General features: G+C 46.2%; 4 protein-coding genes across 5 annotated transcripts in view; 2 read left to right on the top strand and 2 right to left on the bottom strand.

Annotated features, from left to right (window-relative positions):
- The window catches only part of CAD (carbamoyl-phosphate synthetase 2, aspartate transcarbamylase, and dihydroorotase), a 71,580-nt gene extending 69,163 nt beyond the window's left edge, over positions 1–2,417 (bottom strand). Inside the window, exon 1 of one of the 2 annotated variants that reach the window (XM_077489389.1) lies at positions 2,240–2,417. In XM_077489389.1, coding sequence (XP_077345515.1) covers positions 2,240–2,333 — 94 coding nt within the window. In that variant the 5' untranslated portion in view covers positions 2,334–2,417. The remainder of the gene's footprint in view (positions 1–2,239) is intronic. The other variant, XM_077489390.1, reaches the window with a different exon arrangement.
- Positions 2,418–11,525: 9,108 nt separating this feature from the next.
- On the top strand, positions 11,526–26,720 carry LOC143989304 (sterile alpha motif domain-containing protein 12-like). Its single transcript, XM_077489388.1, has 5 exons — positions 11,526–11,738; positions 21,922–22,050; positions 22,863–23,013; positions 23,818–23,958; positions 26,180–26,720. Exons 2-5 carry the CDS (start codon positions 22,033–22,035, stop codon positions 26,182–26,184), a joined length of 315 nt encoding a protein of 104 aa, XP_077345514.1. The 5' UTR covers positions 11,526–11,738; positions 21,922–22,032; the 3' UTR covers positions 26,185–26,720.
- Positions 26,721–37,108: 10,388 nt separating this feature from the next.
- Positions 37,109–56,330, top strand: ATRAID (all-trans retinoic acid induced differentiation factor). Its single transcript, XM_077489387.1, has 7 exons — positions 37,109–37,271; positions 47,028–47,152; positions 47,239–47,310; positions 47,561–47,632; positions 50,935–51,056; positions 51,254–51,354; positions 54,315–56,330. The coding sequence occupies exons 1-7, from the start codon at positions 37,197–37,199 to the stop codon at positions 54,417–54,419; spliced, it is 672 nt and encodes a 223-aa protein (XP_077345513.1). The 5' UTR covers positions 37,109–37,196; the 3' UTR covers positions 54,420–56,330.
- Positions 56,331–66,743: 10,413 nt separating this feature from the next.
- Positions 66,744–71,302, bottom strand: part of GPN1 (GPN-loop GTPase 1) — a 17,866-nt gene continuing 13,307 nt past the window's right edge. The window contains exons 13-14 of the mRNA XM_077489383.1: positions 68,760–68,858; positions 66,744–67,073 (exon numbers count right to left, since the gene is read on the bottom strand). Of these exons, the coding sequence (XP_077345509.1) occupies positions 66,988–67,073; positions 68,760–68,858 (185 nt within the window). The 3' untranslated portion in view covers positions 66,744–66,987. The remainder of the gene's footprint in view (positions 67,074–68,759; positions 68,859–71,302) is intronic.

Genomic DNA, 71,302 nt, shown 5'->3' with positions numbered 1-71,302 from the left:
CGTCATCTACCAAGGCAGGGCAACACAACACCCCCCTGGTGGGCTGTATATCTCTCCACTCCTCCACCGGAGTGAGAAGAATTTTTGGTATGATACAAATTTACAGTTTGCACAGGGCTGAGGACTTCTCCCGTGTGACACTGCTGAACCAAATCACTTTTCACCCAAAGAGAGTTCCCTTCACCTACAAACCTGGAAGTACTGGACATGTCACTTCACTAGGTTGTGCCATAGACACAACCTACTGAGGTAGGTCATCAACCCCATTCTCACTCTGCTGCCTCCAGTGCTCATCCCAACACTTCTGGTATGGGCAATCCCATAAATGGTTTTTTTTTTCTTCCAAATTCTCTATTGTTGGCCAATTCGGCATTGTTTTTTTGTTTTTTTTTGATTGAGCTGTATTAGGGGAAGCCCGCTGACAGCTGATGTCTCATCCGTTAAGGACATTGCGGCCGGCTTCCTGGCCCTGCTTCTTCACAACTCAAGGCTACTTTCACACTGTAGTGCAGTTGCGTTAGCGGTAAAGCTTTACTTGTTTTAGCTAGCTGTTCGGCCTCTAGTGGGGTGCTTTTAACCCTCACTAGTGGCCTGAAGAAAGGGTTAAAAATGCCTGGGTTTGCGGTGCTTCGGAAAGCGCTGCCCATGCATTCCAGTGGGCAGGGGCGGTTTAGGAACGATGTATACAGCGCCCCAAAGATGCTGCTTGCAGGACTTTTTATAACGCCCCACAAGAGTAGGGGAGACACGGGAGGCAGTTCTCAGGCACTTTACAGGCGCCATTTCTAGCGCTAAAACGCCTGAAACCTGCCCAGTGTAAAAGGGGACTAATGACTGTGCGCTCGGCGGGCGAACATCCCACCCGCCGCACAGAAAATCCAGGGGTTCGGCAAACACCCAATGGGCAATGTTCGGGCCGAATCGCTTACCCATCTCTACTCACCAACAGTCACCCCCATCCTCACCCAGAATTACCTTCATCCCTCCTGCTCTTTACACCCCCCCCCAGCATCAGCCTCACCTCTATCCTCATCTTCATCCCCTTACTTCATGCACACTATCCTTGCTGTTCCCTCCATCCTCACCTATCCCCACACAGTCATTCTCACCCATAGTCATCCCCATCTATCCCCACCCATAGCCATCCTCATCCTCTCCTATCCCCACCTTCTCCTATAGCTATCCTCACCTATCCCCACCCTCAGTTATGCTTATCCTAACCTATCCCCATCCTCTCCCATAGTCATCCTCACCTATCCCCACCCTCACTTTCACCCATAGCCATCCTCATCCTCTCCTATCCCCACCTTCTCCTATAACTATCCTCACCCTCAGTTATGCTTATCCTAACCTATCCCCATCCTCTCCCATAGTCATCCTCACCTATCCCCACCCTCATCCTAACCCATAGTCATCCTCATCCTAACCCATAGCCACCCTCATCCTCACCCCCACCCATAGCCACCCTTGCCCACAGCCACCCTCATCCATAAACACCCTTGCCCACAGCCACCCTCACCCATAGTCATCCCCATCCTGAGCCACAGTCATCCCCATCCTGACCCACAGCCACCCTCATCCACAGGTCATCCCCATCCTCACCCACAGCAACCGTCATCCCCATATTCATCCATAGCCACCCTTGCCCACAGCCACCCTCATCCTCACCCACACTCATCCCCATCCTCACCCATAGTCATCCTTATCCTCACCCACCGCCACCCTCATCCTCACCTATAGTCATCCTCACCCACAGCCACCCTCATCCTCACCCATAGTCATCCTTATTCTCACCCACCCTCATCCTCACCCAACCTCATCCTCACCCACAGCCACACTCACCCATAGTCATCCCCATCCTCACCCATAGCCACCCTTGCCCACAGCCACCCTCACCCATAGTCATCCCCATCCTCACCCATAGTCATCCTTATCCTCACCCACAGCCATCCTCACCCATAGTCATCCCCATCCTCACCCACCCTCAGTCATCCCCATCCTCACCCACAGCCACCCTCATCGTCAGTCATCCCCATCCTCAACCTTGCCCACAACCACCCTCATCCACACCCACAGTCATCCCCATCCTCACTCATAGTCATCCTTATCCACATCCACCCTCATCCTCCCCCATAATCATCCTTCACCCCCCATTGTCACCTCTCTATCCTGCCATCTCCTTCCTCCTCCTCCTTGCTGCAAACACCCCCCCAATGTCCATCATCATCTCCTCACTCACCCACTTCCCCGGACACGGGCTGGCTCCGCCCTATGAGGGTGCCGGTGAAGCGGCTCCCGTCCTCCAGGATGAGTTCCGCCATCTCCGCCGCCATGTGTGTCCCCGCCGGTCACAGCCGTCCACGTGCCCGCTGCTCCGAGGGGCGGGGGGAGAGAGAGAGAGGGGGGGAGAGAGTGTGAGAACGACGGCTGGGCGGGGACTCCGGGGGGGCGGGGATACGGGTGCGGAGGAAAGAGCGGGGTTGGGCGGGGACTCCTGGGGGGAGGGGCGGGGATACGGGTGCGAGTGAATGAGCGGGGTTGGGCGGGGACTCCGGGAGGCGGGGTTATCGGTGAAATGCAAGTGGGCGGGGACTCGGGTAGAGGAGACACTGGAGAGGCGGGGTCTCATACGCTGGCCACACCATGCGGAGGAGGAGACATTCCCTGCGGATCCGCCCACTTCAGTCTGTTTATGAAGCGAACCTGTCAGTGCTGCGGATACTCGGCAGCCACTTCCTGCCTAGTGATGGTTCTTTGTAACAAGAGATACAATGTATCAGTTCCAGAGGAAGTCAGGATACATTGGTTACATTTATTTCGCTCTTCCCTCTACATTTGTTACATTGTATCTCCTGTTACAAAGGCCTATGTATTTCCTATGCTCCTCAGCGCCATCTACAGGCAACAATTTATATATTTCCTATACTCCTCAGCGCCATCTACAGGCAACAATGTATATATTTCCTATACTCATCAGCGCCATCTACAGGCAACAATGTATATATTTCCTATACTCCTCAGCGCCATCTACAGGCAACAATGTATATATTTCCTATACTCCTCAGCTCCATCTACAGGCAACAATGTATATATTTCCTATGCTCCTCAGCGTCATCTAGTGGCCCGAGTTCAGTATTTCACTACTGAACCATTATTTAAAAAAAAAATAATAATAATTTAGAAGAGGAAAGAGCCTAAAGAACTTTTGTTTTGGCCCCATTGGCACAGATCGAATGTAGTCTCCCATTGGCAGAACAAATGAAGACGTCTTTTTTTTTTTTTTTTTTTTTTAATAAATGGACCTCTACGTTTTTATTGGTCAGCAAAAGGAAAAAGGTAGAAGACGCGTCTTCAGCTCTGGACTCTGCCGTAGAGAGCAGTGCCATGAATGTGTTGGATGAAGGTTAACTAGTAGACGGTACCTGGTGAGAGTCTAGCCATAGATAGACCATTCATCTTCATGGAGAGGTGGTTGCCACCAGGGACGGGACAAGGGGTGGGCAGTAGGGGCGGCTGCTCCTGCCCCTGGCACAATGGTCTATTGCAGGGGTAGGGGGCACCCTGACCCTAACCCTAAGGGAAAGGAGGGTGCAATTTGGCATCTTTGCCCTGGGCGCTGGATGACCTTGTCCCGGCACTGGTTGCCACCAAAAGATCTCTATAGGGTTGAGCCCTGTATGGGTGTCGTATAAATAAGGGTCTGTTTCAGCTCAGAACCTGGATTATTGTCATTCCTCGTGCAGAGTTGGTTGCCTCCAAAAGATCTCTATAGGTTTTAGTCTGGGCCCCGGTGAGACTCTAATGAGAGACTGCCCATGAGGAGGATATTTTGGACACTTCTTTGCCTTTTCTGCACAAACAAATCCCGAGGATATGCTTTCTGAGTTTTGGCGGAATTAAGCTCTCTGGCCAGGACCTGAAGGCAGACCTGAAGACCTTCAGGTGACCATGGACAGGTGCTCCTGGGTTAGTTGAATAACCACATCATCTAGGTAAAATGTTAAATATGGTTCTTTACAGCTCAGAACCTGGATTTTTGTCATCCTTTGTGCAGAGTTGGTTGCCTCCAGAAGATCTCTATAGGGTTTACTCTGGTCACCGGTGAGACTCTAATGAGAGACTGTCCACGAGGAGGATATTTTGGACACTTCTTTGCCTTTCCTAGACAAACAAAACCCGAGGATATACTTTCTGAGTTTTGGCAAGTGATGTTGGGTTGGTTGAATGACCACATTGTCTGGTTAGAGTTTTACACATGGTTCTCTACAGCCTAGAACTCACTCTCTAACATGCTTCAAGCAGAAGTGGTTGCCTCCAAAAGATCTCTAGAAGTGGTTGCCTCCAAAAGATCTCTATAGGGTTTAGCCTGGTCTCCCAGAACCCAATCTAGAACCCAATCTCTAACATTCTTCATGCAGTATCGGTTGCCTCCAAAAGATCTCTATAGGGTTTAGCCTGGTCTCCCAGAACCCAATCTAGAACCCAATCTCTAACATTCTTCATGCAGTATCGGTTGCCTCCAAAAGATCTCTATAGGGTTTAGTCTGGTCTCCGGTTAGACTCTAATGATAGACTGCCCATGAGGAGGATATTTTGGACACTTCTTTGCCTTTTCTGGACAAACAAAACCAGAGGATATGCTTTCTGAGTTTTGACAGGTGACGTTGGGTTGGTTGAATGACCACATTGTCTGGTTAGGTTTTTACACATGGTTCTCTACATCCCAGAACCCAATCTCTAACATTCTTCATGCAGAAGTGGTTGCCTCCAAAAGATCTCTATAGGGTTTAGTCTGGTCCCGGGTGAGACTCTAATGATGGACCTCCTACTCTCAAGCTCCCCTGTCTCCTCTTCCCATGTTTGTCTCCAGGATTTCTCCACAGCCTCTCCCATCCTCTGGAACTCGCTACCTCCACTGCTCCGGTGGCTATCCCCTACTCTTGCTACCTTCAGGCGATACCTGAAAACTCATCTCTTCAGGAAAGCCTATCACGTATCCAACTAATCTTCTACCACTTCCATCAGCTCATTCCCCACAGTTACAACCTTTTGTACCAAAATGTAAACAAGGATACTAGTGCGCACAACCCCAACTAATGTCCCTAATTAATCCCTAACACTCAAAGATACTAAGGGAAGCTGCCAACATATATAGTGATCTCTACACCATCAAAGAAATTGTGAAAAAAGTATGTGGCGCTACCTATACCAAAAATAGCATTTATAATCAAATATATAATAAATTCTAAATAAACTAAATAAATCAATACGTGCAAAATATGCAAATAGTACAATCAATGTGTAAAAACCTGATGTGCAAAAAAACGCATACAGTGCAATAATAAATATTTAATTGTGTAGATTATTGCACTGTATGCGTTTTTTTGCACATCGGTTGTACTATTTGCACATTGCATATTTTGCACGTATTGATTTATTTAGTTTATTTAGAATTTATTATATATTAGATTATAAATGCTATTTTTGGTATAGGTAGCGCCACATACTTTTTTCACAACCTTTTGTACCACCTGCTCCACCCTATTAGATTGTAAACTATTCTGAGCAGGGCCCTCATATTTCCTCTTGTATTTTATTGTATTATAACTGTATTGTCTCCTTTTTATATTGTAAAGCGCTATGTAAACTGTTGGCGCTATATAAATCTTGTATAATAATAACAGACTGTCCATGAGGAGGATATTTTGTACACTTATTTGCCTTTTCTGGAAAAACAAAACCAGAGGATATGCTTTCTGAGTTTGGTTGAAGACCTTAAGATGACCTAGGGCAGGTGATGTTGGGTTGGTTGAATGCCCACATTGCTTAGATTTTTACACATGGTTCTCTACAGCCCAGAACCCAATCTCTAATGCCTTGTACGCACAGTCGGACTTTCCGACGGAAAATGTACGATCGGACTGTGTTGCGGAAATTCTGATCGTGTGTCCACTCCATCAAACTTTTTCCGTCGGAATTTCCAACACACAAAGTTTAAGATCAGGATCTAAAATTTTCCGACAACAAAATCCAATTGTTTAAATTCCGATCATGTGTAGACAATTCCGACACACAAAGTGCCACGCATGCCCAGAATAAATTACGAGATGAAAGCTATTGGCTATTGGCCTCTTTATAGTCCCGTTGTACGTGATTCACGTCACCTCGTTCTGAACGATCGGATTTCCGCCAACTTTGTGCGACCGTGTGTATGCAAGACAAGTTTGGGCCAAAATCCGTAGGAGTGTCCGACCGTATGTACAGGGGCCAGGGCATAACATTCTTCATGCAGAAGTGGTTGCCTCCAAAAGATCTCTATAGTTTAGCCTGGTCTCCGGTGAGAATCTAGCCCTAGACCATCCATGAGGAGGATATTTTGGACACTTCTTTGCCTTTCCTGGACAAACAAGACCCAAGGATATGCTTTCTGAGTTTTGGCAGAATTAAGCTCTCTGGCCAAGACCCGAAGGCAGACCTGAAGACCTCAAGGTGGCCTTAGGCAGGTGATGCTGGGTTGGTTAATGATAGACTTCCTAAGAAGAGGATATTTTGAACATTTCTTTGCTTTTCTTGGCTCCATTTGGAAGGACAAACAAGATCTGGGGATATACTTTCAGAGTTCTACAGACTCTGATTCCTCCTACATTGAATTGAATTGAAAACCGCTGGCACTATATAAATCCTGTATCATATTAATAATCAAGCTCTCTGGCAAAGGCCTGAAGGCAGACATTGAGATGACCTTGGGTAGGAGCTGCTGGGTTTGCTCAATGACCCCATGTCTGGGTAGACTGTTTGACATTGTTCTCTACAGCCCAGAATCTCCATCTCTGATGCTCTTCATGAAGAAGTGCTTGCCACCAATATATCATTTTAGGGTTTAGTCTTTCAGGATTGATCCCACATGGAAAAGGATCCACCATAGTGAGCAGTTCTAGATCCATACTGTAATGTGTCATGAATGTGTCTTAGCTCTTGTACACACGGTCGGAGAATCTGTCGGAATGAGTCTTATCGGACCGTGTCGTCAGATAATCCGACTGTGTGTGGTATGCATCGGACTGAATCCGTCCGAATCTCCGTCCGACCCAATTTTCCAACATGTTGGAAATATTTCCCGACCAACTGGGCCGGACGGACCTAATCCGATCATGTGTAGAGCATTTTCATCGGACCAAGTGCCACGCATGCTCAGATCAAATTCCTACATCAAAGCTATTGGCTACTAGCCTGAATGTAGTCCCATCGTAACAAAATTACGTCATCACATTCTGAAAGATCGGATTTTTCGCCAACTTGGCCCGACCGTGTGTATGCAACAGTTTCGGACACAATCCGTCGGACTAAATCCAACGGGCAAAATCCAACGGATTTGGTTGGCAAAATCTCCAACCGTGTGTACGTGGGCTTATGAGGAACAGCTAGCAGATGGTCTCCAGTGAGACTCTAACCATGGACCACTCATAAAGAGGATATTTTGAACACTTCTTTGCCTTCCTGGCTCCATCTGAAAAGGACATACAAGACCTAGGAAAATGCTTTCGTAGTTCTGGACACATCAAATCTCTGACAAAGAGCTGAAGACTTTGAGGTGACCTTTAGGCGGGAACTGTTGGGTTGGTGGAATGACCACATAGTATGGGTAGAATGTAACAAATGGTTTTCTACAGGCCAGAACCCAATCCCTGACATTCTTCGTGCAGAGGTGCTTGCCACCAAAAAGATCTTTATAGGATTTGGTTTGATTACCCCAAGGTACAACCACAGTTCTCTGCAACGCACTTCAATGATATGCTCCATGTATTGGGTTGTGTTGCCCTTAAAAAAATAACTGACCTATTTTTTCATGTGTCACCATAAATTGACAGCCTTTCTCATATTGAACCAACTGCCTAACATTACACACCACAACACACAAAACGCATGGGTTACAGTGCTCTGTATTATGATTTGAATGGAACCTAAAGGTTCAACTTTCCAGTTGCATTTGGGGATCCATCTTACAGGGTTGGGTCAGGAATTAAAGGGCTGATCCACCCTAAAGCCATATTTTATTTATAAGCAGAGCCTGGTTCTCTCTGGGTGCAGAACATGTTCTGCAATAAAAAATAAATATAGCGCAATGATAGCTGAGCATGGATGCAGAACATGGCCAGGCCAGGCAAGGTTCACACCATGCACGTGGAATCATAAACCTTGCAGTTTGTGTTGTGTTTTCATCCGGTTGACTGAAGTGGCTAAGTTCAGATCAGGACAAGAAGGATGACAGTGTGGACAGAGTGCAATGACTTCTGGGAAAAAAAACTATTTGCCAATCACGTGAGCCTTTCTAAACAAAAAGAATGTCCAGAGTCCCCTCCTCCCCCACAAGGGGCCAGAAAACGACATTGGACCATTTTGTCAGAGATTACACCAGACAAAGACAAAAGAGAAGAAAAAGTCAAAAAAAAAAAAAAAAAAAAAGGAGTAAAGAGTATTAAGATTATAAAAAATTTAAAGAGTAAAGAGTAAACAAAAGTAAAAAGAGTATAAAATGTATAAAAAGTAAAGGGCATAAAGAGCATTAAAAGTAAGGACAGTATAGAATATGAAGGAAAAAAAAAAGAATAAAGAACATAAAAAGTAAAAAGAGTACAAAGAATAAAAGTAGAAATAATATAAAGAGAATATGGAGTAAAAGAGTATAAAAAGTAAAAAGAGTATAACGTTTATAAAAAAAAAAAGAGTAAAGAGCGTAAACATTAAAGAGAGTATAAAGAATAAAAATTATAAAGAATGTAAAGAGTATATAGAGTAAAGAGTATAAAGAGTATGAAAAGTAAATGATATAAAAAAAAGAGTACAGAGTATGAGGTGTAAAAATAGTATAAAATGTAAAAATAGCATAAAGAGTAAAAATCAGTGGCGGCTGGTGCTCAAAATTTATGGGGAGGCGCAAACAAACTGAAAAATTCTGAAAAAATCCCCATCAATCGCAGCCACTGTGCCATCAAACGCAGCAACCGTGCCCCTCAATTTCCGCCACTGTACAATCAAATGCAGCCACTGTGCCATCAAACACAGCCACTGTGCCCATCAAACGCAGCCACTGTGCCCATCAAATACTGCCACTGTGCCCATCAAATGCTGCCACTGTGCCATAAAACGCAGCCACTGTGCCATCAAACGCAGCCACTGTGCCCATCAAATGCTGCCACTGTGCCATCAAACGCAGCCACTGTGCCCCTCAATTTCTGCCACTGTACAATCAAACGCAGCCGCTGTGCCATCAAATGCAGCAACTGTGCCCCTCAATTTCCGCCACTGTACAATCAAACGCAGCCACTGTGCCATCAAACGCAGCAACTGTGCCCCTCGAATTCCGCCGATGTACAATCAAACGCAGCCACTGTGCCATCAAACACAGCCACTGTGCCCATCAAACGTAGCCACTGTGCCCATCAAATGCTGCCACTGTGCCATCAAACGCAGCAACTGTGCCCCTCAATTTCCGCCACTGTACAATCAAACGCAGCCACTGTGCCATCAAACACAGCCACTGTGCCCATCAAACGCAGCCACTGTGCTCATCAAATGCTGCCACTGTGCCATCAAACGCAGCCACTGTGCCATCAAACACAGCAACTGTGCCCCTCAATTTCCACCACTGTACAATCAAACGCAGCCACTGTGCCATCAAACACAGCCACTGTGCCCATCAAACGCAGCCACTGTGCCCATCAAATACTGCCACTGTGCCCATCAAATGCTGCCACTGTGCCATAAAATGCAGCCACTGTGCCCATCAAATGCAGCCACTGTGCCCATCAAACGTAGCCACTGTGCCCATCAAACGCAGCCACTGTGCCCCTCAATTTCCGCCACTGTACAATCAAACGCAGCCACTGTGCCATCAAACGCGGCCACTGTGCCATCAAACGCAGCAACTGTGCCCCTCAATTTCCGCCACTGTACAATCAAACGCAGCCACTGTGCCATCAAACACAGCCACTGTGCCCATCAAACGCAGCCACTGTGCCCATCAAACGCAGCAACTGTGCCCATCAATTTCTGTCACTGTACAATCAAACGCAAGCCACTGTGCCATCAAACGTAGCCACTATGCCCATCAAAACGTAGCCACTGTGCCCATCAAATGCTGCCACTGTGCCATCAAACGCAGCCACTGTGCCCATCAAAACATAGCCACTGTGCCCATCAAATGCTGCCACTGTGCCATCAAACACAGCCACTGTGCCCATCAAATGCAACCAATATCCCCATCAAATGCAGCCATAAAAAGTGTAAAAAATATAAAGAGTATAAAGTGCAAAGAGTATAAAAAATGTAAAGAATATAAAAAGTTTAAAGAATATAAAGAGTAGAATCGGATCAGAAATCATATAATGTATTGATTGTATTGGAAGAATCAGATCATAAATAGTACAATGTATTGATTCTATTGAAAGAATCGGATCATAAATTGTGCAATGTATTGATTGTATTGGAAGAATCAGATCAGAAATTTTACAATGTATTGACTGTATTGGAGGAATCATGTAATAAATCATAAAATGTATTGATCGTTTCAGAAGAATCAGATCAGAAATTGTACAATGTATTCATTGTATTGGAAGAATCAGATCATAAATCCTACAGTGTATTGATTGTATAAGAATAATCAGATCATAAATTGTACAATGTATTGATTGTATTGGAAGAATCCGATCAGAAATTGTACAATGTATTGACTGTATTGGAGGAATCATGTAATAAATCATAAAATGTATTGATCATTTCAGAGGAATCAGATCAGAAATTGTACAATGTATTGATTGTATCTAAAAAATAATATAATTAATTGTACATTGGAAGAATCAGATAATAAATTGTACAATATATTGACTGTATTGGAGGAATCATGTAATAAATCATAAATTGTATTGATCATTTCAAAAGAATCAGATCAGAAATTGTACAATGTATTTATTGTATCTGCAAAATAATATACTTAATTGAACAATGCATTGATTGTATCAGAAGAATCAGATCATAAATTGTACAAAGTATTGATTGTATTGGAAGAATCAGTTCATAAATTGTACAATGTATTGATTGTATCAGAAGAGTCAGATCAGAAGCTGATGGCACAAAATGGTCAGCTTGAATGTTTTCTGTAATTTGGACAATAGTGTCTTTGTTTTAACTTTGTAACTGATTGGTTGTTCCGTGTATGACCGATGTAATGTTTCTAACAATCCCCTTCAGAGAATTTTTTTTTTAATCTGACCAATATCTCTTATTTCTCTGGCCGTCTGTGCTCCCAGGGTGCTGCGATTGCTGCCAGGTGGAATCTTCTGGAAGTAGTACTGCCATGTGCACCCTGGGATTAGCCTGGAAGCAGATGGGGAAGGTGTACAAGTCCTGTCAGGTAGTGGGTACGCTGTGTCTGTATGATTTCCGGTATTCAGAGGCAGACTGCAGCCCCAGGCTCTGTAATAATTCTCCTGTCCCATCCCACAGCCAGCCCAGGAATGTCAGGGGAGAGGCGGGGCCTCCAGGTGAGGACAGAGTCCTGTACACACCGAGTGCAATCCCTGCTGTCACCTCACTGGACAGAGTGCAAGCTCTGCGGGCAAGCAGCCACCGTATTGCTATTAAAAGAGCACACAGGGAAGGGTGACGGGAAATCTGTCTTCCAGTCCACGACCTCCTCCGCCCCATCGCCTGGGAATGTCGCATGGTGCCAGAAACTGCAGGTAAGACAACGTGTCCTGATACCAAGTATGGAGATAATTAGTCGTGGAGCGCACATTGCTATACAATGCCGGGTACAAAGAGCAAAATCCTCCAAGTCAGAGAATCCTAAAATATGTAACGTGTATTCCACAACTGTATCCATTTACTTTTATTAAAAATAAGAATACTTTGTAAAACTTGCAGGTGGTCATGGCTCAGAATGTCACTATTAGGAATTGGAGCTTCTATATAATGTACTACCGCTTTTATAAAATACTTGTTCTCGTAAAAAAAAAAAAAAAAAAAAAAAAACAGATGCAGACATGGAATATATATCATAGAATGTATCTGCATTCCCTCATATCATACAAAGTATATCCACCCTCATATCATACAAAGTATCTTCATCCTTCATATCATACAAAGTATCTCCATCCTTCATATCATACAAAGTATCTCCATCCCTCATATCATACAAAGTCACTCCATCCTTCATATCATACAAAGTATCTCCATCCTTCATATCATACAAAGTATCTCCATCCCTCATATCATACAAAGTATCTCCATCCTTCATATCATACAAAGTATCTCCATCCCCATATCATACAAAGTCACTCCATCCTTCATATCATACAAAGTATCTCCATCCTTCATATCATACAAAGTATCTCCATCCTTCATATCATACAAAGTATCTCCATCCTTCATATCATACAAAGTATCTCCATCCTTCATATCATACAAAGTATCTCCATCCTTCATATCATACAAAGTATCTCCATCCTTCATATCATACAAAGTATCTCCATCCTTCATATCATACAAAGTATCTCCATCCTTCATATCATACAAAGTATCTCCATCTTTCATATCATACAAAGTATATCCATCCTTCATATCATACAAAGTATCTCCATCCTTTATATCATACAAAGTATCTCCATCCCTCATATCATACAAAGTATCTCCATCCTTCATATCATACAAAGTATCTCCATCCTTCATATCATACAAAGTATCTCCATCCCTCATATCATACAAAGTATCTCCATCCCTCATATCATACAAAGTATCTCCATCCTTCATATCATACAAAGTATCTCCATCCTTCATATCATACAAAGTATCTCAGTCCTTCATATCATACAAAGTATCTCCATCCTTCATATCATACAAAGTATCTCCATCCTTCATATCATACAAAGTATCTCCATCCTTCATATCATACAAAGTATCTCCATCCCTCATATCATACAAAGTATCTCCATCCCTCATATCATACAAAGTATCTCCATCCCCATATCATACAAAGTATCCCTATCCCTCATATCATACAAAGTATCTCCATCCCCATATCATACAAAGTATCTCCATCCCCATATCATACAAAGTATCCCTATCCCTCATATCATACAAAGTATCTCCATCCCCATATCATACAAAGTATCTCCATCCCTCATATCATACAAAGTATCTCCATCCCTCATATCATACAAAGTATCTCCATCCCTCATATCATACAAAGTATCTCCATCCCTCATATCATACAAAGTCACTCCATCCCTCATATCATACAAAGTATCTCCATCCCCATATCATACAAAGTATCTCCATCCTTCATATCATACAAAGTATCTCCATCCTTCATATCATACAAAGTATCTTCATCCTTCATATCATACAAAGTATCTCCATCCCTCATATCATACAAAGTATCTCCATCCTTCATATCATACAAAGTATCTCCATCCTTCATATCATACAAAGTATCTCCATCCCTCATATCATACAAAGTATCTCCATCCCTCATATCATACAAAGTATCTCCATCCCTCATATCATACAAAGTATCTCCATCCCTCATATCATACAAAGTATCTCCATCCTTCATATCATACAAAGTATCTCCATCCCTCATATCATACAAAGTATCTCCATCCCTCATATCATACAAAGTCACTCCATCCCTCATATCATAAAAAGTATCTCCATACCTCTTATAACACAATGTATTTCCACCCCTCATAACATACAAAGTATCTCTATCCTCTCATATAAAAAAATTCTCCATCCCCCATATCATACAAAGCTTCTCTATCCCCATATCATACAAAGTATCTCCATCCGTCATATAATACAAAGATTCTCCATCTCTTATATCATAGAAAAGTCACTCCATCCCTCATTTCATACAAAGTATCTCCATAACTCATATCATGCAAAGCATCTCCATCCTTCATATCATACAAAGTATCTCCATCTTCTCATAACATGCAAAGTATCTTCATCATCCTCTCACATCATACAAAGTATTGCCATTCCTCATTTCATACAAGGTATCTACATCCCTCATATAATATATGTATCTCTCTGTCACTTAAATCCTATAAAGTAGCTTAGGTTATGTTTTGATCAGAGCTCAGAGTTTGAAGGCCTAACAAAAACTCTGACGTCTTCGGAAAGCCCTTATGGTTAATCATGTAATAAAGGTCATTATAATGGGTGTATACAGTGTGAATCATTGTAAATGTCTTGCTAACAATATGTCACAATGTAACACTATCAGCTCATTACACTACAGAGACCTCAGAGGTGCTTCTAGGATGTGGGATAGACATATGAACAGTCTGAGATAAGACAAGGGACAAAGTCCAATCACGTAATTATTGCTGGAAGGGTGGAGATGTCACCTATGCTGGAATACACTGTCTACCCACTGGGGCTGATTTACTAAAGGCCGTGTTGTGTGGTTGGGGATCAGATGTTGGTGTAGTGTTGTGTGGTTGGGGATCAGATGTTGGTGCAGTGTTGTGTGGTTGGGGATCAGATGTTGGTATAGTGCTGCGTGGTTGGGGATCAGATGTTGGTATAGTGTTGTGTGGTTGGGGATCAGATGTTGGTATAGTGTTGTGTGGTTGGGGATCAAATGTTGGTGTAGTGTTGTGTGGTTGGGGATCAGATGTTGGTGTAGTGTTGTGTGGTTGGGGATCAGATGTTGGTGCAGTGTTGTGTGGTTGGGGATCAGATGTTGGTATAGTGTTGTGTGGTTGGGGATCAGATGTTGGTGTAGTGTTGTGTGGTTGTGGATCAGATGTAGGTGCAGTGTTGTGTGGTTGGGGATGAGATGTTGGTATAGTGTTGTGTGGTTGGGGATCAGATGTTGGTGTAGTGTTGTGTGGTTGGGGATCAGATGTTGGTGTAGTGTTGTGTGGTTGGGGATCAGATGTTGGTGTAGTGTTGTGTGGTTGGGGATCAGATGTTGGTGTAGTGTTGTGTGGTTGGGGATCAGATGTTGGTGTAGTGTTGTGTGGTTGGGGATCAGATGTTCGTGTAGTGTTGTGTGGTTGCCGACAGGGGCGTAACTATAGGGGGTGCAGCAGTCGCGACCGCAACTGGGCCCTGTGATGCAGGGGGCCCATGCAGCAGCATAGGCAGCTAGGGGTACCAGTGCACCATGCACACAGGTGGCTGGAGGTGGAGGGTGACTAGCAGAGCTCCATGCTCGACTATCGCACTTGCTGCTCTTTAGTTGTGCATTCCCCAGATGACCTGTGTCCTCGGCCGGCTCCTCAGAGTACCCCTCTCCTGCTCCATGCATTGCCGCTCAGTCCGATGTTTGTTCTCCCCAGCCAGAATCCCCCCCCCCCGAGTCCAGCCCACACTGCACTGCATACTTCTCCCGGGTAAACAAACTTTAAGCACACAGATGCACTGCAGCCCTATGAGAGCCCCCCGGAGGACACTGCAGGCTTATCCGCCAGCCCCCCTCCACTCCCGTCATACACAGATGATGAAAGGTCTTTCTGGGAGATATGCTGATCGCCCGTCCAGCACACTGGATGGAACCCAGGCCAACATGGATGTGTGCACGGCCTACAGCTTGGTCATGCTGAGTGAGAGGACCCCATCCCCCACACACCATTACATACCCCCTCCATCTCCCACAGGGACAGGGGACCCTTCTCACGTGGGGACAGGGACCCCCATCTCTCCTGGGGACAGGGACCACTTCTCACCTGGGGGCAGTAACTTCATCTGCCCTGGAGAAAAGGACCTCATCTCTTCTGGGGGCGGGGACCCCATCCTGCCTAGGGACAGTCCCCCAATGGGGCACCTAAAAATTAAAAAAAAACTGCTGATGCCAGTGGTGGAACTACAGGGCTCACAAAGGTCATACCCGTGACCACGCCCTGGAGTTCCACCGCCGGACTCGGAGGGAAGGGCCCTGGCTGGGGTTCAGGGGGGCCCTTCGTGGTTTCATGCATCGGGGCCCTGAAGGTTTTAGTTACGCCACTGGTTGCCGATCAAGGTGTCCGTTTATGAAGCAGTGAAAAAATTTCCCTGCTTCATTCTCAGGCATTCACAGAGGAGATCTTTGTAGATCGCTTCTCTTTTAGAGGAGTGAAGTTATTTAAAAACGCTTCAAACAGTGGAGGACAGCCCCCTGATACACACATATTATATATTTATATATATATATATATATATATATATATATATATATATACTGTCTTGGGGGATCTGAACGAGGTATAAGGAAGTTAATAATGTTTCTCTCTCCCCCTCAGATCCCACGGCATTCTCTCTTCACTCCCCGATTCTCCACCTCTGAGCTGGTGAATCGGGGAGTGTGAATTCTGACACAGATCGCCAGTGAAGTACTGAGATCGCAGCTTCATAAACTGGCCGTTTCTGTGTCAGTCAATGAGGATTCTCTGTGTGCGGAGATCATCGGTGGGAGAACATGTTCAAACACTTCTCCCCCGCTTTACTGTATCTCTGTTTCATAAACCATTTATGGACTGTGATGAGTGCCGATCATCGGGATCACCGCTGTTCACTGCTTCATAAACGGACACCAAAATGTTGGTGCAGTGTTGTGTGGTTGGAGAATAGATGTTGGAGTAGTGTTGTGTGGTTGGGGATCATATGTTGGTGCAGTGTTGTGAGGTTGGAGTCAGATGTTGGTGCAGTGTTGTGTGGTTGGGGATCAGATGTTGGTATAGTGTTATGTGGTTGGGGATCAGATGTTGGTGCAGTGTTGTGTGGTTGGGGATCAGATGTTGGTATAGTGTTGTGTGGTTGGGGATCAGATGTTGGTATAGTGTTGTGTGGTTGGGGATCAGATGTTGGTATAGTGTTGTGTGGTTGGAGGTCAGATGTTGGTGCAGTGTTGTGTAGTTGGGGATCAGATGTTGGTGCAGTGTTGTGTGGTTGGGGGTCAGATGTTGGTGCAGTGTTGTGTGGTCAGATGTTGGTGAAGTGTGGTATGGTTGGGGATCAGATGTTGGCGCAGTGTTGTGTGGTTGGAGATCTGATGTAGATGTAGTATTGTGTGGTTGGAGATCAGATGTTGGTGCAGTATTGTGTGGTTGGAGATCAGATGTTGGTGTAGTGTTGTGCGGTTGGGGTTGGAGATCAGATGTTGGTGCAGTGTTGTGGGGTTGGGGATCAGATGTTGGTGTAGTGTTGTGTGGTTGGAGATCAGATGTTGGCTTCAGTGTTGTGGGGTTGGGGATCAGATTCTGGTGTAGCGTTGTGTGGTTGGAGATCAGATGTTGGTGCAGTGTTGTGTGGTTGGGGGGTCACATGTTGGTGCAGTGTTGTGTGGTCAGATGTTGGTGAAGTGTTGTATGGTTGGGTATCAGATGTTTGTGCAGTGTTGTATGGTTGGAGATCAGATGTTGGTGCAGTGTTGTGTGGTTGGAGATCAGATGTAGGTGCAGTGTTGTGTGGTTGGGGATCAGATGTTGGTGTAGTGTCGTTCGGGATCAGATGTTGGTGCAGTGTTGTGTGGTTGGAAATCAGATGTTGGTGCAGTGTTGTGTGGTTGGGGATCAGATGTTCGTGCAGTGTTGTGTGGTTGGAGATCAGATGTTGGAGTAGTGTTGTGTGGTTGAAGATCAGATGTTGGTGCAGTATTGTGTGGTTAGAGACCAGATGTTGATGTAGTGTTGTGGGGTTGGGGATCAGATGTCGGTGTAGTTATGTGGTTGGAGATCAGATGTTGGTATAGCGTTGTGTGGTCAGATGTTGGTGAAGTGTTGGAGATCAGATGTTTGTAATGTGTGCTATGGTGGTGTGTGTGGTTGGGGATCATATGTTGGTATAGTTTTGTGTGGTTGGGGATCAGATGTTTGGTGCAGTGTTGTGAGGTTGGGGGTCAGATGTTGGTGCAGTGTTGTGTGGTTGAGGATCAGATGTTGGTATAGTGTTGTGTGGTTGGGGATCAGATGTTGGTGCAGTGTTGTGTGGTTGGGGATCAGATGTTCGTGCAGTGTTGTGTGGTTGGAGATCAGATGTTGGAGTAGTGTTGTGTGGTTGAAGATCAGATGTTGGTGCAGTATTGTGTGGTTAGAGACCAGATGTTGATGTAGTGTTGTGGGGTTGGGGATCAGATGTTGGTGTAGTTATGTGGTTGGAGATCAGATGTTGGTATAGCGTTGTGTGGTCAGATGTTGGTGAAGTGTTGGAGATCAGATGTTGGTATAGTTTTGTGTGGTTGGGGATCAGATGTTTGGTGCAGTGTTGTGAGGTTGGGGGTCAGATGTTGGTGCAGTGTTGTGTGGTTGAGGATCAGATGTTGGTATAGTGCTGTGTGGTTGGGGATCAGATGTTGGTATAGTGTTGTGTGGTTGGGGATCAGATGTTGGTGCAGTGTTGTGTGGTTGGGGATCAGATGTTGGTGCAGTGTTGTGTGGTTGGGGATCAGATGTTGGTATAGTGTTGTGTGGTTGGGGATCAGATGTTGGTGTAGTGTTGTGTGGTTGGGGATCAGATGTTGGTGTAGTGTTGTGTGGTTGGGGATCAGATGTTGGTATAGTGTTGTGTGGTTGGGGATCAGATGTTGGTATAGTGCTGTGTGGTTGGGGATCAGATGTTGGTATAGTGCTGTGTGGTTGGGGATCAGATGTTGGTGCAGTATTGTGTGGTTAGAGACCAGATGTTGATGTAGTGTTGTGGGGTTGGGGATCAGATGTCGGTGTAGTTATGTGGTTGGAGATCAGATGTTGGTATAGCGTTGTGTGGTCAGATGTTGGTGAAGTGTTGGAGATCAGATGTTTGTAATGTGTGGTATGGTGGTGTGTGTGGTTGGGGATCATATGTTGGTATAGTTTTGTGTGGTTGGGGATCAGATGTTTGGTGCAGTGTTGTGAGGTTGGGGATCAGATGTTGGTATAGTGCTGTGTGGTTGGGGATCAGATGTTGGTATAGTGTTGTGTGGTTGGGGATCAGATGTTGGTGCAGTGTTGTGTGGTTGGGGATCAGATGTTGGTGCAGTGTTGTGTGGTTGGGGATCAGATGTTGGTATAGTGCTGTGTGGTTGGGGATCAGATGTTGGTATAGTGTTGTGTGGTTGGGGATCAGATGTTGGTGCAGTGTTGTGTGGTTGGGGATCAGATGTTGGTGCAGTGTTGTGTGGTTGGGGATCAGATGTTGGTTCAGTGTTGTGTGGTTGGGGATCAGATGTTGGTGCAGTGTTGTGTGGTTGGGGATCAGATGTTGGTGCAGTGTTGTGTGGTTGGAGATCAGATGTTGGTGCAGCATTGTGTGGTTGGGGGTCAGATGTTGGTACAGTGTTGTGTGGTCAGATGTTGGTGAAGTGTTGTATGGTTGGGGACCAGATGTTGGCGCAGTGTTGTGTGGTTGGAGATCTGATGTAGGTGTAGTATTGTGTGGTTGGAGATCAGATGTTGGTGCAGTATTGTGTGGTTGGAGATCAGATGTTGGTGTAGTGTTGTGTGGTTGGAGATCAGATGTTGGTGTAGTGTTGTGTGGTTGGGGGTCACATGTTGGTGAACTGTTGTATGGTTGGGTATCAGATGTTTGTGCAGTGTTGTATGGTTGGAGATCAGATGTATGTGCAGTGTTGTGTGGTTGGGGATCAGATGTTGGTGTAGTGTTGTGTGGTTGGAGATCAGATGTTGGTGCAGTGTTGTGTGGTTGGGGATCAGATGTTGCTGTAGTTATGTGGTTGGAGATCAGATGTTGCTGTAGTTGTGTGGCTGGAGATCAGATGTTGGTGCAGTGTTGTGTGGTCAGATGTTGGTGAAGTGTTGGAGATCAGATGTTGGTAATGTGTGGTATGGTTGGAGATCAGATGCCGGTGCAGTGTTGTGTGGTTGGAGATCAAATGGTGGTGTGGTGTTGTGTGGTTGGAGATCAGATGTTGGTGCAGCGTTGTGTGGTTGGAGATCAGATGTTGGTGCAGTGTTGTGTGGTTGGAGATCAGATGTTGGTGCAGTGTTGTGTGGTTGGAGATCAGCTGTTGGTGCAGCATTGTGCGGTTGGAGATCAGATGTCGGTGCAGTGTTGTGTGGAGATCAGATGTTGGTGCAGTGTTGTGTGGTTGAGGGTTAGATATTGGTACAATGTTGCGTGTTTGGGACCACTTTTCTACTGTGTATTACATATAATTAGAGCCGCGCAGACAGTGGGAAGAATGCTGGGAGTGGTGGAGCAGAACGTGCCCCAGCCTGTGTCCTCTGTATCATCCATATTTATTGCTCTGCAGGAAATACCTCTTCCTGTACTAACACTGCTGTATCCACTCTGAGAGCCCCCATAAGGTTGACAATGACTATCTGTGAGGCCCACACCCTGATGCCCCAAAAGACTATTCCCTACCTGTCCCTAAGGGATATACCCTGCCGGTCACCAATGGTTTTACCCTGACTGTCTCCGAAGGCTAGATTTTGACTGTCCCCAAAGGACTTTTCCCTTACTGTCCCCAAGGACTATACCATGACTGTCCCCAATGGTTATGCACCTGACTATCTCCAAAGGCTATATTATGACTGTACCCAAGGATTTTTTCCTTACTGTCCCCAAGGATTATACCCTGACTATACCCAAGGGTGATTAGTGGAAGGCTGTCTCCCAGGGTCTATCCAATATCTGTCCAGTTCAGAAATGACCCTACAGGGACTATACTACCAGTCTAGGTGCAGGACTCCATGTGGGTTAGCCATTAAGGCAGCTTGGCTTTGCTGCTCCAGCACCCTTCAATGTGGCTACCGGCCCTGGATTACCCTTTATGGCAGTGCTTCACCCCTGTTTGGGAACCATTTGGTTATTATCCGTGATCTACCTATATTAGCAGATTTGGCTGTCTCCAATCACCTGTATACTAACCACAGGAACTAACCCCCTCTTGGGAGCATATTATTTAATATCCATACCTTCTGAATATTTACGTACGAGGTTCATTCTCCTGCAAGACAGTGAGATTCATTCTTTCCTCTGCTATCTTTGAAACCTTGATTGTGTCCTGAAAAAGCCTAACGGTGAAACGCGTTGATGCACAAGGGCTCACTGTATACTCTGTATCATTATACATGATGTTTAACCTTTGAATGCTCTATTCATGTATTGTATTTTCTCAATAAACATTGTTATTTTTTCTACACTTCGCTATTGTTTCGTATGCCTAAAAAGTCCGACCTAGGGATACTTAGCAAGTATCCCTTTCATTTTCTGTTTCCCTCTAACTTACGGATGTGCTTTCTTTCTTATTGTGTACCCAAGGACTTTACCCATACTGTCCTCAAGGACTATACCCTGACTGTCCCTAAGGACTTTTCCTTTACTGTCCCCAAGGACTATACCCTGACTGTCCCCAAGAGATTTACCCTGCCTGTCTCCAAGAGCTATACCCTGACAGTCTCTAATGGCTATAACTTGACTGTCCCCAAGAGCTATACCCTGGCTGTCCCCAAGGACCATACCCTGGCTGTCCTTAAGAGCTTTACCATGACTATCCACAAGGACTATACTCTGCCTGTCTCCAATAGTTATTCTCTGCTGGTCCCCAATGTTTTTTCCCCCGACTATCCCCTAAAGGCCATACCCTGACTGTCTCCAATTGTTATACCTTAACTATCCCCAAGGGGTATACCCTGTCTGTTCCCAAGGGGTATACCCTGTCTGTTCCTAAAGAGTATACCCTGTCTGTTCCCAAGGGGTATACCCTGTCTGTTCCCAAGGGGCATACCCTGTCTGTTCCCAAGGCTTATTTCTTGCCTGTTCCCAAGGAAATCATACACATTCAATGGACAGGAATCAGGTATGTATCCATACTTGAATGAAAGAGTTAATCAGACCGTGGAAACCAGAGTGCAGGAATCTCTAAATATAATGAAGTGAATGCAACACCTAGTGTCTTGTTTATTATACTCATGTACTGTGTTTACATGGCAGACATATTTATACTCCATTGGCTCCATACCGGAGAGGAGAATAAGGAAGCTTGGATGAAGCTCGTGACAGGCCCGGTAGTCCAGGAGGCGAAGGAATATACAGCAGGGATCCATGGCGGAACGCTTGAAGGTAATATGTGTTATTCCTTATCCAGACTGCAGTGGTGTCATGCTTATCTTGCCATGACAACATGGCGTCAAAACCCCCTGTGCAGGGTTTCATTCACCCCTGATGAATGTTATCATTCACCCCTGATGAAGGTTATTCACCCCTGATGAAGGTGCAACTTGATGGAACCTGCAGCATAAAGATGGGTGGCAACACTCCAAAGTGGGCAGGATCAAAGGTTAAGAGCTGTGTTAGGGAGACCTCATTGCTGGAGCTCCCATGACATATTGGGCCAAGAAGCGACTAATGCCCTGTACACACGGTCGGACTTTCCAACGGAAAATGTGCGATTGAATCTTGTTGTCGGAAAATCCGATCGTGTGTGGGCTCCATCTGACTTTTTCCATCGGAATTTCCAACACACAAAGTTTGAGAGCAGGATCTACAATTTTACGACGACAAGATCCGATCGTTTAAATTCCAATTGTGTGTAGACAATTCCAACGGACAAAGTGCCACGCATGCTCAGAATAAATTACAAGACGAAAGCTATTGGCTACTGCCCTCTTTATAGTCCCATCGTATGTGTTGTACGTCACCGCATTCTGAATGATCAGATTTTCCGACAACTTTGTGCGACCCTGTGTATGCAAGACAAGTTTGAGCCAAAATCCGGACAAAACGGATTTTGTCGTTGGAATGTCCGACCGTGTGTACAGGGCATAAGACCCCAGAACTCACCTATAACTGGCAAAGTCTCTATGCTGCTCACATAAGATGTAGAGAAAGGTGACAGAAGCATAGTAATATTAAAGTGTCTCATTCTTCTTTAGGATTCAGACTCAGAAGGGTCCGACGACGAGATCATCTGGGAGAAGCCAGTTAGTGATTGGACAGTGCAGGACGTGTGCTCCTGGCTCCAGTATGGACCCCTACAGAACAGCGCTGGGCTCCTCCAGGCAGCTTACACTCATCAAATCTCAGGTAAGCTGTCCTGTTACCTACTACACCCTGGCTCATATCCCCCTGATGGGGGCAAGAAAGGGGTCCCAGGAAAGGAAGGTCATTCTTCCTACAGACCAACATTGTAAGGGGATTTTTTTCCCACTGACCAACCAATGTAGGGGGCATTCTTATCAATGATAACCAATGTAAGGAACATTCTTCCCCCTGACCACCAATGTAAGGTACATTTTTCGCACTGATCACCAAAGTAAAGGACATTCTTCCCACTGATCACCAATGTAAGGAACATTCTTCTCCACTGACCACCAACGTAGGAGACATTCTTCCCACTGACCACCATTGTAAATAGCATTCTTCCCACTGTTCACCAATGTAAGGGACATTCTTCCGACTGACATTCAATGAAGTGATTCACCTAGACCTGAAAATTAATTGAAGGGTTCCTCCGTGAAAGGTTTGAAAAGACTTGTTTATGTCATCACACCATTTACTGTTCCTTCTATGCTGTAAAATCCAGAGAGGTCAGAAGTCTCTAAAGTGGTGCAACCATCGTGACAGCCACCAGTGGCTAGGCCATGGTTGAAGACACTTGGGTCAGTATCTTCCACATTGTCATATTTTATTGAAGCACAACTGAATGTCTTCACCATGTCTTCATGCTTTAGGTATTAAGTTGGAGCCACGTGACTGGCTATTTCTCTGATGACCCAGTGTGCCAAGTCAGGTACATTAGATGTCAAATGGTTAGAAGTACCCTAACAGGTTGGTTGATGGTTCGAGATGCAATAAAGTAAGGTGACCCTGTCTGTCTCCTCCCTCCAGGTCGAGCTCTGCTTAGGCTCTCCGATAACCTGCTGCAGCGGATGGGGGTTCATCAGGAGAGTATGCGTAGGGTGATATTGGTGGAGGTCCTAGAGCTGAGACTGCAGCAAGAATTACAGCAACTGCTGCTCATCACTGAAGGTAAAGATGAATGAGGGTGGCCGCGACTGACGGTATCCACGGTTGAGGATGCTGGATGTGACTGAGGGTTCCGAAAGTTAAGGATGAGTGAGTGTGACAGAGGGTGTCTAAGGTTGAGGATAACCGAGAATGGGTGTGACTGAGGGTGTCCTAGGTTGTGGATAATTGAGGATGGGTGTGACTAAGGGTGCCCAAGGTTGAGGATAACCGAGGGTGGATGTAATTGAGGATGACCAAGGGTAGGTGTGACTGGGGGTGCTGAAGGTTAAGGAGAATCAAGAGTGAGTGTGACTCAGGGTGTAATTAAGGGTGTCCAAGGTTGAGGATGACCAAGGATGGTTGTGACTGAGGGTGTCCAAGGTTGAAGATGATGAGGATGGGTGTGAGTGAGGGTGTCTGAGGTTGAAGATGACCGAGGGTGGGTGTGACTGAAGGTGTCCAAGGTTAAGGATGACCAAGGTCCATTGTGACTGAAGGTGTCCAAAGTTGAGAATGACCAAGGATGGGTGTGACTGAGAGTGTGCAAAGTTGAGGATAACTGAGGACGGGTGTGACTGAGGGTGTACAAGGTTGAAGATGACCAAGGGTGGGTGTGACTGAGGGTGTCCAGGGTTGTGAATGACTGAGGGTGTGTGTGACTGAGGCTGTCCAAGGTTGAGGATGAGTAAGAGTGGGTGTAATTGAGGGTGTCCAAGGTTGAGGATGACCAAGGGTGGGTGTGACTGAGGGTGTCCATGTTTGAGGATGGCCGAGAATCAATGTGACTGAGAGTGAGTGTGACTGAGGGTGTCCAAGGTTGAGGATGACCGAGAATGGGTGTGACTGAGGGTGTCCTAGGTTGTGGATAATTGAGGATGGGTGTGACTAAGGGTGCCCAAGGTTGAGGATGACCAAGGGTGGATGTAATTGAGGATGACCAAGGGTAGGTGTGACTGGGGGTGCTGAAGGTTAAGGAGGACCGAGAGTGAGTGTGACTGAGGGTGTAAATAAGGGTGTCCAAGGTTGAGGATGACCGAGGATGGGTGTGACAGAGGGTGTACAAGGTTGAAGATGACGAGGATGGGTGTGAGTGAGGGTGTCCGAGGTTGAGGATGACCAAGGGTAGGTGTGACTGAAGGTGTCCAAGGTTGAGGATGACAGAGGCTGAGTGTGACTGAAGGTATCCAAAGTTGAGAATGACCAAGGATGGGTGTGACTGAGAGTGTGCAAAGTTTAGGATAACCGAGGACGGGCGTGACTGAGGGTGTCCAAGGTTGAAGATGACCAAGGGTGGGTGTAACTGAGGGTGTCCAAGGTTGAGGATGATTGAGGATGGGTGTGACTGAAGGTGTCCAAGTTTGAGGATGACCAAGGTCGAGTGTGACTGAAGGTGTGCAAAGTTGAGAATGACCAAGGATGGGTGTGACTGAGAGGGTGTGAGTGAGGGTGTCTGAGGTTGAAGGTGACCGAGGGTGGGTATCACTGAAGGTGTTTAAGGTTGAGGATGACCAAGGGTCGGTGTGACTGAAGGTGTCCAAGTTTGAGGATGACCAAGGTCGAGTGTGACTGAAGGTGTCCAAAGTTGAGAATGACCAAGGATGGGTGTGACTGTGAGTGTGCAATGTTGAGGATAACTGAGGACGGACGTGACTGAGGGTGTCCAAGGTTGAAGATGACCAAGGGTGGGTGTCACTGAGGGTGTCCGAGGTTGAGGATGCCTGAGGGTGGATGTGACTGAGGGTGTCCAAGATTGAGGATGATCAAGTATGGGTGTGACTAAGGGTGTCCAGGGTTGTGAATGACTGAGGGTGTGTGTGACTGAGGCTGTCCAAGGTTGAGGATGAGTAAGAGCGGGTGTAATTGAGGGTGTCCGAGGTTAAGGATGACCAAGGGTGGGTGTGGCTGAGGGTGTCCATATTTGCAGATGACGAGAATCAGTGTGACTGAGGGTGTCCTAGGTTAAGGATGACCGAGGCTGGGTGTGACTGAAGAAAAGTGCGACTAAAGGGTGTCAAACGTTGAGGGTGAACGAGGATGGGCGTGACTAAGGGTGTTGAAGATTGAGGATGGCCTAGGACGGATGTGACTGAGAATGAGTATAACTAGCATGTCCAAAAATGAGGATGACTGAGGCTGGGTGAGACCTACATATCTGATATACTGTACATAATCTATAGGATCTGAGCTCCTGTACATCTTTATAATGGGAATAATGGGAATATTTCTCCATTTGTCATTACAGAATGAAGCTGGGAGGATCTGACCAATCACATCGCTGAATCGGCTGAAACAATACAAGTGTTTATGTTACAAAGTGTTAGATGAGGAGATCCTACTGACGCCAAAACCCTGATCAGAGTCTGGTGCCACTCCAATATACAGTATATAACTGCCCAGAAGGGGGCAGAGCCTGTTACAAGTCCAATCTACAGTGTATAACTCCCTAGAGGAGTGTAGGTGGTAGGTAGGTGTAGAGTGAAATATACAGTGTATATCTCCTGAGAAAGGTACAGAGTCTGGGGCCAGTCTAATATGAAGTATATTACTCCCTAGAGGTGTAGGTGGTAGGTAGGTGTGGGTTGCGGAGTAGGGTGCCAGTCCTGTCTGCAGTATATAACTTCCTAGAAGGGTGTATAGTCTGGTGCCAATCCTATCTACGGTGTATATCTCCCAAGAAAGATCCAGTCTCATGCCAGTCCAATGGGCACTGTACAGTGGTGTGAAAAAGTGTTTGCCCCCTTCCTCATTTCCTGTTCCTTTGCATGTTTGTCACACTTAAGTGTTTCGGAACATCAAACCAATTTAAACAATAGTCAAGGACAACACAAGTAAACACAAAATGCAATTTGTAAATGAAGGTGTTTATTATTAAAGGTGAAAAAAAATCCAAACCATCATGGCCCTGTGTGAAAAGGTGATTGCCCCCTAAACCTAATAACTGGTTGGGCCACCCTTAGCAGCAACAACTGCAACCAAGCGTTTGCAATAACGTGCAATGAGGCTTTTACAGCGTCCTGGAGGAATTTTGGCCCACTCATCTTTGCAGAATTGTCCTAATTCAGTTACATTAGAGGGTTTTCGAGCATGAACGGCCTTTTTAAGGTCATACCACAACATCTCAATAGGATTCAGGTCAGGACTTTGGCTAGGCCACTCCAAAGTCTTCATTTTGTTTTTCTTCAGCCATTCGGTGGTGGACTTGCTGGTGTGTTTAGGATCATTGTCCTGCTGCAGAACCCAAGTTCGTTTCAGCTTGAGTACACGAACAGATGGTCGGACATTCTCCTTCAGGATCTCTTGGTAGACAGCAGAATTCATAGTTCCTTTTATCACGGCAAGTCTTCCAGGTCCTGAAGCAGCAAAACAGCCCCAGACTATCACACTACCACCACCATATTTTACTGTTGGTATAATGTTCTTTTTATGAAATGCAGTGTTCCTTCTACGCCAGATATACTTGGACACACACCTTCCAAAGAGTTCCACTTTTGTCTCATCGGTCCACAGAATGTTGTCCCAAAAGTCTTGGGGATCATCAAGATGTGTTGTGGAGAAATTGAGACGAGCTTTGATGTTCTTTTTGCTCAGCAGTGGTTTTCTCCATGGAACTCTGCCATGCAGGCCATTTTTGCCCAGTCTTTTCCTGATGGTGGAGGCATGAACGCTGACCTTAACTGAGGCAAGTGAGGCCTGTAGTTCCTTGGACGTTGTTGTGAGGTCTTTTGTGACCTCTTGGATGAGTCGTCGCTGCGCTCTTGGGGTAATTTTGGGCGGCCGGACACTCCTGGGAAGGTTCACCACTGTTCCATGTCTTCGCCATTTGTGGATAATGGCTCTCACTGTGGTTCGCTGGATTCCCAAAGCTTTGGAAATGGCTTTATAACCCTTTCCAGACTGATAGATCTCAATTACTTTCTTTCTCAATTGTTCCTGAATTTCTTTGGGTCTCGGCATGATGTGTAGCTTTTAAGGATCTTCTGGTGGACCTTACTGTGTCAAGCAGCTCCTATTTAAGTGATGCCTTGATTGTGAACAGGTGTGGCAATAATCAGGCCTGGGTGTGGCTAGAGAAATTGAACTCAGGTGTGGACAACCACAGTTATAGTATGTTTTAACAAGGGGGGCAATCACTTTTTCACACAGGGCCATGATGGTTTGGATTTTTTTTCACCTTTAATAATAAACACCTTCATTTACAAATTGCATTTTGTGTTTACTTGTGTTGTCCTTGACTATTGTTTAAATTGGTTTGATGTTCCGAAACACTTAAGTGTGACAAACATGCAAAGGAACAGGAAATGAGGAAGGGGGCAAACACTTTTTCACACCACTGTATATCTCCCCAGGAGAGACCAGTCTGGTGCCAGTTCAGTCCAATAGAGGTGGTATGTAGGTATAGGGCGAAGAATCTGGTGCCAGTCCAATAAACAGTATATCATTTCCTAGAGGAGTGTAGGTTGTAGGTAGTTGTAGAGTGCAAAGTCTGGTACCAGTCCTGTCTGCAACTACCCAGAAGGGTGCAGAGTCTGGTGCCAGTCCAATCTACAGTATACAACTGCCCAGAAGAATAGAGGTGGTAGGTAGGTGCTATATGAAGTTTGGTGCCAGTCCATTATACAGTAGATAACTCCCTAGAGGTGAGTAGATGGTAGGCATGTGTACAATATTGTGAACAATATACACTATATAACTGCCCAGAAGAATGTAGAATCTGGTACCAGTCCAATATACAGTATACAGCCCAGAGGTGTGTAGGTGGTAGGCAGATGTAGGGCATAGAGTCTGAAACCAGTCTAATCTGCAGTATATAAATTCCCAGAAGGGTTTGGAGTCTGGTGCCAATGCAATCCAGTATATACAGTAACTTCCCAGGAATGTCTGGTTCTGGTCCAATTTTAGTATATGACTGCCCAGAAGAGTGCAGAGTCTGGTGCCACTCCATTATACAGTATATAACTGTCCAGAAGAGTGCAGGGTCTGGTGCCAGTCCAATGGGCAGTGTATATCTCCCCCAGAGAGACCAGACTGGTAGCAGTCTAATCTGTAGTATATAACTGCTCAGAAGGGTGTAGAGTCTGGTACCAGTCCAATCCAGTATATAACTGTCAAAGAAGGTATGATAGTCTGGTTTCCGGTCCAATTTTAGTATATGACTGCCCAGAAGAGTACAGAGTCTGGTGCCAGTCCAATGGGCAGTGTATATTTCCCCGGAGAGACCAGACCGGTACCAGTCCAATCTGCAGTATGCAACTGCCCAGAAGACTGTAGAGTCTGGTACTAGCCCAATCCAGTATATAACTGCCCAGGAAAGGTACGATAATCTGGTTTCTGGTCCAATTTTAGTATATGACTGCCCAGAAGAGTGCAGAGTCTGGTGCCACTCCAATATAAAATATACAACTGCCCAGGAAGGTACGATAGTCTGGTTCCAGTCTGATTTTACTATTTGACTGCCCAGAGGAGTGCAGAGTCTAGTGCCAGTCTGATGGGTAGTGTATATTTCCCCGGAGAGACCAGACTGGTACCAGTCCAATCTGCGGTATGTAGCTGCCCAGAAGGGTGTAGAGTCTGGTGCCAGTCCAATGGGTAATGCAGTTTTCCCCAGAGAGACCAGACTGGTACCAGTTCAATCTGCAGTATGTAACTGCCCAGAAGGGTGTAGAGTCTGGTACCAGTCCAGTCCAGTATATAACTGCCCAGGAGGGTACGATAGTCTGGTTTCCAGTCCAAATTTAGTATATGACTGCTCAGAAGAGAACAGAGTCTGGTGCCAGTCCAATGGGCAGTGTATATTTCCCCGGAGAAACCAGACTGGTACCAGTCCAATCTGCAGTATGTAACTACCCAGAAGGGTGTAGAGTCTGGTACTAGCCCAATCCAAAATATAAATGCCCAGGAAAGGTACGATAATCTGGTTTCTGGTCCAATATTAGTATATGACTGCCCAGAAGAGTGCAGAGTCTGGTGCCACTCCAATATAAAATATACAACTGCCCAGGAGGAAGGTACGATAGTCTGGTACCAGTCTGATTTTACTATTTGACTGCCCAGAGGAGTGTAGAGTCTGGTGCCAGTCCAATGGGTAGTGTATGTTTCCCCGGAAAGACCAGACTGGTACCAGTCCAATCTGCAGTATGTAACTGCCCAGAAGGATGTAGAGTCTGGTGCCAGTCTAATGGGCAGTGTATATCTCCCCGGAGAGACCAGACTGGTGCCAGTCCAAACTGCATGATGTAAATGACCAGAAGGATGTAGAGTCTGGTACCAGTCCAATACAGTATATAACTGCCCAGGAGGGTACGATAGTCTGGTTCCGGTCCAATTTTAGTATATGACTGCCCGGAGGAGTGCAGTGTCTGGTGCCAGACCAGTGGGCAGTGTATATCTCCCCAGGAGAGACCGGACTGATGCCAGTCCAATCTGTAGTATATAACTGCCCAGAAGAATATAGGGGGTAGGTACAGTAGGTAGATGTAGGGTGAAGAGTATGCTACCGGTCTAATATGCAGTATATAACAACCTAGCGTGTGTAGATAGGTAGGAGGGGGGTACAGAGCCTGGTGCTAGCCCAATCTGCAGTTTGCAGTATAACTGCTCAGAGGTATGTAGGTGGTAGGTAGGCGTAGGGTGAAGAAGAATCCATAGCCTTGCAGGTCACCATGAGCGGTGTGAAAGAGGTGCAGCGAATACACAGTACAGATAAGTGGTGTCAAAGCTGGGGCTGGGGTGGGCATCCAATAACAAGTCAGTCCCCCCCCCCCACCTTTATACCCTTTTTGGTGAAAACCCTTTCCATATACATTGTATGTATTATACCGGATGTGCCACCTCTGGTGCCAGGTGACCCCTTCCCCTCACAGAACACTCCAGAAATTGTCTAGAAGAAGAAGAAGGTTTTTCTTTGGGGATAATAAAGTCCTTCAATGTTTCCAATTATTTGTTTCACCGGAAAAAAAGAACAATTCGAGAATAAAACAGACATGGACGAAACGCGTTGACAGAGCACTATGGATCCAGCATATGAAACGCGTCGCTCTGACCCAAGAAGAGACCGATATGGTATTCAGTGTACATAAGGGAAGGATTCGTGTCTGTAAACATCAGAGATACATTCAATAAACTATCAGCTTTGTGGTAAAAATGGAAGCCGTGTTCTTGGTTCTCATCGTATCCCCCCCCATGGGAGGTTCTAGGTCCTGGCTGGGGGGGGGGGGGACGACGACATTGTTTCAGAGACATTCCATTGTATTGAATCCCATCAGAAGAAGTGATCACTATGAGCAATCCCCCCCGGTCACACTGAATTCCACTTTGAAACCGTGCGACTTTACTTGAAGATGCGCCACTTCAAAGCCGCAGGTCAGTGTGACTCCAGGGGCAACTTGGCTGACATCTGTGCCACTTCGTGCCCCAATGAAAATAGCGCAGGAACCCTTTCTTGCAAATGGGCGCGGCACCGCAAAGTCACAGTTGCACTGATTTGACCAATTCCATCGCCGACAATCGGAAACGCGATCCCTTTAACCATTGACCGCCAGGACCCCGGTGCATGTACTGCGAGTGGGCGGCAACTACAGGCTGAGCGACGTACTGGTACAAGGGCAATGCCATGGCCTCTTTGTCCAGCGGACACAGCAGATCACGGCACTCGGTACCCAGCTGCTGTGAGCTGCCGGGATATCATTGAGTGGCCGGGGTATCATGTGATCGCTTTGACCAATCATAGCGATCACATGATTACATGTGAGCAAAACTGTCATGAATGGCTTCCATTCATGGCAGCTTGCTTACTATTGTGGTGCTGTGATCCGCCCATAGCTATCACATGGTACCTAGGCCAATCACAGCCCCCTGTACCATGTGATTAGCTGTAGCCAATCACAACTCACAATAGTAAGCAAGCTGTCATGTATGAAAGCCATTAATGACAGCTTGCTTACTATTGTGATGTTGTGATTGGCCCAGGTACCATGCAATAGCTGTGGGCCAATCACAGCCCCCTGTACCATGTGATTATCTGTAGCCAATCTCAACTCACAATAGTAAGCAGGCTGTCATGAATGGCTTCCGTTCATGACAGCTTGCTTACTATTGTGTGGCTGTGAACCGCCCACAGCTATCACATGGTGCCTCTGCCGTACCATGTGATTAGCTGTAGCCAATCACAACATCACAATAGTAAGCAAGCTGTCATGAATGAAAGCCATTCATGACAGCTTGCTTACTATTGCGATGCTGTGATTGGCCCAGGTACCATGCAATAGCTGAGGGACAATCACAGCCCCCTGTACCATGTGATTATTTGTAGCCAATCACAACTCACAATAGTAAGCAAGCCATCATGAATGGCTTCCGTTCATGACAGCTTGCTTACTATTGTGATGCTGTGATCCGCCCCCAGCTATCACATGGTACCTAGGCCAATCACAGCACCCTGTACCATTAGCTGTAGCCAATCACAGCATCACAATAGCAAGCATGCTGTCATGAATGGAAGCCATTCGTGACAGCTTGCTTGCTATGTGATGCTGGGATTGGCCCATAGCTATCACATGTTACCTGGGCCAATTAAAACACTCTGTACCATGTGATTAGCTGTAGCCAATCACAGTATCACAATAGTAAGCAAGCTGTCATGAATTAAAGCCATTGATGCCAGCTGAAACTATTGCTTATAACAGTAATCATCCCTGACAATGAAAATGAAAAAACAAAACAAAAAAAAGACAATGAAAATATAATTTATTGATCCAATAGTCCAGCGTCTAGTGAAACTGGAAGACTCTGATGACAGTATGTAAAAAAAGAAAGGAAAAATAAAAAGGCAAACATTTTTTAAAAAAGGGAAAGAATTGTAAAAAAAAAAAAAAAAAGGGAATAAAATGTTAAAAAAAAAATAAGGAAAAAAAAACGGGGAAAAAAATGGAAAAAAAAAAAAAGGGAAAAAAGTGAAAGAATGTTAAAAGAGGGAAAGAATTTAAAAAAAAAGAAAAAATGTTAAAAAAAAGGGGGAAAAAAAGAAAAAAAAAAAAAGAAGGGGAAAAAGTGTTAAAAAAAAGGTAAGAATTTTAAAGAAAGGGAATAAAATGTTAAAAAAGGGTAAAAATGTTAAAAAAGTGAAAAAAAAGGGGAAAAAAAAAAAGAAAAATAAAAAGGGGGAAAAAAAAGAGACAGAATGTTAAAAAAGGATAAGAATTTTTTTTAAAAAGGGAATAAAATGTTAAAAAAGGGAAAAAAAGAAAAAGAAAAAAAAGGGGGAAAAAAAGGAAAAATAAAAAGGGAAAAAAAATTAAAAAAGGGAAAGAATTGTACAAAAAGAGAATAAAATGTTAAAAAATAGGGGAAAAAAATAAAAAAAAAGGGAAATTTTTTTTAACAAAAATTAAATAAGGGAAAAAAGGGAAAGGATAAAAAAAAAAAGAATAAAATGTCAAAAAATGGGAAAAAATAAAAAATAAATAAAAAAAGAAAGAAAAGGGGGAAAAAGTGTTTAAAAAAAGAAAAGAAAAAAAGTGAAAAAAAAAAGGAAAGAATGTTAAAAAAGGGTAAATTTTAAAGAAAAGGAATAAATTGTTAAAAAAAGGGGGGAAGAAAAAAAAAGGGGAAAAAATGTTAAAAAAGTGAAAAAATTTAAAAATAAAATGAAAAAAAAAAATAAAAAAGGGACAAGATATTAAAAAAAGGGTAAGAAAAAAAAAAGGGGAAAAAAATGTTAAAAAAGTAAAAAAAAAAAAAAAAAATAAGAAAAAAGGGAAAGAATGTTATAAGGGAAATAATGTTAAAAAAAGGGAATAAAATGTTTTTAAAAAAGGGAAATTAAAATAAAAAAAAGGGTGAAAACTGAAAAAACAATGAAAGAATGTTTAAAAAAGGGGAAAAAATGTTAAATAAATTGAATGAAAAGTAAATAATTTTTATAAATTTTTTTAAATAATGTCTCTGTCATTTTGCACAAAGTGTGAACCTAGACAGTATGTATGTGCCTTGCAGCTAGTGCAAAACTACAAGTCCCATGAGGCATTGCAAGGCTGACAGTTACAAGCATGACTCCCACAGGCAGAGGCATGATGGGACTTGTAGTTTTGCAACAGCTGTAGGTCCGTCAGTTTGACACGCCTGCTCTAGAAGCTACTACACTGCTACTACAGTGATCTGCACTAGTTTCTAGGTCTTGTGCCGAACAGCAGCCCTGCTATTTGATGAACACAAGAGGTCGCTCGCTCGGGCATAGGCGCCATTCAGAGGACACTTTCCACCTTAGCAATAAATGCAAAGCACTCTCTGATTGGAGGAGGTGAAGATTGTGACATCACTGCCCCACCTCTCCACCTTATGCAATCAGAGAACACTTTGCATTCCTCGAGAAAACTAAGGGGTCCAAGCCCAACCCCTGAAAAACAACCCCACACCTTAATCCCCCCCCCCCCTCCATCAAGTGGTTTGGACCAGTGCACAAAGCAAGGTCCATAAAGACACGGATGAGTGAGTTTTGGGTGGAGGAGCTTGACTGGCCTGAACAGAGTCCTGATCTCAACCCGATAGAACACCTTTAGGATGAATTAGAATGGAGACTGCACGCCGGGCCTTCTCATCCAACATCAGTGCCTGACCTCACAAATGCGCTTCTGGAAGAATGGTCACACATTCCCATAGACACACTCCTAAACCTTGTGGACGGCCTTCCCAGAAGAGTTGAAGCTGTTATAGCTGTAAAGGGCGGGCCAACTAAATATTAAACCCTACGGACTAAGACTGGGATGCCATTAAAGTTCATGTGCATGTAAAGGCAGGCGTCCCAATACTTTTGGTAGTATAGTGTGTGGGCGTTCCCAAATCACAATAGTAACAAATTTGAATGAATCCATAAAGAAATAAAATAACGAATTCTCCAAATTTGAATTCAAAATGGAAACAATTTTTCAAAAAATACAGTGAGGTGTAAACATAAAATAAGATGATGATTCCTACTTAGGCTGCTTAACAGAATAGAAAACAATGGAATAGAATTGAATAGAATGGAAAGGAATAGAATAAAGAGAAACACAATAAAATACAGAGAAATGTAATGAAATGGAATAGAATAGCCCAGAATAGAAAAAAAAGAAAAGAAAAATAGAATAGAAACAAATATAATATAAATAAATAGAATAGCATATAAACTATTAAAATAGAAAAAAAATTGAATAGGATTGATTATAATGAAATAGAATGGAAAAGAATTGAAAAAATAGAAATGAAAACAAAATAGAACAGAATAGGATAGAAAAGAATATAAAAGAATAGAATTAAAAAATAAAATAGAATAGCATAGAATAGACAGAAATAGAATTGAAAATTAGAATAGAATACACAATCATAATTTCCGAATCACAATAGTAACGCAAATCAATGAATCTAAAATAGATTATAAAAATAGAATAGAAAGGAACAGAATAGAATTGAAAAATAAAATAGAATACCAGAGAATAGAATACCATATAGTAAAATAGAATATAATAGCATAGAATATAATAGACTACAATAGCATAGACTAGAATGAAATAGAATAGCACAGAATAGAAAAAAAACTAATAAAAATAGAAATGAAAACAAATAGAATATAAAGAAATAGAATACCATAGAGTAGAATAAAAATAGATAAAAAAAAATAATGGATTATAATGAAATAGAACAGAAAGAAATAGAATGGCAAAGAATAGAAAAAAAATAGAATAGAATATAAAAGAATAGAATAAAATAAAAAAATTAAATAGAATACAATAAAAAAGAATAGAAAGAAATAAAATTGAAAAATAGAATAGAATAAACAATCACAATAGTAACGAATTTCAACAAAGCTTAAATAGATTATAAAAAGAGAATAGAATAGAAAAGAATAAAATAGAATTGAAGAAATTGAATACCATAAAATAGACTAGAATTGCAAAGAAGAGAATAGCATATACTAAAATAGAATATCATAGACTAAAATACCATAGAATAGAATAGAATACCATATAATGAAATAGAACACCATAGAATAGAATACCAAAGAAAATAATGCCATATAATAAAATAAATCATAGAATAGAATACCATAGAATATAATAGAACACCATAGAATAGAATATCATATAATAAAATTGAATAGAATGTCATAGAATACCATATAAAATAATAGAATACCATGGAATAGAATACCATATAATAAAAAAGAGAATAGCATGCCATAGAATAGAATATAATAGAACACCATAGAATATCATACAATAAAATAGAATACCATAGAATAGAATACCATATAATAAAATAGAATGCAATTGAATATAATATAATAGACTAGAATATTATATGATAACATAGAACACAACGCCACAAATTAGAATAGAATATAATAACATATAAAACAGAATAGAATGCCATAGAATATAATAGAACGCCATAGAATAGAACCACAGTATATAATAACATACCATATATTAGAATAACATATCATGAAATAGAATACAATGTATTAAAAAAGAATAGAATGCCATAGAATAGAACACCATAGAATAGAATACCATAGAATAGAACAGGATAAACAGAGAGGACGAATCTCCGTTATGGGGGACACAGACAGCAATAAAGACTGACGGGGGTTCTAATCCTTCTCCACTCCATCCAACACTAAGAATAGGTTTTGCCTTGAGCCGTACTTTAATAAAGTAGTTGGAGCACGCGGATGTAGGGAAATGTGCACCCCGAGTCTCTTGGTCTCACCTCCCGGAGCGCAAAAAGCCTAAATCTGAACACCAGAGAAAACACAGAAGTCTTCTCACTTCCTGTTCTGGTGACACCAGATGGATCTGACATTGTTGTCACCAGTACAGGAAGTCCTCTGTACTGACACATCCCTCCTCTACTAGTCTCCTCCTGACAATGATGGCTTTCCCTTCACTTTATATCCTTAGAAATGGCAATGTGGGTGTGGGGGGGGGAGGAGATAAATGTCCGTGTTGGGAGGGGTGCAGAGTGATTAATAGGGATGTCTCTCAGTTGGTCTCGGGAAAGATGACGGCGGTGATATTTCGTTTTCCGGTCAGCTGACCTCCTCCAGTGATCACGTGACAGGCGATGATCTTCCCTTTCGGTCAGCTGACTGCATCGAATTGGTCACATGACCGACAGTGATATTTCTTCTTCCGGTCAGCTGACCTCGTCGAATGATCACATGACCGGCGGTGATATTTCGTCTTCCGCTCAGCTGACCTCCTCCAGTGATCACATGACCGGTGGTGATGGTGATGATGATGGGGGTGCTGTGTGCGGTGTTGCTGATGAGTTGTGTGCTGCTGATCCGGGCTCAGGTGGAGGTCAGTGTGTGATATTTATATATTGGGATGTAGAATGTTCCCCTCACCAGGGAATGACCTCTAATATATCTCATACAGAGGAGACAGACCAGACATGTATACTGTGTATATATATATATATATATATATATATATATATATATATAGAGGCGAGGATATAGGATGTATATACATCGTATACAGAGCATTCTTCTCCCTCACATCTCTATTCGAGTGTCAGCTCCCAGGATCACAGCCCCCCCCCCCCTCCCCCCTTCACTATGGTACCTGCACTGTCCACATCTATATTGTAGAACGCTACACACACTGTTGGTGATATACACTCACCGGCCACTTTATTAGGTACGCCCGTTCAATTGCTCGCTAACACAAATCGATAATCGGCCAATCACGCGGCAGCAACTCAATGCATTTAGGCATCTAGACGCGGTGAAGACGACTTGCTGAAGTTCAAACTGAGCGTCAGAACGGGGGAAGAAAAGGGGATTTAGGTGACTGTGAACGTGGCATGGTTGTTGGCGCCAGGCGGGCTGGTCTGAGGGTTTTTCCACACATAACCATCTCTAGGATTTACAGAAACTGGTGGAAAAAGAGAAAATATCCAGTGAGTGGCAGTTGTGTGGAGGAAAATGCCGTGCTGAGGTCAGAGGAGAATGGGCAGACTGGATCCAGATGATAGAAAGTCAACAGTAACTCAAATAACCTCTCGTTACATTCAAGGTATGCAGAATACCATCTCTGAACTCAACACATGCAACCTTGAGCAGATTGGCTACAGCAGCAGACCACCACACCGGGTGCCACTCCTGTCAGCTAAGAACAGGAAACTGAGGCTACAATGGGCACAGAATCACCAAAATTGGACAATAGAAGATTGGAAAAACGTTACCTGGTCTGATGAGTCTCGATTTCTGCTGCGACATTCAGATGGTGGGGTCAGAATTTGGCACATGAACCCATCCTGCCTTGTATCCCCCATTCAGGGTGGTGGTGTAATGGTGTGGGGGGATATTTTCTTGGCACACTTTGGGCCCCTTAGTACCAATTGATCATTGTTTAACCACCACGGCCTACCTGAGTATTGTTGCTGATCATGTCCATCCCTTTATGACTACAGTGTCCCCATCTTCTGATGGCTCCTTCCAGCAGGATAATGCACCATGTCACAAAGCTCCAAATCATCTCACCACTGGACAATGAGGTCCCTGTCCTCCAATGGCCTCCACACTCATCACATCTCATCCAATAGAGAACCTTTGGTCTGTGGTGGAACGGGAGATTCTAATCATAGATGTGCAGACGACAAATCTGCAGCAACTGTGTGATGTCATCATGTCACTATGGAGGAAAATCTCTGAGGAATGTTTCCAACACCTTGTTGTATCTCTATGTCATGAAGGAAAAATGGGGTCCAACCCAGGACTAGCAAGGTGTACCTAATAAAGTGGCCGGTGTGTGTGTGTGTGTGTGGGTGTGTATGTATGTATGTATATATATATATATATATATATATATATATATATATATATATATATATATATATATATATATATATATATATATATATATATATACACACATACATATACAGAGCATTCTTCTCCCCCTCATCACATCTCTAATAGAATGTCAGCTCCCAGGATTACAGACCTCCTCACCTCTACTCTGGTACCTGGACTGTCTACATCTATATTGTACAACACTACACACACTGTTGGTGATATACATATCCTGAATAATGACGATGGTGACATAACACAGAGGAGGGGGTAGTAGTCATATCATAGAACACCCACCAGCGGCGGCCCCCTTACCCCCTGCATCCCCCCCCCTTTCTACCAGGGTCCGTCCCCTTTCTGCCAGCTTCCATCCCTTTTCTGTCCCCCTTTCCCCCAGGGTCCTAACCCTTTCTGTCCCCCCTTTCCGCCAGCTTTCATCCCCTTTCTGTCCCCCTTTCGGCCAGCTTTCATTCCTTTTCTGTCCCCCTTTCTTTCCCCATTTCTGCCAGCTTCCATCCCTTTTCTGTCCCCCTTTCCGCCAGCTTTCTTCCCTTTTCTGTCCCCCTTTCTTTCCCCATTTCTGCCAGCTTCCATCCCTTTTCTGTCCCCCTTTCTGCCAGCTTTCATCCCCTTTCTGTCCCCCTTTCCGCCAGCTTTCATTCCCTTTCTGTCCCCCTTTCTTTCCCCATTTCTGCCAGCTTCCATCCCTTTTCTGTCCCCCTTTCCGCCAGCTTTCTTCCCTTTTCTGTCCCCCTTTCTTTCCCCATTTCTGCCAGCTTCCATCCCTTTTCTGTCCCCCTTTCCCCCAGGGTCCTAACCCTTTCTGTCCCCCCTTTCCGCCAGCTTTCATCCCCTTTCTGTCCCCCTTTCGGCCAGCTTTCATTCCCTTTCTGTCCCCCTTTCTTTCCCCATTTCTGCCAGCTTCCATCCCTTTTCTGTCCCCCTTTCTGCCAGCTTTCTTCCCTTTTCTGTCCCCCTTTCTTTCCCCATTTCTGCCAGCTTCCATCCCTTTTCTGTCCCCCTTTCCCCCAGGGTCCTAACCCTTTCTGTCCCCCCTTTCCGCCAGCTTTCATCCCCTTTCTGTCCCCCTTTCCGCCAGCTTTCATCCCCTTTCTGTCCCCCTTTCCGCCAGCTTTCATTCCCTTTCTGTCCCCCTTTCTTTCCCCATTTCTGCCAGCTTCCATCCCTTTTCTGTCCCCCTTTCCGCCAGCTTTCTTCCCTTTTCTGTCCCCCTTTCTTTCCCCATTTCTGCCAGCTTCCATCCCTTTTCTGTCCCCCTTTCCCCCAGGGTCCTAACCCTTTCTGTCCCCCCTTTCGGCCAGCTTTCATCCCCTTTCTGTCCCCCTTTCCGCCAGCTTTCATCCCCTTTCTGTCCCCCTTTCCGCCAGCTTTCATTCCCTTTCTGTCCCCCTTTCTTTCCCCATTTCTGCCAGCTTCCATCCCTTTTCTGTCCCCCTTTCCCCCAGGGTCCTAACCCTTTCTGTCCCCCCTTTCCGCCAGCTTTCATCCCCTTTCTGTCCCCCTTTCCGCCAGCTTTCATCCCCTTTCTGTCCCCCTTTCCGCCAGCTTTCATTCCCTTTCTGTCCCCCTTTCTTTCCCCATTTCTGCCAGCTTCCATCCCTTTTCTGTCCCCCTTTCCGCCAGCTTTCTTCCCTTTTCTGTCCCTCTTTCTTTCCCCATTTCTGCCAGCTTCCATCCCTTTTCTGTCCCCCTTTCCCCCAGGGTCCTAACCCTTTCTGTCCCCCCTTTCGGCCAGCTTTCATCCCCTTTCTGTCCCCCTTTCCGCCAGCTTTCATCCCCTTTCTGTCCCCCTTTCCGCCAGCTTTCATTCCCTTTCTGTCCCCCTTTCTTTCCCCATTTCTGCCAGCTTCCATCCCTTTTCTGTCCCCCTTTCCGCCAGCTTTCTTCCCTTTTCTGTCCCCCTTTCTTTCCCCATTTCTGCCAGCTTCCATCCCTTTTCTGTCCCCCTTTCCCCCAGGGTCCTAACCCTTTCTGTCCCCCCTTTCGGCCAGCTTTCATCCCCTTTCTGTCCCCCTTTCGGCCAGCTTTCATTCCCTTTCTGTCCCCCTTTCTTTCCCCATTTCTGCCAGCTTCCATCCCTTTTCTGTCCCCCTTTCCGCCAGCTTTCTTCCCTTTTCTGTCCCCCTTTCTTTCCCCATTTCTGCCAGCTTCCATCCCTTTTCTGTCCCCCTTTCCCCCAGGGTCCTAACCCTTTCTGTCCCCCCTTTCCGCCAGCTTTCATCCCCTTTCTGTCCCCCCTTTCCGCCAGCTTTCATCCCCTTTCTGTCCCCCTTTCCGCCAGCTTTCATCCCCTTTCTGTCCCCCTTTCCGCCAGCTTTTCCGCCAGCTTTCATTCCCTTTCTGTCCCCCTTTCTTTCCCCATTTCTGCCAGCTTCCATCCCTTTTCTGTCCCCCTTTCCGCCAGCTTTCTTCCCTTTTCTGTCCCCCTTTCTTTCCCCATTTCTGCCAGCTTCCATCCCTTTTCTGTCCCCCTTTCCCCCAGGGTCCTAACCCTTTCTGTCCCCCCTTTCCGCCAGCTTTCATCCCCTTTCTGTCCCCCTTTCCGCCAGCTTTCATCCCCTTTCTGTCCCCCCTTTCCGCCAGCTTTCATCTCCTTTCTGTCCCCCTTTCCGCCAGCTTTTCCGCCAGCTTTCATTCCCTTTCTGTCCCCCTTTCTTTCCCCATTTCTGCCAGCTTCCATCCCTTTTCTGTCCCCCTTTCCGCCAGCTTTCTTCCCTTTTCTGTCCCCCTTTCTTTCCCCATTTCTGCCAGCTTCCATCCCTTTTCTGTCCCCCTTTCCCCCAGGGTCCTAACCCTTTCTGTCCCCCCTTTCCGCCAGCTTTCATCCCCTTTCTGTCCCCCCTTTCCGCCAGCTTTCATCCCCTTTCTGTCCCCCTTTCCGCCAGCTTTCATCCCCTTTCTGTCCCCCTTTCCGCCAGCTTTTCCGCCAGCTTTCATTCCCTTTCTGTCCCCCTTTCTTTCCCCATTTCTGCCAGCTTCCATCCCTTTTCTGTCCCCCTTTCCGCCAGCTTTCTTCCCTTTTCTGTCCCCCTTTCTTTCCCCATTTCTGCCAGCTTCCATCCCTTTTCTGTCCCCCTTTCCGCCAGGGTCCGTCCCTTTTCTGAAAAAAAAGAAAAAAGAGAGAGACTTTTCCCCTGCTGTTGTGTCCTGCTTTTTACTTGCGTACCAACACCAGGAGAAAAGAAAAGTAGCTACCTTAGGTTTCGGTGAACACATAGGACATTTGATTAATATCAAAAATATTTTTATTTCTTTCTATACATAAAGCAATAAACCTTGATTGAATTACATCAATCGATCCTAGGTGTTTACACAACATTAACCAAAGATGACCCAAAGATCATCCTTATCTGCACAGTTCATACACCCTGACTTTCAACAAACAATACCAGACATACTCATACATACAACAATAAAACAGATAGAGGCGCCTCCTATGGCCATACATGTGGGGATATACCGAGTATGATCAAATTGTACCAATAATACGCTTCTATTTGGAAGCATGAGATAAAAATCTCTCGGAAATCTGCACATGTATGGTCATCAAAGTAGCAGTAATTGGAAATGGGGATAATTATGACCAGACAACGGTCCTAATCTCTCATTAGTACCTCCATTTAACCTACATAGCAATTCTCTTCGGTTGAAATAGGAATATCACAGGCTCGGGATTATAACAGTCTCATGAAGATCTCTCAGTTCAGTCAATTTATTATAACTCTGAGGCCGCGTACACACGGGCGGACTGTTCGCCCAACCTTGTTCGGCAAACAGTTTCATCAAACAGTCCGCTCAAAATTTGCATGAGCGGACTTGCCCACACACGAGCGGACTGTTTGACGAACAAGGTTGGGCAAACAGTTCGCTCAACTTTTGAAATGAACGGACTCGCCCACGTAAGGCGGAGGCAAATCCGCCCATTTCGAGCGCGTGTACAGGTAGGCGGGGCCCGCGAAGGAGACGTCGCGGGCTCCGCCGCCTGGAATGGGCTTAAAGGGGAACCCCAACGCCGAAAAAAATCGGCGTGGGGGTTCCCCCCAAGTCCACACCAGACCCTTGTCCGAGCACGCTACCCGGCCGGCCAGGAAAGGGGGGCGAGCGAGCGCGCCCCCCCTCCTGAGCCGTACCAGGCCGCGTGCCCTCAACATGGGGGGTGCCTTAGGGAAGGGGGGGCCGCGCGGCCCCCCCACCCCAAAGCACCTTGTCCCCATGTTGATGAGGACAAGGGCCTCTTCCCGACAACCCTGGCCGTTGGTTGTCGGGGTCTGCGGGCGGGGGGCTTATCGGAATCCGGGAGCCCCCTTTAAGAAGGGGGCCCCCGGATACCGGCCCCCCACCCTATGTGAATGAGTATGGGGTACAATGTACCCCTACCCATTCACCTGTGAACTAAAGTACAATAAAAAACACAACACAGAGAAAAAATATTTTATTGCACAGCTCCGGGGGTCTTCGGGGGTCTTCTCGCCGGACTCCTCCGCTATGTGTGTGTAGCTCTTTTGCTAGCGGAGGAGTCCGGCTTTCTTCCTCCCCGCCGCCGGCCTCTTCTCCCGACTTTGGGGGTCTTGTCCCCCTCTTCGGTTCTTCTGCCGGGCCACCGCGACTGGTCCGGTGGCCCGGTCTTCTGTCGCCGTCTTCCGTTCTTCTGTCGCCGCCTTCGGTTCTTCTGCCGGGCCACCGCGCCTTCTTGTAGCTCTTTTACAGGCGGTGGCCCGGTCTTCTGTCGCCGCTGTCGTCGCCGCCGCCGCCTTCCGTTCTCGTTCTTCTTCTTGTTCTTCTTCTTCTTCTCCTGGAGATGTTGACTCGACGATCTCTCCGGCCGGAATGCCAGGGACACGCTCCGCTGCCACTTATATAGTGACAATGGGGCGGTGTCACATGGTATATGTCACATGGGTTGGTCACATGGGGACTATGACATCGTAAGGGGGCGGGGTCACCATGTGACCAACCCATGTGACATATACCATGTGACACCGCCCCATTGTCACTATATAAGTGACCGCACAGCGTGGCTCTGGCATTCCGGCCGGAGAGATCGTCGAGTCAACATCTCCAGGAGAAGAAGAAGAAGAACAAGAAGAAGAACAAGAACGGAAGGCGGCGGCGGCGGCGACGACAGCGGCGACAGAAGACCGGGCCACCGCCTGTAAAAGAGCTACAAGAAGGCGCGGTGGCCCGGCAGAAGAACCGAAGGCGGCGACAGAAGAACGGAAGACGGCGACAGAAGACCGGGCCACCGGACCAGGCGCGGTGGCCCGGCAGAAGAACCGAAGAGGGGGACAAGACCCCCGAAGTCGGGAGAAGAGGCCGGCGGCGGGGAGGAAGAAAGCCGGACTCCTCCGCTAGCAAAAGAGCTACACACACATAGCGGAGGAGTCCGGCGAGAAGACCCCCGAAGACCCCCGGAGCTGTGCAATAAAATATTTTTTCTCTGTGTTGTGTTTTTTATTGTACTTTAGTTCACAGGTGAATGGGTAGGGGTACATTGTACCCCATACTCATTCACATAGGGTGGGGGGCCGGTATCCGGGGGCCCCCTTCTTAAAGGGGGCTCCCGGATTCCGATAAGCCCCCCGCCCGCAGACCCCGACAACCAACGGCCAGGGTTGTCGGGAAGAGGCCCTTGTCCTCATCAACATGGGGACAAGGTGCTTTGGGGTGGGGGGGCCGCGCGGGAACAGTCCGCTCATTTCGAAAGTACAGCGGACAAGCCCACACACGGGCGGACTGTTCGCTCAAACACAGTTTCAGCGGACAGTTTTTCGGAATTTCCGAAAGACTTTGTCCGTCCAACTGTCCGCTGAAACTGTCCGCTGAAAGCCCACACACGAGCGGACTGTCCGCCCAAACACTGTTCAGCGGACAAGGTTGGGCGAACAGTCCGCCCGTGTGTACGCGGCCTTAGTCTCCTTCTACGTAATCACTTGTCACAGAGTGTAGCAAACCTGAAGCCTTCACTTTCAGCCTTTTGCAAGCAGCGGCATAAATGACAGACAATACTGAAAATGTTACAATCAATGGCAGTGAATTGAATATATTCAAATCCAGTTGTATTTAAAGTGCACTATTTGTCACACATGTCCGGCTTTCCTATGATACTGTGACTGAAAGTTCCAAATATTCAGCGGTTCCAATATTGCGCTTCTATTAGGAAGCATGAGATAAAAATCTCTCGGAAATCTGCACATGTATGGTCATCAAGGTAGCAGTAATTGGAGATGGGGATAATTATGAACAGTCGCCAGTCCTGATCTCGCACTAGTACCTCCATTAAACCTACATAGCAATTCTCTTTAGTTGAAATAGGAATATCTCAGGCTTGTGATTATAAAAGTCTCATGAAGATCTCTGTTAGTTCAGTCAATTATTATAGCTCTGAGTCTCCTTCTACTTAATCACTTGCAGCCGAGTATAGCAAACCTGAACCCGACATGAGAAGCCTTCACCTTCACTTTTAGCCTTTTGCAAGAAGCCAAAGTGACTAACTGAGAGATCTTCATGAGACTGTTATAATCCCGAGCCTGTGATATTCCTATTTCAACCGAAGAGAATTGCTATGTAGGTTGAATGGAGGTACTAATGAGAGATTAGGACCGTTGTCTGGTCATAATTATCCCCATTTCCAATTACTGCTACTTTGATGACCATACATGTGCAGATTTCCGAGAGATTTTTATCTCATGCTTCCTAATAGAAGCGTAATATTGGTACAATTTGATCATACTCGGTATATCACCACATGTATGGCCATAGGAGGCGCCTCTATCTGTTTTATTGTTGTATGTATGAGTATGTCTGGTTTTGTTTGTTGAAAGTCAGGGTGTATGAACTGTGCAGATAAGGATGATCTTTGGGTCATCTTTGGTTAATGTTGTGTAAACACCTAGGATCGATTGATGCAATTCAATCAATGTTTATTGCTTTATGTATAGAAAGAAATAAAAATATTTTTGATATTAATCAAATGTCCTATGTGTTCACCAAAGCCTAAGGTAGCTACTTTTCTTTTTTTCCTGGTGTTGGTACGCAAGTAAAAAGCGGGACACAACAGCAGGGGAAAAGTCTCTCTCTTTTTTCTTTTTTTCTGACTATATGTTAGCTACGGCTTCGGCCTTGTAGACTCTGAGGAGTGACATAAGGACTTATTTCTTTCAGAGGGGCCCACTGCCACTATTTGGATTTATTCGGTAGTGACAGTGGATATGGTCATGTAACGGTATAAATAGTCCGTCCCTTTTCTGTCCCTTTTCCGCCAGGGTCTGTCCCCTTTCTGTCCCCCTTTTCGCCAGGGTCCGTCCCCTTTCCGCCAGGGTCCGTTCCCTTTCTGTCCCCCTTTCCGCCAGGGTCCGTTCCCTTTCTGTCCCCCTTTCCGCCAGGGTCCGTTCCCTTTCTGTCCCCCTTTCCGCCAGGGTCCGTCCCCTTTCTGTCCCCCTTTCCGCCAGGGTCCGTTCCCTTTCTGTCCCCCTTTCCGCCAGGGTCCGTCCCCTTTCTGTCCCCCTTTCCGCCAGGGTCCGTCCCCTTTCTGTCCCCCTTTCCGCCAGGGTCCGTCCCCTTTCTGTCCCCCTTTCCGCCAGGGTCCGTCCCCTTTCTGTCCCCCTTTCCGCCAGGGTCCGTCCCCTTTCTGTCCCCCTTTCCGCCAGGGTCCGTCCCCTTTCTGTCCCCCTTTCCGCCAGGGTCCGTCCCCTTTCTGTCCCCTTTCTGTCCCCCTTTCTGTCCCCCTTTCCGCCAGGGTCCGTCCCCCTTTCCGCCAGGGTCCGTCCCCCTTTCCGCCAGCGTCCGTCCCCCTTTCCGCCAGCGTCCGTCCCCCTTTCCGCCAGCGTCCGTCCCCCTTTCCGCCAGGGTCCGTCCCCCTTTCCGCTAGGGCCCGTCCCCTTTCTGTCCCCCTTTCCGCCAGGGTTCGTCCCCTTTTTGTCCCCCTTTCCGCCAGCTTCTGTCCCCCTTTCTGGTAGGGTCCGTCCCCTTTCCACCAGCTTCCGTCCTTTCTGTCCCCCTTTCCGCCAGGGTTCATCCCCTTTTCCCCTGCGTCTGCTCCCTTTCCGCCAGGGTCTGTCCGTTTTCCCCCAGGGTCTGCCCCCTTTCTGTCCCCTTTCCGCCAGCGCCTGTCCCTTTTCTGACAGCGACCGTCCCCTTTTTATTTCTGCCTGTGTCCCCATTAGGGAGATTCTTCCTACCTAACTGGGAGGGATCCATATACTTGCCTCTGACCCTAATCTCTCTCCCTCCCCCTCAGATCTGCAGCCAGTGCCCAGGGAATCTGCGGAACGGATCAGAAGTGGCCCGCCTGTGCACAGAAACCTCGGAGGCGGAAGTTGTGGGCCGTTGCTGTGTGAAGCCTCCAAGGGGTGATATTATTGGGTATGCGCCCTATTTGAGGGGGGGATGGGTAAGTTATAGTGAGTATAACGGAACACGATCTAATCCATCATCTCTTCTTGCTGCAGGCTGGATCTCTGGAACTGCTCCATCTCCAGTCTGGACTCCGGGCTTCACCTAACCGCCGCCATTGCTGTTATGTGAGTCGTGGTGGGCGGGGCTTTTATTGTGATCTGCAAAGAGTGCTGTGAACCCTTCACACAGGTGTCAAACTGGCAGCCCTCCAGTTGTTGCAAAACTACAAATCCCATGAGGCATTGCAAGGCTGACCGTTGCAAGCATGACTCCCACAGGTAGAGGCATGATGGGACTTGTAGTTCTGCAACAACAGGAGGGCTACCAGGTTGACACCCCTAGCGTGAGTCTACTCATACTGTGTGCTCTTCACAGGGACCTTTCCCAGAATCCTCTGCAGGAGCTGCGCCAGCAATTCTTTCATGGACTGACAGGCCTGCGCTATCTGTGAGTGTTGGAGCTAAGCTCTGTCGTGTGTTTTTATAGCTAAGCTCCCCTCTCCTCTGTGCCGTGTTTGTAGCTCAGCCCCCCCTCCTTTGTGCCGTGTTTGTAGCTCAGGCCCCCCCCCCCTCCTCTGTGCCCTGTTTGTTGTTTAGGCCCCCCCTCCCTCCTCTGTGCCGTGTTTGTAGCTCAGCCCCGCCCCCTCTGTGCCCTGTTTGTTGTTCAGGCCCCCCCCCCCACCTCTGTGCCGTGTTTGTTGCTCAGGCCCCCCCCCCCACCTCTGTGCCCTGTTTGTTGCTCAGGCCCCCCCCCCTCTGTGCCGTGTTTGTAGCTCAGGCCCCCCCTCTGTGCCGTGTTTGTAGCTCAGGCCCCCTCCCTTTGTGCCCTGTTTGTTGTTCAGCCCCCCCCCTCCTCTGTGCCGTGTTTGTTGCTCAGGCCCCCCCCCACCTCTGTGCCGTGTTTGTTGCTCAGGCCCCCCCCCCCACCTCTGTGCCGTGTTTGTAGCTCAGGCCCCCCCTCTGTGCCGTGTTTGTAGCTCAGGCCCCCCCCCCTCTGTGCCGTGTTTGTAGCTCAGGCCCCCTCCCTCTGTGCCGTGTTTGTAGCTCAGGCCCCCTCCCTCTGTGCCGTGTTTGTAGCTCAGGCCCCTCCCCCTCTGTGCCGTGTTTGTAGCTCAGGCCCCTCCCCCTCTGTGCCGTGTTTGTAGCTCAGGCCCCTCCCCCTCTGTGTCGTGTTTGTAGCTCAGCCCCCCCCCCTCTGTGTCGTGTTTGTAGCGCAGCCCCCCCCCCTCTGTGTCGTGTTTGTAGCTCAGCCCCCCCCTCTGTGTCGTGTTTGTAGCTCAGCCCCCCCCTCTGTGCCGTGTTTGTAGCTCAGGCCCCCCCCCCTGTGCCGTGTTTGTAGCTTAGCCCCCCCCTCTGTGCCATGTTTGTAGCTCAGGCCCCCCCTATGCCGTGTTTGTAGCTCAGCCCCCCCTCTGTGCCGTGTTTGTAGCTCAGGCCCCCCCCCTCTGTGCCGTGTTTGTAGCTCAGGCCCCCTCCCTCTGTGCCGTGTTTGTAGCTCAGGCCCCCTCCCTCTGTGCCGTGTTTGTAGCTCAGGCCCCTCCCCCTCTGTGCCGTGTTTGTAGCTCAGGCCCCTCCCCCTCTGTGCCGTGTTTGTAGCTCAGGCCCCCCCCCTCTGTGCCGTGTTTGTAGCTCAGGCCCCCTCCCTCTGTGCCGTGTTTGTAGCTCAGGCCCCCTCCCTCTGTGCCGTGTTTGTAGCTCAGGCCCCTCCCCCTCTGTGCCGTGTTTGTAGCTCAGGCCCCTCCCCCTCTGTGCCGTGTTTGTAGCTCAGGCCCCTCCCCCTCTGTGCCGTGTTTGTAGCTCAGGCCCCTCCCCCTCTGTGTCGTGTTTGTAGCTCAGCCCCCCCCCTCTGTGTCGTGTTTGTAGCGCAGCCCCCCCCCCTCTGTGTCGTGTTTGTAGCTCAGCCCCCCCCTCTGTGTCGTGTTTGTAGCTCAGCCCCCCCCTCTGTGCCGTGTTTGTAGCTCAGGCCCCCCCCCCTGTGCCGTGTTTGTAGCTTAGCCCCCCCCTCTGTGCCATGTTTGTAGCTCAGGCCCCCCCTATGCCGTGTTTGTAGCTCAGGCCCCCCCTCTGTGCCGTGTTTGTAGCTCAGGCCCCCCCCCTCTGTGCCGTGTTTGTAGCTCAGGCCCCCTCCCTCTGTGCCGTGTTTGTAGCTCAGGCCCCCTCCCTCTGTGCCGTGTTTGTAGCTCAGGCCCCTCCCCCTCTGTGCCGTGTTTGTAGCTCAGGCCCCTCCCCCTCTGTGCCGTGTTTGTAGCTCAGGCCCCTCCCCCTCTGTGTCGTGTTTGTAGCTCAGCCCCCCCCCTCTGTGTCGTGTTTGTAGCGCAGCCCCCCCCCCTCTGTGTCGTGTTTGTAGCTCAGCCCCCCCCTCTGTGTCGTGTTTGTAGCTCAGCCCCCCCCTCTGTGCCGTGTTTGTAGCTCAGGCCCCCCCCCCTGTGCCGTGTTTGTAGCTTAGCCCCCCCCTCTGTGCCATGTTTGTAGCTCAGGCCCCCCCTATGCCGTGTTTGTAGCTCAGCCCCCCCCTCTGTGTCGTGTTTGTAGCTCAGCCCCCCCCTCTGTGCCGTGTTTGTAGCTCAGGCCCCCCCCCTGTGCCGTGTTTGTAGCTTAGCCCCCCCCTCTGTGCCATGTTTGTAGCTCAGGCCCCCCCTATGCCGTGTTTGTAGCTCAGGCCCCCCCCCTCTGTGCCGTGTTTGTAGCTCAGGCCCCCCCCCTCTGTGCCGTGTTTGTAGCTCAGGCCCCCTCCCTCTGTGCCGTGTTTGTAGCTCAGGCCCCCTCCCTCTGTGCCGTGTTTGTAGCTCAGGCCCCTCCCCCTCTGTGCCGTGTTTGTAGCTCAGGCCCCTCCCCCTCTGTGCCGTGTTTGTAGCTCAGGCCCCTCCCCCTCTGTGCCGTGTTTGTAGCTCAGGCCCCTCCCCCTCTGTGCCGTGTTTGTAGCTCAGGCCCCTCCCCCTCTGTGTCGTGTTTGTAGCTCAGCCCCCCCCCTCTGTGTCGTGTTTGTAGCGCAGCCCCCCCCCCTCTGTGTCGTGTTTGTAGCTCAGCCCCCCCCTCTGTGTCGTGTTTGTAGCTCAGCCCCCCCCTCTGTGCCGTGTTTGTAGCTCAGGCCCCCCCCCCTGTGCCGTGTTTGTAGCTTAGCCCCCCCCTCTGTGCCATGTTTGTAGCTCAGGCCCCCCCTATGCCGTGTTTGTAGCTCAGCCCCCCCCTCTGTGTCGTGTTTGTAGCTCAGCCCCCCCCTCTGTGCCGTGTTTGTAGCTCAGGCCCCCCCCCTGTGCCGTGTTTGTAGCTTAGCCCCCCCCCCTGTGCCGTGTTTGTAGCTTAGCCCCCCCCTCTGTGCCATGTTTGTAGCTCAGGCCCCCCCTATGCCGTGTTTGTAGCTCAGGCCCCCCCCCTCTGTGCCGTGTTTGTAGCTCAGGCCTCCCCCTATGCCGTGTTTGTAGCTCAGGCCCCCCCCCTCCTCTGTGCCACGTTTGTAGCTTAGGCCCCCCCTCCTCTTTGCCACGTATGTAGCTCAGTCCCACCCCCCTCCTCTGTGCCGTTTTTTGAAGCTCAGCCCCCCCTCTGTCTGTACCCTGTTTTGTAGCTCAGCCCCCCCTGTGCCCTGTTTTGTAGCTCAGTCCTCCCTCCCTCTCTTTTTTCCATGTTTTGTAGCTCAGACCCCCCCCTCCCCCCGTGCAGTGTTTTGTAGCTCAGCCCTTCCTCATAGCGCCGTGTTTGTAGCTCAGCCCTGTTATTGCGCTATATAGTAACGTGTTTTCTTCCCATCAGAGCTCTGCCAGTGAACATCAGTTGCCCCGGTGGTAATGAGTCCTGGGGTAGTGTGGAGAGACGATTGGATGCCTGGATCTGCCAGGATCAGCAGAGTACCTGTAACGTCACTGGAGATGTGGGTGAGTATTGGGGCCAGGGCTGGTCATATATAATAGAGATATATAAAACAGGACGGGACAGGCCGGTCTCATAGACAGCATATGGTAAGAGGGGCGGGGCTGGTCTCATGTTAAAGATAATATATATGAAAGAAAGGGGTGTGTCTTGTCTCATCTTGCATAACAATATATATGACCAATCACTTGTCTCCTTGCAGCGGTGCTGTGTCCAGAGAACTCGCTGTGCGCTCCGGACGGTCCGGGGTACACGCAGTGCGTCTGTGCTGCCGGATTCAGTGGCTACAAATGTATGAGAGAGGTGAGCTGGGGTGGGAAATGGTCGTTGCTGTGCATGGGTGGGGCCTATGAACAGGTTGTGCGAACGGGAGTGGCCTGTGAATGAGCTGGGTCGGAAAGGGAATGGGTGGGGCATGTGAATGAGCTGGGTCGGAAAGGGAATGGGTGGGGCATGTGAACAGGCTGTGAATTAAAGTGGAAGTAAACTCCCCTATCGTTTTCAGCCAAGGAAGCTGCCATCTTTGCCTCTGTTTAATCTTCAACTGCTATGGTGCTGCACATGTGATTCGTTATGACACCAGCCATTGGGTGGTTTGATAGTTTGGCTGAGAGCACAGCCAATGTGCAGTTAGCATTCCCCGCATGCCTTTTTTTTTTAACTGTTTAAATCAATGGGTTTACTTCCACTTTAAGAGGGGAAGTGGGCAGGGCCTGTGAATGGGCTGAGAGGATGGGAATGGGCAGAGCCTAAAAATGGGCTGAGAATCGGGGATGGGGAAATGGGCGGGGTCTGTGACTGGGTTGTGATTTTGGAGGGGAAGTGGGCAGGGCCTCTGAATAGGCTGTGAATTGAGGAGAAATAAGAGGGGCCTGTGAATGGGCTGAGAGTCATAAGGGGGAATGGGCTGGGTCTGTAAATGGACAGAGTCACAAGGGGCCTCAAATGGGAGGGGTCTGTGAATGGACTGAGAGTCACAAGGGGCCTCCTCAAGCAACTGGGGTTCTTTCCTACTGTTCTTGGGGCATGCCACTTACTGGACTACCATCCATCCATGGAACTGTTGTCTGTTCCCTCCATGTCGGAGGACCCTGCCATGACTAAGTTTTCCTGTTTCAGACTCTGGTAGACATCATTTAGGTGTTGCATTGCCTTCTTCTCCAGGAAGAGGTGGAAGTCCCCCATTGCGACAGGGAGAGTTGTCTAACCCCTGTGTAGGACGATGCTGAGCATGTTGGCTGAACATTCCTTCTGAAGGAAATTGCATGGGAAGCTGGGTGTCCTCAGCTAGTAGTGTCTGCACTGTGTACCTGGATGTGCCTCAGATCCTTCGTGACCAGCGGAGATCATTGCTGGAGGGCTGTTATGCTTCACTGGATTGTCAGCAAACGGAACGCTTTAATACCCTGTTGCGGGTATTATTTGCTGAGGATAGATTATGTCCAAAGAATTTCACTGGGGAATTGGCTGATCAACATTCCTCCAGATACCTTTTCTTGTCCTACTGCTAATCCGGTATATTCTCTTAGCATTTCGGCTGTTATTCCTGTCCCTCGCTTCATGGGTGTTGAGGCTTTGCTGGGGTTTAGGGGATCAGGAGCTCCCTAGAACCAGAGGGTCCCATGATTGCCAGGTCTGGTTTATGTCTTTTCAGGGACCCATCTCACCAGCCTGGGGCCGAGGCCTAATTTTTGTCCCTGCCTACCCTTTTGGTGTCCTCCTTCTGTCATGTTGATCTGTGGGTCTAATCCTTGTGTCCTCTGGTAGGCTCAGGGGTAGTTGAGATGCTGAGCTGTACTTGTACATACACTCTTGGGGAACCTCACTAATGAGGTTGGTTGTCTGGCTAGACAGGTAGGGGTTAGGAATGTTAGTCCTTGGGCCTTCCCATGTCGACCATGCTTCCTTGTAGGGCTTGTCCTTACTGGGGGCTCTTCCCAATGACCTGACCACTTTAGGTTGTGTCCTTCTCACCTGTTGGGTGTTTCTTATGATTTCACCATTGTTGGTGGGTTCTGGTTGTACCAGCTTCATACTGGCTACGTTTTGGTTTCCCTGGAATGTTTAGTCGTTCCTCTCTGGTGGCGATCTTCTCCATGATGCTCTGGATCGATCCTCTGTCTTTTCCCCCAGAGTTGCCAGCTTCCCTTCATCTAGTAGGAAGCCTCACCTCATCCATCCAGATTTGGGTGTTTGGCTGAAGGCAGCCCTCAATCCTCTTAGTGAGAATGGTTTGTGGGTTTTTTTATTTTTTTTTTTGCTGATGTACATCTCTGTCGGACTGCTTTTGGACATCCTAAAGGTGGAAGACTTCCTGTGTCCTTCAATGGCTGAATAAGGAAATTTTGTACTCACTGTAAAATATGGTACTTGGAGGTACACAGGCCCCACCATTCTTTGTTTTATCATCAAGCACGTAGTACTGCTTCACCACAAAATTGAGGCATGCTGGGTAGAGGAGGGTTAGAATAGTCGCTGTCTTACGATTATTTTATTATTATTTTTTTTGTTTGCCTGTGTTCATTCCCCCTGTAGGGTGCAGTTTAACCAAAGTGTATCTGGATTCTCTGGTTCCCAGGCAGAGGGGGTCCTTCTATATTCTCTATGGTTCACACGGTGGGGGTGGGGCTGCTGGGTTCCCTATATATTCTTTGGGGTTCCCAGGCCAGGGGTCCCTGTACGTTCTCTATGGTTCCCATGCCTGGGGGTCCCCTGTACGTTCTCTATGGTTCCTATGCCAGGGGGTCCCCTGTATGTTCTCTATGGTTCCCAGGCAGAGGGGTCCCTGCATGTTCTCTATGGTTCCCAGGCAGAGGGGTCCCTGCATGTTCTCTTTGTTTGCTAGGCAGAGGGGTCCCTGCATGTTCTCTTTGTTTGCTAGGCAGAGGGGTCCCTGCATGTTCTCTATGGTTGCTAGGCAGAGGGGTATCTGCATGTTCTCTATGGTTGCTAGGCAGAGGGGTATCTGCATGTTCTCTATGGTTCCCAGGCAGAGGGGAGGTCTGCATGTTGTCTATGGTTCCCAGGCAGAGGGGGGGTCAGTATGTTGTCTGGTTCTCAGGGGGAGGGGGGGGTTGGGGTCAGTATGTTGTCTATGGTTCTCAGGCGGGGGGGGGGGCTTTGGTAGGGGTCAGTATGTTCTCTATGGTTCCCAGGCAGAGGGGGGTCTGTATGGTCTCTACAGGTTCCATACTTTGGGGGGGATTTAAGAAGGGGGAGTCGGGAAGAATTTTTTTGCAATATAACACGTTTTCTCCCCACAGGGCTCCTTCCCCACACTCATGTTCTTCGGGATCCTGTCCTCCGTCACTGTCACTCTGTCCATCCTGCTGTGGTGCACTCAGAGGCGGAAGGTGAAGAGTCTCTAGGCAGCGAGGTCTGGCTGATGGGAGGAGGACATGTTTACATCCCCCCCCCCCCCAAACATCAGACTCCCCACCCTCCAATCAGAACGACCTATAGAACGGTTCAGACGGCGGCAGATGAGGATTGGTGTCGGTCCATCTCCCGCACCCTAAGGACAGCCCACAAGGACCCCTTTTCAAGACTGTTCGGGGGATTGCTGAGCTCTTCAGTGCAGGACGGGGTTTTCTCTATGGATATATATCAATGTATGGTGTAGGGGGCGGGGCCTTTGTTTTCTCATACATTCTCCTCTGCTTTATTTTTCTCAGTTTTTTTTTTTGTTATGCTTAATTTATATATGGCCACCCTCCCCTTAAAGTGAACCTGTCTGAAGACAAGTTTTGTACCTGTGGGGTGCCCCTCCTTTGGACTCACAAAGCCCCAGAACCTAGTAAAGTTCATGCCCGGCTGGTACTGTCAGTCCAGCTCTGTGCCAGGGATAACATTTTGCATTACTGGAAGGCGGTCACTACCTGGTTGGTACTGTCAGTCCAGCTCTGTACCAGGGATAAAAAAAATTTACATTATTGGAAGATGGTCACTGCCTGGTTGGTACTGTCAGTAGGGCTCTGTGCTAAGTATAAATAAATATATACATTCCAGGAATGGCCGGTACCCACTCTCCAGCTGTTATGTACATTATTTATGCATCATTAGTGGTCACTGCCTGGTTGGGACTGTCAGTCCAGCTCTGTGCCAGGGACATTTTACATTACTGGAAGGTGGTCACTGCCCGGCTGGTACTGTAAGTCTAGTTCTGTGCCAGGGATAACATTTTACATTATTGGATGGTGATCAATGCCTGGCTGGTACTGTCAGTCCAGTTCTGTGCCAGGGATAACATTTTACATTATTGGAAGGTGTTCACTGCCTGGTTGGTACTGTCAGTACAGCTCTGTGCAAAGGACAACACCACGTACATTTACAGGAACATGGTCACTGCCTGGCTGATACTCTCCATGCAGCTCTGTGCCAGGGACAAATCTGTGTATATACCAGGGAGGTGTTAATTGTTGAACATTAAAGTGGAACTCCTGTGGGGAAGATTTACCATGCACAGCTGTACTCTATTCTGAGTGCTCCAGTTTTTGTAAACCCCTCCCCCTCCCCCCACACTTTGTTGGTCCTGGTAACAAAAATAATTCACAGATCTACTGGCAGGATTAACTGTTAATAAAACTGGCAAAAGGGGTGTAAAAAAAAAAAAGAGTTAGTAAACCGCAGATGTTGTAAAAAAAACAAAAAAACCTGCAAGGCAATGGCATAATGTTCTAGTATGCATCGTATACTAGCACATCATGAATTCCTCACCTTGGAACGAAGCCCTGCAGCACTGTAATGTCACCGCTGAGAGGGCTGACGTGTTCCCCCCCGGCCTGTCTTCCAGGTTCGCACACTCTGGCTGTTTGATTTTGGCCGGAGCCACACTGACGTCACCCACGATGACGTCACTCGCGCCTGCGCGTGGGGAGCCTTCGGTTACCGGCGCGGTATGCCAGACCCTGAGAAGCACATGCGCCAGTGATGTCACAGGCTGAGTTTAGGGTGAATATCTCCTAAATGGGGCACATTTAAGAGATATTCCTTTTACCATTTTACCTATAGGACTGCTTTTATTATAGGCATGCCTGTCGGTAAAAAAAAAATCACAGAGCGGGGTTTAAAGTTACTGGCAGTATGCGTCATTTTTGGCCGGAGTTCCACTTTAATTTGTCGATGCGGAGGAGGGAAAGGGGGGGTGGGGGTCCCCTAATAATGTTCAGTGGGAGAAATATTAGAAATTTGTATAAAATGTAAATTTTAATGTTTTTTATTTTTATGGGTTGAACAGGAATTTAAGAAATATTTGGAATAAAAAAAGTGAATCAATTGTATCTTTTTATCTGATTATTATAATAAATTTTTGTCACTGATGAGTTGATATTTTCCTGGGTGATAAAGGTGGTCCTGGCTCCTCTGGGGAGGAGCCATCATATCCCTGTGCTCCCATCCAATCGGGGAGCCAGGCTGCCTCCAGCCTGTACCGCTGACATCACAGACTCCGCCCCAGGAGAGCAGATGGAGATGACAATTGTGCAGAACTGTTGTAAGTGGGTGTAGAGTCTAACCAGTTCGGTACCGGGGCACTTTCAGCGCTGTCGCACTTTGAATAACAATTGCGCAGTCATGCAACGCTGTACCCAAATTCAATCCCCTCCCCCCCCCCCACAAATGGAGCTTTCTTTTGGTAGTATTTAACACCTTCCGCCCGGCTTATAGCAGAATGATGGGCGGGTGATGGCTTTACCGATCTGAGTGGCAGTCTTACGACGTCCTTTCAGGTGCGATTTGTCACCGGCTGTATCCAATGGACGCAGCCAATGACTGATCAGTGTACAAGCTTTCTGCCGGGACCATGTGACCGCTGTGACACAATCAGCAGGTCACATGACCGTTGTATACAATTGATGCTTCCTTTCATGTCATCAAGACATGTGCACTGACAAAAAAAAGTGTTTTCGTTTTGTTTGCTTCTTTCAGAAATCTGAAAATTCGGATTTTCGAATTCCAAATTTCAGAATTTTCAGAAATTAAAAAATTTGAAAATCTGAAAAAAAAAAAAAGAGAAAATCAGTAAAATTCAAAATAACTAAGAGGTATTGTAATTTCCTTTCAAATTTGTCTGTTTGTGAACGTAACGAATACAAATTTATCTGAAGTTACGAATTATCCGAAATAACAAATGCCGCATCTAAACAAATGGAATGGAACAAATTTAATAATAAATAATAAAAAGGTATTATTATTATTATTGTTGTTTTTATTATTATTAGATCTTTTACATTCCATTCGTTTAGATACGACATTCATTATTTCAGATAATTCGTAACTTCGGATAAATACGTACTCTTTACGTTCACTAACAGCCAAATTTGAAAGGAAATTCCAATACCTATCATTTAATAGTTATTATTATTTCAGATTTTTGGGTTTTTGGATTTTCATTCTTATTTTCAAATTTTAGAATTTTCCAATTTCCGAAATTCGGAAATTTCGGAATTAACGAATTTGCACATGTCTAATGCCATCCATTGTGTACAATTGTATTGCTAGCTGTGATCACATGGTACAGACGGGGCCAATCTCAGCCCATCTGTAGCATGTGATTAACTGTGGCCAATCGCAGCTAATCACAACAAAACACACGATTTCAGTTTCGTTCAGTAAAATGGTTGCATATAGCAATGTAATTCACTGTGATAAGTAATATAGTGTTAAAAAAAAAAAAAAAAAGCAGAAAATAAAAATAAAAAATCCTCATCACTTCCCCAGAGTAGTACTATGGTAACCTTATATTGCTCTGGTCAGTGTGAACAAAAAAATTGTATAGGGGGAAAAAAAAAAAAAGTACGGAAAAATATATATTTTTTTTATCCTACTGTCACTAGTCAGTATCCCTGGTCACCGCCACACCAGTTATATAATGACACTGTGCTGGTAACGGTATGCGTAAAAAACAAAAACAAAAACAAAAAAAAACTTGCCATTCCTCTTACTAAATACTTTGGACTGTCTACTTTCCAAAAAGGGGTCATTTTGGGGGATATCATATTTGTACTGTCCTGGCATTTTAGGGTATCATGATTTTTTTTTTTTTCATTTTTTTTTTTTTATTATTTTTTTTTTTTTTTATGCTGAATCTATTTTTATTACATTTTAAAGTGGAGTTCCCCCCACTTTTCGGACTCCACATCATCTGCTTCAGACCTCCCTTTCTTTTTTTTCCCACCGCTTTTTTTTTTACCCTGTTTCTAAGGCATTATTCCACACTTCCTGTCTGTCCCAGCTGTGGACATGTGCGCAATATCCTGCTGCGCACTGGCTTCTGGGAAAATTTGTCGTAATTCCCAGGAGTCAGTGGGCATCGCCGAATTCGCGCGATTGGGAGCGTTTCCTGCGCTGCGAGGTGTGCCGAATGCGCGTGACTGGGCGGTGCATGCTGGTTATTCAGCGGCACTGTATACCGGAAGATTATCCTTGTGGGCTTCGCCTGCCCACAAGCGAGATGGGACGGCACAACAAGGAGAAATAATAAGGTTAGATTTAAAATAAAATTTTCTAGCGACGCAATTACGAGGAACAGCGAGCGCAGCATTACAATAATATGATGATAATTGATTATGAAAAAAAAAAGCTGTATGTCGTTGGAACTCCGCTTTAACCACTTCCGCCCCGGAAGGATTTACCCCCTTCCTGACCAGAGCATTTTTTGCGATTCGGCACTGTGTCGTTTTAACCGCCAATTGGGCGGTCGTGTGACATGGCTCCCAAACAAAACTGACGTCCTTTTTTTCCCACAAATAGAGCTTTCTTTTGGTGGTATTTGATCGCCTCAGCCGTTTTTTATTTTTTGCGCTATAAACAAAAAAAGAGCGACAATTTTGAAAAAAAAAAAACCACTATTTTGTACTTTTTGCTATAATAAATATCCCCATTTTTTTTTTTTTAAAAGCACATTTTTCCTCAGTTTAGGCCGATATGTAATTTTCTACATATTTTTGGTAAAAAAAAAAAAAAAACGAAATAAGCGTATATTGATTGGTTTGCACAAAAGTTATAGTGTCTACAAAATAGGGGATAGATTTATAGCATTTTTATTATTATTTTTTTTATATTAGTAATGGCAGTGATCTGCGATTTTTATCAGGACTGCGACATTATGGCGAACACTTTTGACACATTTTTGGGACCAGTGTCATTTATACAGCTATCAGTACTATAAAAATGTACTGATTACTGTGTAAATGTCGTTGGCAGGGAAGGGGTTAACACTAGGGGGCGATCACGGGGTTAACTGTGTTCCCTCAGTGTGTTCTAACTGTAGGGGGAGGGGACTGACTAGAGGGGATGACAGATTGTGGTTCTTAGCTATTAGGAACTCGCAATCTGTCTCTCCTCCTCACAGAACAGGGATTTGTGTGTTTACACACACATCCCTGTTCTGCCTCTCGTGCCCGCGATTGCTCGTGGCCGGCGGTCATGGCGGCCAAGAGCATCGGCACCAGTGCAGCACCTGCTATCTCGATCCTGCAAGCCGACGTACAATGATGGCGATTCATGGGATTGTGCCGACCTCCTGCAGTATAATGACGGTGGCTGGTCGGCAAGTGGTTAAATACAACATGCAGTGCAGTGCGTTGTTTTTTTTTTTTCTGCATCAAAAACGTATAGAAAGTAGGTTATATGGTGTTCAATGGCATAGTTCACACCAATGCAGTCAGTTCCAGGAAAAAAAAAAAAAAAGTAGAACATGCTGCATTTTTCCTGCACTGGACTGTACTGGAACTTGATAAAAAGCATCAAAAATGCACTGGAACCTATGTTACGAAAAAAAGAGGGGGGAGGGGAATGCAGCGGACTGCACCAAAAGCACATCAAAAATGCACCGGAATGCATCAAAAATGAGCAGAGGTGATCAAATACCACCAAAAGAAAGCTCTATTTGTGGGGAAGAAAAATTAGTCAATTTTGTTTGGGAGCAACGTCGCACGACCGCGCAATTGTCAGTTAAAGTGACGCAGTGACAAATCGCAAAAAGTTGCTCTGGTCAGGAAGGGGGTAAATTCTCCCAGGGCTGAAGTGGTTAATTGTTAACCGGTGTGACGGTAATCAGGGACATTGACTGGTATGCAAAAAAAAATATATATATATATTTTTAGTTACATTTTTTATATTTCTCTTTATTAAATTTTATTTTATTTTTGCAATTTTTTTCCCATGCATACAGGGACCAGAGCAATACAGTGTTATCAAACTATTTTTTTTAAATGTATTTATTTGTATTGTTTATTTTTACACACTGATTGCTTATAACTCAATTTTACAGACCTAGTGTGATTGTTGGTGATGGCTGCAATATAAGCCCTACCCCCCAAATAAGCCCTAGTTAAAGTCCGTGTAGGTCTTATTTGCAGGGTAGAGCTTATTTGAGGGGTAGGGCTTATATTGCAGCCATCGCCAACAATCAGGCTAGGTCTTATTTTAGGGGAAACAGGGTAGGGCTTATTTGGGGGGTAGGCAACCCCCCCCCCCCCCCGACTGGCTGTAAGCGTTCTCTATACACAGTACTGGGGTCACCAGTGCCCACGGACATGCCCAGTGATTAACTTTCTGGATAGATAAATATTAGGACTGTTACTGATTAAAATTTTCGTGTTCGATTAATCGTTTTTTTTCTTTTAATCGACTAATTTCGATTAATTATAACACACATACAGATCCAACTACTTTTATCTGATCTCCTTGCATTGCAACTCTACATTAGTCAGTGGTAAATGTGGTATACACTATATACAATCACCCGACACTAGTTAGTTTCCACAATCCATGACTTAACTTCACAGTTCACAGAAATATGTTTTAAATTCAAACTATAGCACTGACGTAAATCTTTTTTTTTTTCCACAGTAGCGTGACAATCCCTCCACCTCCGGTCTAACCAATCACTCTCACATTATGGCATGGACCCCTGTGCAAACAGGTGGTCATGCAAGCGGGTATCAAAAGGGTTAACACGGATCATAAACTTCTCTCACGTCTCCTTAGATCTCAGCAAGGACGCCAGGTCATGGGTAGAAAGAAAAGATCTAAGTGCTCACCGCTTAAGTATGAGATTACATTTTTGTGTTCAAACACAAACTACTCACATAAAGATGATAAAAAACACAGCATGTAAAGCCGACAACCGTGTTAGTTCTGTAGGGCAGCAGTGGGTGACGTCATGCGCAGCTCCACCCCCCGTGCGCGTTACGTTAAATCAGAACTTCGACGTCACCGGACTCCTCCCCCCTTCCCTTCGTTAGCAGACGGAGGCATTTGGGGAAGGGGGGGGGGGGGGTTCAGTGAAGTCGATGTCCGTGACGTCACTGGACTCCTCCCTCTTCCCTTCGTTAGCAGACGGAGGCAGTTGGGGAAGGGGGGAGGAGTCCAGTGGCGTTGATGTCCGTTACGTCAACTGACTCCTCCCCCTTCCCTCCATTAGCAGACGGAGGCAATTGGGGAAGGGGGGAGGAGTCCGGTGCTATCGATGTCTGTGGAGTCCAGTAACGTCGATGTCCGTGATGTCACCGGACTCCTCCCCCTCCCCTTCATAAGCAGAAGGAGGCATTTTGGGAAGGGGCGAGGAGTGCGGTGACGTTGATGTCCGTGACATCGCCGGACTCCTCCCCCCTTCCCTTCGTTAGCAGACGGAGGCACTTGGGGAAGGGGGTAGGAGTCCAGTGACATCACCGGACTCCTCCCCCCTTCCCTTTGTTAGCAGACGGAGGCACTGGGGGAAGGGGGTAGGAGTCCAGTGATGTCACCGGACTCCTCCCCCCTTCCCTTCATTAGCAGATGGAGGCACTTGGGGAAGCGCGGAGTAGTCCGGTGACGTTGATGTCCATGATGTCACCGGACTCCTCCCCCCTTCCCTTTGTTAGCAGATGGAGGCACTTTGGGAAGGGGGGAGGAGTCCGGTGATGTCCGTGACGTCACCGGAACTCCCTGAAGACCCGGAAGCTGGTGGAGAGGTGAGTACCAATCAAAAGAATTTTGATCGATCAAAAAAATGAATCAACGAATTAATCTTTAATTTCCACAGCCCTAATAAATATCTAATTTATAGATATATATATGTGTACACTGAGTGTCTCTGTGCTCCGTGTGTGTGAAACTGATTTGCAACAAGGAGGAACTAGAATTCGGCGTGATGTTGGGGGGTGGGCGGGACACAGATAGCAAACACCAGCCGCCGGGATCTGGGTGGGCCGCTACGTGTATGTGGCCCCGCCCACTTTCTTACGCAAACCCAATCATTGGCTGGTGTTTGATAGCTGCAGGGCCCCACCCACCCCGGGCCCCACCCACCCCCGACATCACTGCTGAATTCTGACAGCTGGTCTCTGCATTCAGTTACATATAGTGTAACTCAGTGGTCATCAACTCCTGTCCTCAGGGCTAAGGATGAGCTCAGGCGTGTTCGCATGTTCCACGTGCAGAGCCCGCCAGGAAGTCGGCGCAACGCTAACCACAGGCAATGAGACATTGCCCCGATGTGCGGCTGCAGAGATCGGGCAATGTCTCGCTGCCTGTGATTGGCACTGTGCCGACTTCCTGGCGGGCTCTGCACGTGGACCATGCGAACACGCCTGAGCTCATTCCTACTCGGGGGCCCACTAAGGCTGGATTCACATCTGTGCATTTTTAGTGCTTTTTGCAGGTTTGCACTACAGAACATGTTCCATATAGGAAACCCCATGTTAAATGGACTGTAGTGCAAATCTGCAAAATGCACAAAAAATGCCATAGGTGTGAATCCAGCCTAACAGGCCAGGTTTGCAAGATAACTGAAATACATCACAGGTGATATCATTTGCTGCTCAGTGATTGCTGTATTCTAGTCTGCATCTCCCCAAGGTAATACATAAAACCTGGCCTGTTAGTGGGCCCTGAGGACAGGGTTGATGACCACTGCTGTAACTGAAACTGACAAATCAGCTGTCTGAGCACACGGTCGGACATTCCGACGGAAAATGTCCGATCGGACCGTGTTGTCAGATAATCCGACCGTGTGTGGGCTCCATCAGACTCTTTCCGTTGGAATATCCGACCAACAAAGTTTTAGAGCTGGGCTATAAAATTTTCCGACAACATGATCCGATCGGACTTTGTCCGATCGTTTGCAGAGAATTCCGATCGGACAAAGTGCCACGCATGCTGAGATCAAATTCCTACACCAAACCTTTTGGCTACTTGCCTGAATGTAGTCCCGTCGTAACGAAATAACGTCATCACGTTCAGAACGATTGGATTTTCCTACAACTTTGTCCGACCGTGTGTATGCAACACCAGTTTCGGACAAAATCCGATGGATTTTGTTGTCGGAATGTCCGACCGTGTGTACAAGGGCTTAAACTTGCCAGTTCCAACCAGTGCCACCTGCCAAAAAAGAAAAATCGGCTTAAAATATCGGCATCATATATCGGCCGGCCCGATTTTCTAAATATCGGCCAGACCCCAGATGACGACTCCGTAGTCGAAACGCGTTGGGTGGACACCTTTGCTGACATTGCTTGTATTTATGTATATGTTGTTAGATACCTTCAAAATGTGAGTGTTTTTATTCACCTTTTTTTATTAAAGCCTTTTTATATGACAGTATCACACTGTGTGAGATTTTTATTTCCATGCTTATATGCACAATACTACCACTACATCTCATTGGATAATAAAGATTTTTCGCCAATTGTCGGTGTGGTGTGAGCTGAGATTGTGGACTATCTTCATTCATCGGGCCGATCCTTGATTATAAGCCTTTATGACTTGGGAGGCATATGCCTAGCTAAGTCCCCGATTTCCGGTAAGCCTCCTCCATTCTCGCGGTGGTGGTGGTGGTGTCGCACTTGGGAAAAGCACATCTTTGGCAGTTTATATTCTAATCAGGTTTTGATTTTCACCCCTTTGAGGATTATAGTGGCATTTTGCACTTTAAAGAGTGAACACTGATCCTATCCCTTCACCAGATATTGTTTTGATCACTTGCACTCTGAAGAGTGACTACTGACCATATTTCTTCACTGGACTTTGTCGGGATGATTATTGGTTTATTGTATTTGAATTAGATTTATATTCATATGCATTTTTGTTTTCGGATATATATGTTTACATGTATATTTATTGTTTAAGCACTTTGATATAGCGCTACACATTTTTTTCCCTTTAAATATCGGCCAGAGAAAAACTCATAGGCCGACCTCTAATGTGCTGGAGGTATTTTGCTCTTTTTGAATAATAAGTTCGGTCGAATTGTTTTAAAAAAAGATAATTATTTATTTTTTGCTACAATTTGTTCCTTTTAGAAGAATCCTTTTTGTACCTTTTGGTCCTCTCTCTCTCTCTTTTTTTTTTTTTCCCAATTTGCTCATTTGATTCAGAGGAACACACCTAATCATTGATTTGTACGCATTCAGGTGAATGGTCTTTGTTTCTGGGCTGAGGAAGTCTTATTATCGAATACTGATTATCTACACTCTTCCCCTGCCCAGCAACATTCATTAGGGTGAGACTCCTTTGTTTTTTTGTTACAGTGCAGTGTAGTACCTACTGTGTACAGCAGGGATCACTCCTGTCCTTTTTTGTTATGTAATACCATATAGCAGGCATATGCAATTAGCGGACCTCCAACTGTTGTAAAACTACAAGTCCCATCATGCCTCTAGGTGTCATGCTTGTGGCTGTCAGAGTCTTGCTATGCCTCATGGGAGTTGTAGTTCTGCAACAGCTGGAGGTCCGCCCATTGCATATCCCTGCTGTATAGTATCCTCTGTGGTCAATAGGGGGGGGGGGGTGTCAATCCTCCCATGTTCTGACAAATAGTGCATCTCATCGGATAATGCCTCCGCCGATCTGCGCATTGCACAGGACGCAACGTCATGCCAGCTGATCCCTTCAACTGGATGGACTGGCGTCTTTATTCAACCTTACTATGATGTCAACACTGCGCATGCCCAGATCGTCGGAGGCATCGTCCGACGGTATCCTGATGAATAGTGCAGATCTTCTTCCGCCTGTGAGGTGATCGGCGATGTCTCACGCATGCGCAGAAACAGAATGTGACAATTAGATTCTCCCTCCGTGCTTTGCTGATCATCAGATAATGCCTGCAACGATCTGGGCATGCGCACTGTTGACACCATAGTTAGTAAGGTTGAATAAAGACACCAGTCCATCCAGTTCAACCTGAGTGGGTGTCTACAATTGTCCCTATCCCTGTACATCACACACTTACATCAGTCCCTACCCTCAAGGAGCCCACAATCCAAGGTCCTCATTCTTATACTAGGGCCAATTTTGAACAGAAGCCAATTAACCTACCTGCATGTCTTTGGAGTGTGGGAGGAAATCGGAGTACCCGGAGGAAACCCACGTAGGCACAGGGAGAACATGCAAACTCCAGGCAGGTAGTGTCGTGGTTGGGAACCAGCGACCCTATTTACTGCTAGGCAAGAGTGCTAACCACTACACCAGTGATATGCAATTAGCGGACCTCCAGCTGTTGCAAAACTACAAGTCCCATCATGCCTCCGCCTCTGGGTGTCATGCTTGTGGCTGTCAGAGTCTTGCTACGCCTCATGGGACTTGTAGTTCTGCAACAGCTGGAGGTCTGCTAATTGCATATCCCTGCACTACACGACTGTGCCGCCCTAATCATGCCAGCTGATTATGTACTGCAGATCATCAGAGGCATGATCCGACAATGATAGACCATTCGCTTTCCAAAGCAAGCAAAGTCCTTTCTAGTATCAAGAGAGGTATGGACTCCAAAGAGAGAGATATCATTTTGCCCCTGTTCAAATCATTAGTAAGATCTCATCTAGAATATGCAGTTCCGTTTTGGGCACCAGTTCTCAAAAAGGATATCGGGGAACTGGAGAAAGTGCAGAGAAGGGCAACCAAACTGATAAGAGGCATGGAGGAACTCAGCTATGAGGAAAGATTAGAGGAACTGAATTTATTCACTCTTGATAATAGGAGATTAAGGGGGAATATGATCAACATGAATATATAAAGGGGTCCATATAGCAAACTTGGTGTTGAGTTATTCACTTTACAGTCATCACAGAACACAAGGGGGCACTCTTTACGTCTAGAGGAAAAGAGATTTCATCTCCAACTACGGAAAGGTTTCTTCACAGTAAGAGCTGTGAAAACGTGGACTAGACTCCCTGCAGAGGTGGTTCTGGCCAGCTCAGTAGATTGCTTTAAAAAAAGGCCTGGATTATTTCCTAAGTGTACACAATATAACTGGGTACTAACATTTATAAGTAAAGTTGATCCAGGGAAAATCCGATTGCCTCTCGGGGGGGGGGATCAGGAAGGATTTTTTTTCCCCCGCTTTAGCAAATTGGATCATGCTCTGCTGGGGTTTTTCCATCTTCCTCTAGATCAGTGTTTCTCAATTCCAGTCCTCATGGCCCACTAACAGGTCATGTTTTCAGGATTTCCCTCAGATGAAACAGCTGGGGTAATTACTAAGGCAGTGAAAAATAATGGAAAGCCTGAAAACATGACCTGTTAGTGGGCCATGAGGACTGGAATTGAGAAACACTGCTCTAGATCAACTGTGGGTATAAAATTGGGTGTATGGGATTGTATGATTTTTTTTTTTTTTTTTTTTGTGGTTGAACTGGATGGACTTGTGTGTCTTTTTTCCAACCTGACTATGTAACTATATTCTGTAACCGACACACAAAACACCACTGAGACCATTACAAAACAATGAATATTATATTGTATAGAAATAAACAGTCCTGTTCGTTATTACACAGCAAATAAAAGCAGCATCCCATCATCCCCGGCAGAGCTCAGGCTGGCCAATCGCACATCAGCGGCAGCAGCAACGCCAAAACAGGCGCGTTAACCCGCCTCGGCTTCATCTTTTATATGCCAGATCCGGAGGGGAGGCGATATGGCCTCCGATTGGGGCTCCTCACTGATCGCACCAAGTCGCCATCACTTCTCTATCTTCTCCCGATACTTGCTCTTCATCTGCTGCAAGAAGTTCTTGAAAGCCGGTTCCTCCAGCCGCGTCTCAGCCACTGCAAGGGGAGGGGGGAGAATATGGAAGATCATTCATACATATCCTGATGGACACTACAGTGCTCAGCTTTCCAAAAGGAATGGCAACGTTGTCTTCAGCCCTGGCATGGCTCCTTACATCACAGGGGGTAATAGAGGCAAAAAGGAGGATAGGCCCTAAATCCCTCATGACACCCCTCAGTGCAGCGCTCTTAAAAGCTATAGTACATAAATAATTCAGTGAGGCACCCACAGTGCAGATGTAATATTTGTCATTTAAAGTAATGTAAACCTGATTCATGAAATTTGAGCTGGGCACATATCTACAATGTTTTCTTATCTTTCTTCAAAGCACTATGTCCCGTGGCTTTCTTCTTCTCCGTTCTTCTATCAGCCCATAACTCCTGACAAGTTCTCTGTCAACTGTGATAAAACTGGCCTGAATTTTGTGTCAGGGTGTCTATAAATAGATTAGCAGAGAGCTGGTCTATTCACAGCACAGCTCTGTAAGTCTCTATGGGGGGGGGGGGGTGCCTTTTGTCCAATCAGCTGTCTTGGCTGTATGACAACAATCCACTCCCAGTGCTGCACAGGAAGAGAAAATCTAACACTTTCTAAAGGATATATAAAGCTGAAGACAGCACATAAACATGTAAAACATATGTAGGGAGATTGGTCTCATCTCTTTGTATAATCGGAGGCTGTTCACTTCACTAGGTATATGTGAGTGTTTACACGCACTTAAAAAAAAAAAAAAAAAGTGTTTGTAAACCCCCGGTTACACCACTTTTACCTAAAGAAAAGCCTATAAACAAGGCTTACCTGTAGATATACTAAATATCTCAATATCTAGATATTCAAGGTATGTGCTGCGGCGCATGCGCACTAAAGAAACGGGCCGCCGGTGCCATTTCTTCAGGAGTCGGCTCCCACGCGCATGTGCAGGAGTGACATAATCTCGGCTCTGGCGAGGTTTACGACCTTTTTAAGTCCCTACCCTGCTGGACTTTTACACCCCATGACTAAAGCCCATAAGGGACGAGGCATCTAAACTCCCAAAAAGGTGGCTATGAAGGAGGTACTTGGATTCCCATGGGGGAAAAAAAAAAAAAAAAAAAAAGGGGAGGCACAAAGGTCTTCAACGAGCCAGGAGGAGGAGGGGTGGCTTAGGCTTGAAGGAGGCACCTAAACTCCCCAAAAAAATAAAAATAAAAATAAAAAAAAAGGAGGCACTTAGATTTTCGAGAAGAAGGTGCCTAAATTACCATAAATTACCAAAGGGTGGGAAAGGTGAAAGGAGGCACTCACATTCCCAAAAAAGGGGAAAGGAGGCGCCCACATTCCCAAAAAAGGGGAAAGGAGGCGCCCACATTCCCAAAAAAGGGGAAAGGAGGCGCCCACATTCCCAAAAAGGGGAAAGGAGGCGCCCACATTCCCAAAAAGGGGAAAGGAGGCGCCCACATTCCCAAAAAGGGGAAAGGCTCAAAGAGGGGCAGGACTTAAAGGCAGTGCCTAAAATTCCAAAAGGGAAGGCAAGGATTGGGGGGTGCCTAAAATTCCCAAAGATTAAAAGGGGAAGGGACTGGAGAGGCCCCAAACCATTCTATATATTATTAGAGATCTCATATATTCTTACTGAGCTCAGAACGGATAATGTTTTGGTGCGACACACACACACACGGGTCCCAATCAGGGGAAAGTCTCACCGGAGTGGTCGATGTCATCCGTGTCACTGTCTTCTGGTTCCTCCTCTTCCATATTCCCACGGTTCATGATGAGATCTGATGGACCTTCCACTGCCTCCTCTACAAACATAAAAGGGTGTATGTTGGGCGATTTCTACAAGACAACCTTCCAACACACACACACGACTTTACAAGAGGGTGGAAAAAACTATCCGCACTCCGGTTGTTGCTCTCAAAAATTTCTTAATTTTAATGAATAGCCACAGTGAACAAATGCAGATTAAGTCAGTTGACGGGTTTCAGCCTATAAGGCCTTAGTCATAACCATGTTACAGACATAAAACTTTGAAATAAATAGTAGCTCTAAAGATCACAGGCTCCACCCATTGTCTTGATTGAGCGCAGGCAATTATCCAAAAAAAAAAGAAAAAAAAAAAAAAAAAAAAAAAAGACAATCAGCTGCAATACATATAGGGTGATCCATGTGTATGCCACTCATTTTCAAATAATATGCACATCTACACACACGCTTGTGCATACATTCATACACGTAAAAAAATACACTATGAAATGGAAAAAAAAAAAAAAAGGAAAGATGACAATAACCCAGGTATGTGGGGAAAAAAATAAATACAAAAATAAAAAAAAACAAAAAACACACACACACACACACACACACACACCACGGAAGAGAGAAAGCAAAAGAGAAAAAAAAAAAAAGGGAAGAGAGAGGAAGCTCTGGGGAGAGGCATTCTTAATGTAAGTGCAAGTCCAGATCCCACCTCAGGGTCAACCCCTGAGGAGATCTAGTTTTTAATCTAAAAATCCACCATGCTTCTCTCCCCAGTAGCCTTTTCTCCCTATCACCTCCTCTGGGTGAGTGAGACAACCATCCTATTGCTCTGAAGCGAAATGAGGAAAGATCGCCCTGATGACATTCTCTAAAGGGACGTGTTGCATTTGAAATGTTTCTAGCATTTGGATTATTTGTGTCACAGTAACGTTTCCCTATACGGGCTCTCAAAGGATGTGTGGTACAACCTAAATATCCAAGGCTGCATGAAATACAGATGATCAGGTAAATTACATAGTTTGTGCCACAGTTGATGTATTGCTGTATAATGAACTCTTCATCTGTGGCAAGAAACGTTTTACCCAAAAGACACAAATTACAGTACCTACAGGTTTTTGTATTACAAGGGTAACTTCCAGGATAGGAGAACCAGGTGGGTTGTTTGTTTAGGGACCTAGTCTTTTCTCATCTAATGTGGGCACACGTCGGCTAGAAAAAACAGCAACCGGCTTGCAATATCCCATTTAACCACTTCGCACCCAGGCCAATTCTGACACTTCTCTCCTACATGTAAAATTCATCATTTTTTTTTGCTAGAAAATTACATAGAACCCCCAAACATTATATTTTTTTTTTTAGCAAAGACCCTAGAGAATACAATGGCGGTTGTTGCAACTTTTTATCTCGCACGGTATTTGCGCATCAATTTTTCAAACGCGTTTTTTTCATCAAAAAAACACTTTCATGCTTAAAACAGTAAAGTTAGCCCAATTTTTTTTGCATAATGTGATAGATGAAGATACACTGAGTAAATAGATACCCAACATCATGCTTCAAAATTGCACGCGCTCGTGGAATGGCGCCAAACTGGTATTTAAAAATCCCCATAGGCGACGCTTTAAATTTTTTTACTGGTTACATGTTTTGCATTACAGAGGAGGTCTAGGGCTAGAATTATTGCTCTCGCTCTAACGTTCACGGTGATACCTCACATGTGTGGTTTGCACACCGTTTTCATATGTGGGCGGGACTTACGTATGCGTTCGCTTCTGCGTACGAGCTCACGGGGACAAGGGCGCTTTAATAAAAAAAAATTTTTTTTACATTTATTTTTTTAGTTTGACACCTAAAAAAAAAAAAAAATGGATTACTTTTATTCCTATTACAAGGAATGTAAACATCCCTTGTAATAGAAATATGGCACGATCGGACCTATTTACAGTGAGATACGGGGTCAATAAGACCCCGTACCCCACCTCTAGGCTGGGAAGCCTAAAATAAAAAACAAAACAAAAAACGATCCTGGCTTCCCAGCCAAATTGGCACCGTTATTTTGAATGCAGAGGCCGGGCGTGACGTCATAACATCGTGCCCGGCCTCCGAACGATCATAGAGACTCCGGGGGCCATCTGGTCCACCGGAAATCTCTATGGTATAATCCAGGGGGCGGCAGATCCTGTGACCGACTCACCGATTGAAGCCGCCCGTAAGAACGTTCAAGCGGCGGAACAGCCGCTATGATCGTTCTTTTGGTGCAGGGAATCGCCGATATCCGAATGATGTCTGTGGCCTCAGGCATCATTCAGAAATAACCACCGAAAGCCAAAGCCGTCCCTGGACGTTCTACCGGCGCGAAGTGGTTAAATCTTTATCTGTATACGGTATTAGCAGATTATTTTCTATTATTTACAAAGGGGACCTGTCACGATAGCACCACCAGATGTCCACATATCAACCTACAATAAACCAATAAAAGCGTCCTCTCACTACC

This window comes from Lithobates pipiens, unplaced genomic scaffold, assembly GCF_037356315.1.
Source record: "Lithobates pipiens isolate NorthernLeopardFrog02 unplaced genomic scaffold, aLitPip1_a1.2 Scaffold_18, whole genome shotgun sequence".
Taxonomy (NCBI): Eukaryota; Metazoa; Chordata; class Amphibia; order Anura; family Ranidae; genus Lithobates; species Lithobates pipiens.
Note: the sequence above shows the minus strand (reverse complement) of the source record. Positions and strands in the feature narration are given on the sequence as shown.

Excerpts from the sequence above, each read along its gene's own strand:
- LOC143989304 (XM_077489388.1), top strand. Across the intron at positions 23,014-23,817 it reads TTACACTCATCAAATCTCAG|GTCGAGCTCTGCTTAGGCTC; the intron begins GTAAGCTGTCCT and ends TCCTCCCTCCAG.
- ATRAID (XM_077489387.1), top strand. The coding sequence starts at position 37,197 with ATGGTGATGATGATGGGGGTGCTGTGTGCGGTGTTGCTGATGAGTTGT. Across the intron at positions 37,272-47,027 it reads TGATCCGGGCTCAGGTGGAG|ATCTGCAGCCAGTGCCCAGG; the intron begins GTCAGTGTGTGA and ends CCTCCCCCTCAG. Across the intron at positions 47,311-47,560 it reads ACCGCCGCCATTGCTGTTAT|GGACCTTTCCCAGAATCCTC; the intron begins GTGAGTCGTGGT and ends TGCTCTTCACAG.